The sequence below is a fragment of the Argentina anserina genome, chromosome 3 (genome assembly GCF_933775445.1).
Source record: "Argentina anserina chromosome 3, drPotAnse1.1, whole genome shotgun sequence".
In the NCBI taxonomy this organism is placed as follows: Eukaryota; Viridiplantae; Streptophyta; class Magnoliopsida; order Rosales; family Rosaceae; genus Argentina; species Argentina anserina.
This window is the reverse complement of record NC_065874.1, coordinates 25,671,928-25,744,016: the sequence shown is the minus strand read 5'-3', so window position 1 is coordinate 25,744,016 and position 72,089 is coordinate 25,671,928. Positions and strand designations below refer to the sequence as shown.

Sequence of the window (72,089 nt, the reverse complement as noted above, 5' to 3'; positions counted from 1 at the left end):
AAAATGGCTTACAAATGAGAACTTCAGGTACCAAATTCTCTGTTTTCATACCTCATTTAAATTGTCCAAATAACCATACTTTAAGTACCATAGGAGGAATTAACCTTTTTATAATTTCAATTAAAATGAAATGACATTTTTCTAATAATAAAATAAGTGGTGATATTTTTCTAATTTATTATGTGAAATTGTACTTTTTTCTAATTTACTTTTTTTAATTAATGAATAATGATATTCCATTTAGTGAAAATTCAATACAACCATTGGATCAAGTGGGAGTTAAACTCCAATACAAGTCATACTCAAGATCAAGTAAAAAAGGATCATGTGGTAATATATATCACTATGGAAAATGATTATTGGTCTCAAAATTATTAGCCTCAAAAGTCTCAATTTTAGGTGTCATGATGTGTCACATAGCCACGTTGTGTTTTCAGAAAATAATGTAATATCATTTTGAAATATAATGACCATCATATCCTTCATGAATCTAATAATTTCATATTATTTTGACTTTATTCTATAAATAATTTATTTTGGTTTTTTTATCAATACTTTTTTAATTCACTCATGCTTGGATTAAATTAAAAAATATAAAGTGAAATTACATATAGTTTTTCATGTAAATTTATTCAAAATTATATTAATTTTCTATATATATATATTTAAAGCTCTATAAATTAATATTTTTGAGACGGTAAACAATTATTAATCAAGCGAGGAGAAAATAGTAAAAGATATAAAAGAACTTTGATGCAGAAAAATAGTAGTACAATATGTATACATCAATTTTGCAGTTTGTGGGTTGGAATAAAAAATCTGAAAAATATATAATCAAAATCTTTATATCAATGAATTCAATACATTTGCAAAAGTTACCTAACATTCGTTACACCAATAAGTTAATTTGAAAAGTCAAAAATTAAATTAGATCTAAAAAAGAAAGAAAATATATTGAAATATTAATCATACCTTATGAAAATTACTTTAGCTATTGATTAAAAAGGTAAGAAATTATGACTAATAAAATTGTGATGGATATGATTGTCATTTTACTTAAGATGTGGCGTAGTTTTATTAAATAAGTGATGTGTCTAAATGACAAGGCTTGACATATAGGACTACGACATTTTCAGGTCTGAATTTTTAAGTCTCTATATCATTCCCCTATCACTATTACCTTACCCGACATGACAAGACCCGTCCTGAAATTCGAAGTAAAATATGCAGGATTCACCTCAAGGAAAATCTACCAAAAATCCGGCATGACCTTCCTTGAAAATGGACAAGTCTGACATGTTCAAAATCGAAATATTTCTAAATTCACAAGCCCAACTTCATCACTTGAAGCCTATGTGCTTACACAATTAACCAAACTCCACAACTAAACTTCAAAGATGTAAATTTAATTTACAACTTGTTTAAATATCCAAGCATTCTAACAGAAAAAATCTTATCTAATAAACAAAGAGCTTAACTATCAACCTAAGACAAACGGTAGCAGTGGAAGGGGTAACTATGTCTCAACTCCTACTAAGCCGAATTGGACGATCTGCAAATTAGGCATTAGAAACCGAAAAGCCCAAGGAAAAGCGTTTGAAAGAAAACTACGTTAGAGTGAGTGGATAAAAATAATATTTTAAACTAACGAGAAAGATAACAATGAATATTTAATACTTTTCCAATTTGAGTTACTAATTAAACAAGCATGTGATTAATAAGTTTCAAATAAACATGATTCTAAATCATAATTGCAAAAATTCATTTTTGGAAAACCAAATTCAAATATGAGAACTTCCAAACAATATCAATCTCCAACTCAGGATTTGAAAAACAGAATGGGTCAAAATAATAATATAAAAAAAAACTAAAACCTCACACACATCCGTTACTCTTACAAGTTACCAGTGCATCCCCTCTCCTGGAATCTACTCTCCAGCTCACTAGTACATCCCATCTCTTCTAGTGAGTTAACAACCACGCTCCTATGACACCAATTACATCCCCTCTCTTCTAGTATCTATATATGAGATTCACTAGTACATCCCCTCTAGATTTCTTCTAGTGAGTCAACAACACCTATAACATTGCCCGTACATCCAATCTCTTCCGCGTTTTTTATAATCTCAAAAGAACACTAGTTCATCCCCTTTCTTCTAGCGTTTCGACAATAACAATTATTTATAACTGCCAGTGCATCCCCTCTCTAACAACTCTATAATCCCAGAACATCACTAATTCATCCCCTCTCTCCTAGTGTTGACACCACATCCAAAATTACCAACACAAATCTCAAAACAAATAACACATTATTCTTCCACAAAAAAGGCCATCAAATAATAATTCAAGAACAAAAAAGACTCGAATCCTTTCCAGAAAAGAATATCACAAAATATCACTAAAACCAACATAAGATGAATAACCGATAATTTTCAAAATAGAATCACATGCAATTCTATGTAAAAATAAAATTCACTCACCTTGAGAATACGAATCGTCACCCATATCGTAAACCAAATCTCTTAAAACGAGCATTCAAGAACCACCGTTGGATCTAGCCCAAACTTCTAGGATATAAAAATGACGCTAAAATGAACCCGTAGCCAATTGAGGATTCGAAAATCAGAATTATGGATAAAAAATTATGATCCATAGAAATTTCATCATATACTAATAAAATAAAATAAAAACTAGAGAGAAACAGTGTTAAAATAAAATAAAAACTAGAGAGAAACAGTGTTTGGAGAGAAAGAAATCACATGGATGAGAGGGCTGTAGCCTATTTATAGCATTAAGAAAGCCACGTGTCACAAAATGATTGGTTCATTTTGACACGTGTCAACCACCAAATGGAAGCCCATCTCTTTGACCCACAAGCCGATACGTGTCCAAATGACACATCAAAAATGACACAGATGAGCGTTGAAATACCTAGCAATTAAGTTAAGTTTTAGACCAATGAGATTGCGTCATGTTGTCATGTAGGAAAAATGTAATCAAAATTTGAAAAATCGTTAAAAATATTTTGAAACTCTAAAAACTTCCTTGAAAAATATGCTGAACTCGTGGAGACTTTAATTTCTATTTCTCAAAGAAAATAGAATTTGACATACTTAAAAAAATCGAAATGTTACACGACATACCTAATCAGTTCATATTCTCATCATATTTATGCATTAGTCTTGTCAGCCTCACATGTAACTATACTTCGGGTCCTTACATATTTGAAATCATCTCCTGATCAAGATCAAGATTAAATTCCAATAATTATTTAAATTTGAGAGCAATCCAAGACTCTAACTAGGCGGGTTGTCTTATTACTCGCTGGTTCGACTGGATATTATGTTTTCTTAGGAGATTCATGATCTCATGGCTGACCAAGAAGCAAAAGGCAATATGGATATCAAGTGCAGAGGTATAATTAAGAGCAATGCCCGGTAGATGTTGCAAACTCACTTGTTTACAATATTTATTTGGTTGCATAGACATATTCCTTAACTAGCTGATTTGCATTGTTATAATCAATTAGCCCTATACATAGCTGCTAATCCAGTTTTTCATGAAAATTCACATTGCATTGAGATGTGTTGTCAATTTATTCGAGACAAGATACTAAATGATTCAGTTAGAACTCGATATATGTTGGCTCTTTGCAACAATTGTTGCAAACATATTCACAAAGGCATCATGGGAAAAGACAAATTCAAATAGTTGTTATATATTCTCCAATTGTCAATATTACTTAAAAGAACCAGTACTGGTTTTTTTCTCTCCAACTTTATGCTCTGCTTGCTCTCTACACAGTTAACCCCCCCCCCCCCCCCCCCCCCCCCCCTTTTCGATCTAGATTTGGCCTGAGAGTTGGGGGAGATTAAAATTCCCCGTCTTTCTTGTACGTATGTACTTCCATGCATTTTAAATTAACTATCGTGCATCAAACTAATAGTATTTGCACATAACTTGTATAAGTAAACCTTAGTGCCTGGAATCCGCTCTATGATTAAGGTCCATGTCAGTACGTATGGATTGATAGGCATGAGTGTCTGACCCATATTGGATGCACCCTCAGCCACTCTACCTCCCTAGACAAAGTTGTTGTATGCATAGGAAACACTTGTATATTACCTGCCAAAAGGAACAAGCTCACATTCTCATTCTCATCCTCATCTTCACCCGTCCCTGCCCTACCAATTGCTTTTGTTGCCTCCTTATTTTTTTTAATAACTCTTTTCATTTCTGCAAGTTAAAGATAAAAATTACAACGCAACTTTTATGGGTACCAGGAAAAAAAAAACAGTACTAGATTAAATATAAATTTCATTTGTTTATCTGCTAAATATAAATCTGTTTTGCTAGCTAATCTTTCTAAATTAAGAGAGATACGTTAACATGAAGAAGTGAGGAACTGAAGTCTGCAACCCCTAAACCTAGGCTATTGGTTTGCCAAAAGGACAAGAAAAAAACCTCAGCCATTAACTTATTGCCTATTGGTCGATCTAGTACGTATTTGACAGTTTTTGCATATAGTGTTCATATATGATTTGTTATAAACTAAGTTCTTTCCTCTGATCACTAAAGAGAAGATAATGCTAGGAGACCAATTGCACGCCAGAACCAAAGAAAAGACTTGCACATTTAGTGGATGTTATAGACTAGGGAAATACATTCCCCAACTATATTTGTTTTATAATAATGAAATCTCATGTATGTGTTGTTACACATGATCATATCTTCATTCTAATCAATTTCATTATCCAACATATGGGGAAAAAAGAAGTCTTGGTTCACCCCTGAATGATGTGTATGTATATATGATGGTATGTTTGCTAGCTATTCAAATGAAAGGGGACATTATATTGTTTGGAGATAAGAATTCTATGTTTTGACACAGTTTTGTCCCTTAAAAGTTGGGATGTAGGGTTAGGAGAGATGGTTCTCGTCTTACCAACACCCGACCATTCCCTTCATTACCATCTTTTCCAGAATGCACCACCGTACCGGAGCTTCTCGTTCTCACTGCACGTACCCTTACGAGATTAACTTCTTGGAATTAGATCAGCTAAAAAGGAAGGGGGAAAAATTGAAGAACTATTCTCGATCAGTTCATTTTGAGCATAAAAAAAATGAAGGATATAATGGAATGGCCCTTGTTTGTTTTACCGATAAACTTTCCCGGACTCCGTCGAACACGAACCAGTAATACTCGAAGAATTAAAATTTAACAGCCATGCATTTTACAGGTTCAGGCATTTTGATTAGGGTACACTACCAACCCTTATATATAGTTATTACCTTATCCATTTCATGATCGACGGGTTGAACAAGATATATATAAACCTGATTAATGCTCTCGTGTATTTCGATTCTCCGATCGACACATATAAGCTTAAAAGTGAGGCCAGTGCGTCTTCCACTGAGGTAAGGCTGCTGCCTGCGATCTAAGTGCGTTTCGTACGTAACCAAATGATGATTCCTTATCTAGAAATATGAAGTTCAATTACGCACTCTTCTTCTCCGCCCAGGAATGGAAAGTACGTCGATCTCCAAATTTTGCTTCCAACAAACTTACTTCTCCTGTTCTCCAGAATTCAGATGATGAAGAGTAAAAAAAATGGCATTGCCTGTTTGATTCTTATCAGTACTACATTTGCTGGGAATCAACTAATTAATTTGTTCAACTTTGTAATTAATTAGCTCATGCATATAGCCATGTACAGTATATGAAGATAGGGTAAGATATTTGACATGTGGAATGTGCTCATTTTCTAAACCAAACTGCCTCCATGTCATATATATATATATACGTACATGTATATATATATATATATATATACGTACATGTATATATATATATATATATAACTCTTCTAATGATGAATTCTTTTTTGGAGTATTTTAAATGGATAACTCATTAACCAACTTTTCGATTATATTTTCATATTTCCACCATTCAATTTTTATGGTTTGATGTGTATATCACTTCTGTAAAAGTTTCAGTCAATGCAAAATGGTGATAGTTAATGTATTAAACTTTGTGACAGTAATGAACGCATCAAAAAAGGGATGTTGAATGTTGAATGATGGAGATGTTGAAATGCAATCGAAAAGTTGGTCAAATGACTTATCTCTATAAAAAACCAAAAAAATGGATCCCTTAGTGTAAGGACCTTGTATATATATATATAGACAATCGAGTGTGGACGTCAGTAATTTTCTAGAAATTTAAGTGTTGTGGAAAAGTTGCAGATTTCGACTGCCGTAGGCCGGTGATGGAACTCCAGTCCTATAGATAGAAGCACCGGGAGAAGACAGTATGACCGGCACCATCCGTGCCGTCGTTACGCGTCACCGGTCACTAGAACGGCCAAATCCGCACCGTGTAGACGTCGGCTCCATAACGGCCTCTATATGTATCTGCTCCATCGATTAGAAAGTCATTAACATTGTCCTCAGCAGAAAATCAAGTACTGGATCGAAAAACAGAACTGAACATATATATCTTCAAGATTCCGCTTTTTGAGATCAGGGTTCGTGGCGGCAATTAGCTTTAAACATAACCTAAATTAACTTTCTACGGGGAGTCAGGGACAAAATATTAAATGGTCAGTCAAATAAGGTTGCTGCATACATATACAGTTTTCAATATGATTCTATGCATCTGTTTGGTAGAAGAAGCTTGATAGAAGATGCAAGGTTTCGATCCACTTTCACTTTAACCCCCGTTGCGCTTTTAGATCGGTCGATCACGGGATATGCCCTTGTTTGTTGGAATTGTTGTTAAATATTGATTTGGTGATCGCTTAATTATTTGAGACTAACAAACTATGATTGACTCCCACTTTGAGATCGATTTGGTGGAATTCCCACTCACAACTCATGCTAGCTATAGCCACCTAATCGTAATGAATTATCATCATGATTATAAAAAGCCTCTAGAAGAGGCATTAGATTATGGCCAATTTTTCATTCCACTTGCAAAACAACAATTAACCCATGATCATGTCATGTCCCTACTGTTAGGAACATACTCGTCAAGTTCATGCTTTTGTCTTTTCCATTTCTGAGTAGTGCTTTCTTCGCAATCGTATATAGAGATATAAATGAGCCATCAGCTAGTATGAAATTTCACTCTACTAAAGGTGTTTAAACACGAGACGAAACTAAGAATATATTTCGTTCATACGGTTTAAAATTAAGCATCATTAATTAATTCGCATATATGCGTATTAATTAATACACGTTGTCAAATATGTAGTTCTCCGCTCGAGAAATTATTATATATATCTGCCGCATATCTCACGTGTCGTATCTCATTAATGTTATTGGTTCATTTTATACTGTGATTGTTTCTGATTGGTTCTTTTATGTAAATAAACTTTTGTCATTTTCACCGCGTACATGTTAATTATACCATGATGTAATATGATTAGCTTGGTACATCATATGACAGTGTCACGTGGTGTGGCGGGTACACAGAATAATTACTCCCCTCCCCTCCTCTCCCCTTAATAGGCTTATGATCTAGCATGCAATTTTACTGTCAATCGTGTTACCTTTTTTTTTTCCTTTCGTGTAAATCACATTACACTTGGCATGAGAAATCTTTACGACCTAGCTTGAGTGCACTTGCAACTATTATTCTTGCAAAGAACAAAATAACAACTGATCGAAACAGAATGTTATTAATTAGATATCCTGTATACAAGTGATCAAGCTCACTTTCAGTGTGTTGCATGGCAATAATGGCATGTTCATTCTATGCATGGTATGACCAACATTGAGGAATGAGAACACCACAGTTTTAATTTAAAATCTAATCACCACATATAATGAACAATGAGATAAGTGAAGCAATTTCTTTGAGTAGTGGTTATCAAATCAAGAAAGTAAAAATGATCAAGTGAGTAATACCGAATGCCTAAATTTCGATAGAAGTTAATTCAAAGAACAAATTGCACCTAGAGGCTAGGTTAATTAAGATATATTAATTTCCTATCATGGATTCGAATATAATAAAACACCGAATGCTCTAGAAACTCCCAGAACGGAAAGAGAGTTCATCTCTTGATATTATATACATCAGCGTAATTGTCAAATGATAACCCCGATTCAATCTCCGGCGCACACATTATACTACCAAGATTATAACCAATCGATTTGTGCTTCACATCGTCAATTGGAACATGGTACAATTAACCATATATGCATGTCTTCGACTGCAGGACCACTTCCTTTAGAAATAAATAGGATCTCTTAACCGAATTCGAACATGTATATATATTGGAACTGCAAACATCAGCCTTCAATTTATTTATTTATTTAATCTGCACCTTTTGGACCAAATTTTAAGTCGCAGACCATCTTTAATTATTCATGTTTGATTATGAACATACATAATCAACAGCATTCCAAAACTAAGTTGAATTGTCTGAAAGGGATATAACATTCGGTGACAAACCGCCTACAATACTTTTCTTCATTGCATGATGGTTATGGATCGAGGACACTCACTAGTTTTTTTAAAATTTTCGCACAAAGCTGGCCAGATAATTAGCTAGTTTCCCTTTTCTTCTTTGCACCGCCATGCATTCAAAAGCGTAGGAATCTCTTGTTGCTTTCTTGACTGTTATGCGTGTTTCACTAGCAAAGACGCCATCATTTTTGTGGGTGCAAATCATGTACTGTTCATCAACAAGTTACTTGTAATACAAGATTACAAACTATCCATATACAGACATGTTTTCTATATGAATGGATTGTAGCTCTCTACGTGGACAAGTTCTTCATCGCTTTACGGTTCTGGGTTGCCATACAAGTTTAAATTTGACGTCGGTGTATGGATAATGTTTTAGATTCTCGCACATATCCATACACCTATCCAAGACAAAATCAAAAGACAATCGATGGGGGAGTAATCTATTTGGAGGGTCATGCAGCGACTCAATCTACCTCTTATTGTTTAGTTCAGAGAGGTCAAGGTTCAATAAAGTTATGTGATAAAAAATCTGTCAACACTTCTGATCTTTACTCGTAGAGTTTGGAGCTAGGGCAATAAGGGTTTAGGACTTTTAGGGTTCAATCGACTAAACGTGAATTAAAGAATTTAAGTGCAGGCTGTGCATATTTACCATGCATGGATCACGGGGACGGAGGTCGGTGTTTGTCAACATATATTAAGGCTCAAGTTACTGAGCCATTGATGGAGGAACTTGCATGTTCCAGTCGGGACCAGAGGTGGTCGATCGGCCACCGACTTTGGCATGACTTGTCCGCAGCATGCAGGACTGAGACTGCCGCAGACTAATTATAATTAGTTTCGCATATGCATGACAATGATGACATGACATGCTTTTCTCGGCTAGCCGCGCGGTCAGCGTCAGAAAGAAAGCTTAATCAGAAGACATGTTCAAAGTATCTTCTGATAATGGAAGTACGAACGAAGCTGGTTAAAAAAGGCCGGAGGAGCAACAGCTATACACGTAACTGAATTCCGGCTACCGGCCATACCGCTGACCGGCGTCCAAAGCAACTACTACGTACAACTAAAACTCGATCGGTACGGTGACGAAAATGAGGTAATTTAAATTGATCCAGCAACAATGCAAGTATTTTATGCAATTTGTCACAAACTCTTAACTCCCTCTTTTGACGTATTGAATTTGGTTGCCTTCTCAAATGGCAGCATGATAAGCAAACTGTCGAGCTAGCTTGACCCACATTTGCCTTTTGAGACTTCTAGATATATATGTCATCTTAACGTACAATGTGTCAATAGTAACCTATAAGTAGTTATCATCTTTTAGTAGTAGATACAGGGTCTAATCACTCTATATATGTCAAAAGAGAGACCACAGCCATCACTAATTATTGATCTCATCCTTCAAAATCGAGTGTAGTATTGACTTGTGAAGAAGTGTTGATATTTGGATGAGCCATGGCACAGCTATCGTATATGCAGTGCAAGTCCTAATGAGCAATATTGCTATCTATGTTGTGGGCTGCAGCCATTTGAGTCAGACTCCCATAAACCAAAACAAAAGCTTTCTTATCGTTGTCATCAAATACAAATTTTGTGATGAGATGAATACAAAATCAGTTGCAAAAACATTCATATTGGTGTGGGATCGATGGTGGATCACTTGCACAGAAGATAGAGGGTGTGCACAACAAGGAAGTAGGGACTGCCATCACCTTGTGCTGGTGAATTGTTTACACCTTGTCATGGTGATATATAGGCTATGTTTGGTAAAGCTTTTTACCTCCGGTGATTATAAGTTAAGTTAAGAGAAGTGTTTGGTAAATCAGCTTCTCACTTGCTGCTTTTAAAAGCCAGAGCTTTTAAGCTCGAAAAGCAGAAGCTACCCTTAACCTCCTTTTAGAAGCAGAAGCCGCGGTGCCTACTGTAGCGGAGGACACTGTAGTTTAATGAAATTTTCGTAATACCAATGGGTGTCCTCATCTCCTTCAACTAATTACGACGAATTGCCACAGAAAACCTTTCAATCCTCTCACCCAAGCCATTATCTCTCTCACTCTCTTCTCTCTCTCATTTCTTCATTCCCAAAACCTGCCATTGATGGCTCTATGAAGCTTCCCCGCCGCCGCTTCACCCTTCCACAGATCTTCCATGGCCACCGTCCCCTACCTCCTCCTCCTTCCCCTCCTCTCAGTCACCTTTAGCGCCACAGACCCGAACGACCTCGCCATTCTGAACGAGTTGAAGAAAAACATGGTCAACTCCGACTTCCTCAACTGGCCCGACGACAACTCTGACCCCTGCGGCCCTCTTAAGTGGGACTACGTCTTTTGCTCTGCCAGTAGAGTCTCCCAGATTCAAGTCCAAGGGCCTCATTGGACCTTTCCCCCATAACCTCAACCAGCTCTCCCAACTCTCCAACATCGGCCTCCATCGCAACCACTTCAGTGGGCCCCTCCCCTCTCTAATGACCTCTTCCAATTGAAGTACCGCGCTTATTGAGTTTCTTGGGGAGTTGGAGTACCCTTCTGAACTGGCTGAAGGTTGGTCTGAAACATTGCTTCTAAAACAGAACTGATGTGTTACGAAAACACAGAAGCCGTTGTTGCAGCATGTGATAGTGCTCAGGGAAGATGGGCAAAGCTACTTGGGGTTCGTGCTCTTCTTCATCCAAAATTGAGATTACAGGAGTTTTTGAGCATATATAATATCACATAAGAGTTTATAACTACTACCGAGAAGGTAAATTATTTTATTTATTTTATTCCATTTGCATTCCTTTTTGCTGCATCTTCCATTTGTTTCTAGTTTTATAATTAGACAATGTGTTATGCATCTCAATTTTACCCATCGTATGCAGATAGGGGGAAGGCCAGGATTTAGCATTAGAGGAACACTACAGTCACAGGCAAAGGCCTTCCTCGATTATCAGCATGAATCACGGGTTAGTTCTAACTGTGCTTACTCGTATGTAATTTCAGTTTCACGTGGTATGGTACTGTAAGGTAACTGCTTTGCGCCTTGATATGTTTAGATGACAAAGATAAAGGCAGTTCTAGACCAAGAAACGTGGGTGGAAGTAGATGTCCCTGATGAATTTCAGGTTATTGTCACTTCATTATTTTGTTCTGAAGCATTGGTAACTGAGAACCTGGATCCATAGTAGTTCGGAAACAAACCACACTGGGGTGGCCAGAAGCAGTAGTAGTTCAGATGCGGTGGATACAGGACCAACAATCACAGAACAGCAAATTAAGCGAACTAGTTCAACTGACTTATCTACGGATATAACTGGATGTCTGTCTACTTTTTTTTTCTTCCAGGTTTTGCATTTTTTCTAAGATGTATAAAGTCCTGTAAGATATCCTTAAATTTGACAAAGAAGGTTGTTGAAACAAGAACTATTTTATACCAGTCACTGACTTGAATTACAAATTGTACTTACTAGGCTCAGTGTTTTGTTCCCCTGATTGTAACGGGGTAGAGATGAACCAATTGAAAGTTTTGATTGAGTGAAAGGACTTCAGGGCTGTAGCTGTATTCGTTGTTGAGGCGCTTGAATCACATCTGATTGTACCAATACCCCTCCATTGCCGAAATTTGTGGACACTGTTAAAGTGGTTGTTTATGGGAATCCTTTGTTTATGGTAATCCATCTGAGCAGGGCCCTGCGCCAGAGAGTAATTCTACATCAACGAGTTTCCCGACATGCACAGGTTCTAATGGAAAATGGGACTTTTGAATCAAAGGCATCAAAATGGCCCAACATAGTTTCGATTGTTGCTCCTGTCACAAGTGTTGTTGTTGTTGTTTTTGCTTTGCTTGTTATTCCTTTGTCCATATACTATTGTAAGAAGAGAAGAACCGACTATCAGGCTCCAAGTTCTCTTGTAATTCACATCTTCATTAAAAAATTTAAATTGACAACAACTTTTAACATCTTCATTGAAGATGTTCTAAGACCTCTAGTAACTTTATGTTGTTTCTGTCAATGTATTGAATAAATGTATTCAATATGTATATATCTTACATTATATAGTGAATACATGTATACATCTATTCATATTCAAATAGATGTTTTGAATCAATATCATAAATTATTCATTGCCTTTTTTTCTTGACTATAAATTGTTAGCAATTACTTGTACTTGTTGGTCTAACATGTATATGTTTATTTTCAAATGTCGCATAATAATCATAATATCTTTAAAAAAAGTTAAAAAAAGTTGTTACGGAAATAATATACTTGAGTACATTATATTACCAAACAATTCATACAAAATTATCTTAAATGTTTAAATTGGTCATTTGATAAATTAAAAACATAAGCCAGTTTGAGTTTACCAAACACATTCTCATAGCTTCTACTACAAACAGCCACTTATAAAAGCCAGTTTACCAAACACTCAATTACTTTACTTATCAGCCACTTATTCTAAAAAATAAGTATAAGCCAGTTTTTTTAATAAGCTCAACTGTACCAAACACAGCCATAGTTGTTGATGTACGTCTTTCAGTCACAAAAGAAAAAAAAATCGTCGAATGTGATTCTTATCAACGTAATATCTATAGCTTATTGGAGTAAACAATGAACACATGGTGTATCTCAAACAAAAAAAATGAACTATTTACATTTCGGATGTTTACTTTTCTGATATATATATATCAGTACGTAAAATGAATATTTTGGCATTAGAGAATTCGGAGTCCCTAAGGAATGGCGAGTCAAATTTTATGGCTACGTATAGAAGTGTAAAAGATTATTGATCACTTTATTCTGTTTGTTGCAAATCACTTTTACAAGTTCATAGTTCGATTTACGCATTCATATGATTCTGTGCGAATGCCATGTAGAATTCTTAAAAGCGAAACTGTATGCCAATCGATAGCATGAGTTCTTTTTTCCCACTTAACTTTGTTCATGGTTTCAGTATAAATTCTGGTACTGTTCTTCTGCACTTTGATCGTGGATAATTGAAAATCTGAAGTTCAATCAGTCATGTCAACATGCTCATATTACCTTTACATTGAAATTTGGGATCTCATAGTTAATTAGTTTAAAATTCAATGAAACATAAAGAAAAAATAGTGTTACGGTTTTTGGTACAAATACATAAGCTGCAGATTTTTACATATTGAAGATGAACTGTCATTTAGAAAATAGCTTAAATATCACGGGTGTCACTATACTTTCTATACATTCTGAGTAATTATTTTATGTACTCCGCCACACTACGTGACACTGACATGTGGTATACCAAACCAATCATATTACGTTATGATATAATTAACATGCGGGGTGAAAATAATAAAAATTTATTTACATATAAGAACTAATCAGAAATAATCACAGTAAAAAATAAATTAATAACATTAAAGGGTACGCCACGTAAGATATGTGGCGGGTATATATGATAATTTCTCATATACATGTTTAGGAAAACTCTAATACACAACTACAATCACAGTAGTGTCTTTGTTACCCCATTTTCCTATAAATCAACCATATTTGAGTACTCGCTTCTTTCCACCTGGTTTTCTAATGGTGGCCGGGATGGAAGAGCATTTTGAGCATTTTGGGCATTTTGGGCAAAAGATTGTCTTCAAAATTAAATGAAGGCAAGATTAGTTTTGAGTCATCAAAGGAAAACATAAATTGGGTTCAAAGCCATCTTATTAGTGAGCTTACCATATATGGGCTCAAAAGATTGTCGCGCACTGGATATGTCACAACTCAAAAGCAAGATGTACGTTGATCTGGTACTGCATTTTGTACTCCACTCTTTACGTGAAGCAATTTCAATGTCCATGATTTTGAAGAGTAAAACCGAAAAATAAAGAAATTAAATTTCTTCACTCTCCAATTTCGGTTACATATCATATTGATCTACAAACCTTATTCTTAGAAATGAATATTTGAAAATTATTAGTTCACCGAGACTCCGGAATTTAGGTCCAACACCAGTTTATTGTCAAAATATGAGTATTATCAAGTCATTATGTGATGGAAGCCTTGACGGCTACATCTTGCTGATCTTAGCCCTTGTGTATATTTTGGCCCAGATGCTAATAGCTGGCTTCATCTACAGTTCTACAGTGTCCCGCTAAATGGTCCTCAAAGTGTGATGAGCAGTCGCGCATTCCTATCATTCTAGTGTTACCAGCAGAAAATCAAACAACTACATCAAGCCATTCCTGATTGTATCCTAGGAGATGGAAAATAATTTACAACATAAGCTATCAATAATGTCTTGTATATAAGATTGTACTGATTGGTTTTTTGTGCTGATACAATCTTATATACAATACATTATTGATAGCCTCTCATGAATAATATAAGTACAGAAAACATTAGCGCGCAGGGTACTATCCTATATATTTCATCTTGTATTAGTTCTCCAATCATTCCTCAGATACAGAAAAATCAGGCTCTGCTGGCTTCTGTAATGAACTTGCAACCCCAGTATCTGACCCAGGATGCTTCTTGGCACCCCTCCTAGTACTTGCAGCAAGCCTTGCTGCATATGTAGCCAAGGCTGAGATGGGTGGGGGTTGTGCAGGTGCCGAGGCCATGTTGCTTTCTTTAGCCTTGAGCTCTGCTGCTTCCCTGCGCTTCTTACACCGACGCCAAGCAGCCTGTATGAAACATGCAGCCCATAAGCGCCACTGGTGTGAATAGAACCGGAACTTGTGCCTAAGTTGCTTGCTATGTAGTCTTCTAAACTGTGATGCAACAAATTTCAAGTCCTCAGCTACTAGAGCAAATGCTTCTACTTCAGAAATCGCTTTGACTGTGCGCGTTGAAGATGGGAGAATGACACTTGGTCGAGGGTCTAGGGCCCACGTCAGTAGTTCTTCCCCGCAGAAGTCGCCGGGGCCAAGATGGCATGAGTTGAAGAATCCTGTCCGGCCCCCATTAGTGGTGTAAGAATCAAGGTGGCCTCGAACTATGAAGAGCATTTCATTGACAGGATCACCTTCGCGCACTAGAAATGTGCCTTCAGTACCCAAAGCAGGTTTAAGCCTGTCACATATTGCATCTAGCATTCTTTCGTCCATTTGATCAAACATAGGAACCTGCTCATGTAATGAAAATTCAATTTTAATATATCAAGCCACAAGTTGATAGCAGCATAAAGTAGTCAACAGATTACTAAGATACATCTTTTGGAGTGGTTATTGATCAACATAGTGTGTACAACAAAGCTAAAAATAACTTACCCGACGAACAAGGTCAAGGCAAAGGTGGCGTTTGATGTCTCTTCGAAGATCCATAGGAAGTCCTTTAAGAAGACTTTCTTCATCGACTCCTCTAGTGGCCAGCCACTTATACTGATCATACTTCCTTACAGACAGTTTTAATTCTGGAGGCAGCTGCCTGTGACGCATCCATTGCTCTGTATCAGTTCTCTTGATCCTCCACTCTTCTAGCCGGACAGTTGTAGATTGAAGGTAGGTCTGCCATTATAATATTTTTATCAGAATTTCTCTATATATAATGTCAGAGTAATACATTTGCAGGCAAAATTCATATGCTTGGTTATCATGTGAAGCATAAACTAAATGTCTAATTAGGCAATGTACCTAATAGGCTAAAAGCATGAGAATATATTCTGACATTGTCTTCTCTAGGTCGACTATTAGATGCTAATATGTCAGGTGGATGTTTTAGTGTCAAACCAGTTTTATACTCTAAAGTAGTGGGATTACTTGATGACTTACTTGCATATTGCCAATCAGCAAAGCAAAGAGAACTAGTCCGAGAGTTGCAATAATAATGGCAAAGATTATTTCTCCGACATAAGTGCTGGTCGTAAGATTCTGTCCCAAGGAACTGCGCATGTTTATTTAGAAAACATAAGCGATACAGATGATATATACTTCAATGATGGCCATGGAATGAGATAGATTAGAACATTTTCTATTCCTTTTTATAGGAGAAAAGAAAATAAAATCAAACCAGAGTCTTTATGATCATCTGGTTTAAAATTGGGAATGCTATGATTGTCATGTGAAAACAATTTTTTGTAAGGCTAAACCATGAGAACACAAGATTTTAAGAACGTTCTAACCTACATGAACCAGAGGACTACCACCTTAGTTCTAAATCATAATAAGTGGGACAGCAAACCATAAACAGATATTTGTAGAAATTAGTTACCTGAGATTTCTTAGACCCCACCAAAGACAATAAAAGTACTTGTTGAAGAATGATGAGGTTGTAACGCCATATGTTACCGCATCACCGTATATACCAAATTCATAAGACTTTTCCTCTGGATCACATAGGTGAGTGACATTACTGGACTCGAACCAGAAGATCCGTTTGGGGTCATGCTCCATTTTGCAATCTAAATAACCATATTCACAAATTGTATTGTTTTGCTCGCAAACATGTCTCCAGCATGCTTCTTGCCTCTCGACAGAAAGAAGGTACCAACAAGCTCCTAAAACCTTTTGTAATTGAAACATGAAATTCAGCTAGGTGCATGAGTTAACAGTTTGTATGGCATATTGGTTAAGTTGGGTTTACAAAAATTAAAGAAATATAAGTTTTACTTACATGACTTGCCAACATGTATAACATCAGGTTATATGCAGCGCCCGCCCATGCTGTCTCTGTCACAACACCAGTAGTTTTAACAATTTGGGACGATAGCGGAAATATGAGAAAGAGCCTTGGTATGTACTGACAGATTATGATGAACCGAAGAACGTTTTTGGTGTTTGTCATTGTTGAACCATTAAGGTTGGGGATTACAATCCAAATTAGTACCTGAAAAGTAGATGAAATATTAGGACAATTAATTTCACTGCAAACAGCTGTATCTCGATACGCCAAATACTAGAACAAGACTTGAGTTCCGTACCTGAGGAAGGGGAAGTGCAGCAATGAGGTCAATCCAGAAATCAAACCGAAGGTACTTCAATGCGATCTTTGAAGAGTCTATAACAAGCTCTCCTCTACCAAATACTCGAGAGGAAGGTGCAATATAAGCTTTACGAAATCTAATATAAATCTGAATTATGTAAAAAACATCGGCCACTGATCGAAGAATGGTAAGAACAACTTCAAGTGGGATTCCAATATCAATACAGACTTGGTCTCTGACCTCTGGCAAGTAAAAGAATAAAGGGTCTACAAACAAGGAAATCAAACAAGTAACAAGGAAAATCTGGTTCCATATCCGAATTGTTGGTCCTCGAGGGTCTAATATCTTCTTCTCTACTCTTTCATAGTCCTCCGAAAAAACCCTGGACAGTACTTTAGCTTTTATGGATTTCCCAGTCTTTCCAGGCAGCTCCTTATCATTTCTCTTGGTGCTGGTCTTTTGTACTTGTGTCCCATCAATCTTGTACTTAAACTTAACACCACCATTTCCATTGACTGAAGGTAGCTTTGCTAATTCAACGTCATCTTCAAATCTAAAATTACATATTTTGAAGACAAAATGACTTTCAGAAGCAGTTATGGTAACATAAACTATGATATCAATCATATCATCGGAAGCAGTTATGGTAACATAAACTATGATATCAATCATATCATCAGAAGGACTGATACTTTGAAATCAAATGAGAACCATAAAAGGGGATTCACCTGACAGATCTTGAGTTATCATAACCCATTGCATGAAACTTCAATCACTTTCTCTTCAACAAACAAAAATGATCCGGAGCTGAATGATACCTATGAATTGGAATCAACATGAGGTTGTGATCAATCTATTTGTAACTTGTAAGGTAAACATGAGGGATCTTTAAAAATATCAAAGTGAGTATGACCTATAATGAGCTAAAAGCCACAAGATCAAAGGAAGATCTCAATAGCATCATTCACCAGGAATCATGTGAACAGATATAATGAAGATGGCTTCAAGTTGGTTTGTTGGGGAAGAAGCTGTAAAGACTAAAGACTAAGAGACTTTACCCCTTGTTAGGTGCCAACATGCAGGTCTAACATGTGACTAATTTCCTTCAATACCTAAATTGAAGATAATAACTAATATATTTGCTCCAAGTTTTCTTATAAAATAAACAATCCAATTGCCATATAAAACTTTCTTTCAATTGAATATGTCAAACTTGAATCAGTCTCTCATAGTTTTGATTATATTATGGCAGAAGTAAAACCGACTGATTACAACATTAAGATATTCTTTGGGCAAGCAGAATTTAAACGACCAACAATATTGAGCACTAAACACAGAGAAGTATTGCAATGGAAATTGAAGAAGTAAAATATAAGAGTTCAGTAATCTGGCTACAGGCTTCTGTTTGAATAAACAAAAATACAAAAACTTGTAGAGTTTTAGACTCATTACTCATGAGAATCTTGAAAAAGTAAACATGATTTTCATAGAATTCAACGATTATTCAAACAAACTCAGATAGAGGAGAGAGATAGAAACTTACAAGCACTTCCCGTTGCTTAAGCGGCTTCACCAAACCATAATATCAATCTCTTTCAGTTTATGTCTCTGTTTTCCGGCTTAAAATTGCCGAAACCCACCACGAATATCTCCCAGAAACAATAAAAAATTATTCCAAATTAGAAAAATAATAAGAATTAAGCTCAAAGTGGAAAATCTATCGTATGAATTGGGGAAGAAGTTTACAGTTAGAGCCAACTCTAGAAGAGCCTCTTCATTGTTATTGTCGTCTGAGAAACAATGGAATTTTCAGAGTGACACAATGATCTATATAAGGAAAAATTATTAATTGTATACTATACAATTTCAAATAAGGTAGTTTTATAATCTTTGGGATGGTCCATTACTCCATTGGAAAATTGAAACACTGTACCAATAGAAGGACCGACAGAGCCAGAGGAGTCTGTCCATAATTGAAAACAAAGGAGAAGGTCAATCAAAGACAAGAAGATGCTTCTGTTGCTTTTTTGTTTATTGAGTTTTGGTTTCATTTCATCGATTTGGAGGGTCAGATGTTATTAACTGCTTGACTATTTTAACTTGTTTTTGTAAAGATCCAAGAAGGGGTTGACTCCCGCTAGATTTTTCAAGCATATGGAATCTTGACACGTGTTTTTCCTTGTCTATATCGTGGTTTTTTTAGAGGGATAGCGTGGTATTTAAGTTATCTCTTGTTTTACAAAAAAGAAGAAGTTATCTACGGTAAATTACTACACCATTTGATGCTGATTTAGTCCACATTTCAAAGGGACGACAGAAGCTTTGAGCCTCCTAGCCGGGCATGACCCCATGTTTTTATTCAAAGAAGGGTTCTATGGTGCATTGATGTATGTTACCTGTATGAGATCGTGTGGCCGACAATGTATATTATTTGTCTGACCCACTTACGATGCAATGACGGTCGCATGATGTCGGAATGCATAACATGCATTGATGTATAATAAAAAATTTCGTCAACATTCAAACGTCTCACCTATCATCCGTATAATAGCAATGTTCCATTGTTTAGAGGTTTATTGGATCATTTATGAAGTTTGTGCAGTTTTCTGTATATAAAGTTTCATGTATAATATACAAAAAACAATAATCGAGCATAAAATAAGAAAAAAAATAAAATTACATATATACTCGACATTTAACATTCTATAAAGACTTAAGAGGGGAAAAAGGCTTCGTGGAAATCAGAGAGCGTAGGGTTTTGAAGAAATTTTTTGGTTCTTGTCCGGCGGCGCGTTGATAGGTCGTTAATTAAAACGTATATAATAAACCATGTAAAACATCATCGTTAGTATAGAATAAGCAGAGATCGTTCAGTCCAGGGGGGCCTCAAAACTTATCATGTTATTGGGGGATTTGAGTTGGATTATAAAACTACTACTGAAAATAAATCTTAAATTACTATTTACATGATCGATTTCTCTTTAATAAACTTAAACCAAATTTACCATTATACCACATAATTACAAGTTTGAACTTATCATGCATTCTAATTCGACCAATTACATACTTTTTAGACACCAATACAATTAGAGTCTTAGAGGATCATCTAATCATGCAAGATTTCAATTAACATTTAGATTGACTTAGGGCCTAATCTAAATTTGCATGCAATCGAATTCAATAATACTTAGAGTAGAAATCAAACAAGATTACATTTAAGCACCAATTTTTTGTTGAGGACATGTTTCATGTATGGCGTTACCCACCATGGTTTCACATGCAAATTTCTAGAATTTTTACCACTTTAATCAACACAAACCGAACCTACTTAGGGCATGATTCGATTTGTGTTAATATGGTTGATGAATCTAGAGACTACATCCAAGCACTAAATTCATATGCACATATCTGAAAATTATCTAAAAGTATGAGAAAGATGATTAGAACACAACAATAGAAAGGCAAACTCAATAATTATAGGAAACCATCAATTCGGCAAAGATCCAAAAATCCAATAAAACAATCTGAAAATTTCGATTCTTAATACAAAACAATAATCCCACACAAACATCATACTACAATCTTCATAGACAAAGTATTGTAGAAAATCAAAAATGAACAAAACCATAAAGATGAGTTGCGAGAATCACACGTTGTAAGAACCTTGGAGGTGTGTCTTCAATGGTGATTTCGGTGGAGATGGAATTGGTATATGGGGGAGAACGGCTTGCTGTTTTGGTGAAGGATGTTTGAGGTAGTATTTTGACAAAGGTTTGGCTTTTTAATGCAAAGGAGAAGTGATCTTATTTGAGAGGTGAAACCGTGTATATATAGAGGAAAGAGGGAGGGTAGGCTTGCACAGTTTGAACTTGCCTATTTCTTCATATAATCAATGTCATGCTTTATTCCCTAAATCATGTCATGTTTTATTCCTTTAATGATCATCTTCTAGCTTTTAGGTTGCATATGCATGGCTCCATCTCTCTTCTTTTCACTTAATTAATCTTCATATTTATTTATTCCTTCTTCTTTTTTTCTTCCCACGGCAAGGACTCAATTTCTTAATTCTCTCCACTTTGGCTGCATGGCACGACACTCTCATCTTCCATGCTTTAATCTCTTAAATCATGTCATGCTTTATTCCCTTAATGATCATCTTCTATTTAATTGTTGCATGACTTGTTGATGATAGGAGTCATGTGCATGGCTTCTCATTGTTCCACTCTATCTCCCAAGCCGTGAGTAACTCTCCATGTAGGCACAGCTTTCCTTTATTTTCTCAATCTGTGCTTTATCCCTTTTAGTCCTTCTTTACACGGCTGAAACTCCTTGTTTTCCTCTAGTATTATCTCTTAAATCCAATATGAAAATAAGAAAATAAAATCATAAGTAAGAGATAATTAGTTTCAAAAATTATGTCCTAATCTAGACAATTGGTGTCTTAAAAAGACACATGTAATATATGAGCTCAGCTAGATTAGGAAAGTTTTGCACAAAGAGTTTCAGTTTAAGTAGAACTCTCCTACATGATACGTTTCATAGTCTAACAAGGATTCCTAGTGCAAGAAGGACTCTCAAAATATCGCCAATGCGACCAAAACGTATAAAGATGAAGACTCCTAACTCAACTAGGTTTCCTAGTCCTACAAGGATTCATACTCAAACTAGGACTCTAGACCAATTCTGCGTTTTTAACTCATGTAAGCACAAAAAATGCATCCAATACCGCCCAAGACTCTTACTACGACTCAATGACTCAATATTACAACAATAAGGGCTAAGAAAAGTACAAATGAAGGTAAAAATATGTTAAGTACGTCGCACAAAGTGTTCATATCACTCGTTCTCCGACACTACCATCGGATGGGAAGTTTGGTGGGTCAATTGGTGATCCAACATGGATGGTTGTGGGCGGGGGATCGATAAAGGGCAGTTGCTCAGAGTTTTGCTGGCGTTTGTTGTTTGGTGTCTAAGTTGCAGAAACCATAGATCGGTGACAATGCTATGGTGCCTCTTCTAATTTGCTGGTCTGGGTCTTGTCTGCGGATGGAGCTAGTGGCGGAGCGGTGGACAAAGGTGGGGAGCGGAGGCTTTGGTGGTATCTATGGGTTGTCCTCATTTCAGGGAGATCTTTTGATGCTTTTGCTGGGTTAAACGTGGATGATGGTAAGCTACATCTAAGTAGTAGGTTTGGATGGTTTTTCGGCGGCAGCAAAGTATGTTGACGTCGAGATGGTGTTGTGGTCGATCGATTTTTGGGTTGTTGTTCTTTGGAGATTCATTGCAGGTGGGCATGTGTTCTTTGGGCCTGGGCTTGGGTCATTTAGGTTTATTTTTAGCTGGGTTTGAGTTTGTTGACCCAAGTCTGATTTTTTTTTTGTAGGTTTTGTTGTCCCTCCTCCTTGAGCGAGGGTTTAATTTGTCCGCATGTAGGTTTTGGTCGTATCGTTTGGGGCACATGATTATGGTGCATATTATTTTTCAAGGATTATTTAAAAGTCAGTTCTTTTCTGGGTGTCGATGTAATTGGGAGGTTGTCTTTGCCAATATGTCGGAGGTTTTTATATGTGATGTTATTTAAGCGGTTCTTTTCTTAAGATTGGCGGCGAGTAGGTTATCGACTACTTCTAGAATAAGATTTTATTGGTTTATAATTAGATTTTCTTGGCTCATGTCTATTACATTTTGAGATAGTACTGTGACTAACAATATTGGTTGGACGGAGTATGAGGAATCTTGTTCCACTACTGAGTATTCATTTGTTTTACTCTTTGTTTTGGTGAAATATACATTTCTTTTTTCTAAAAAAAAAAATCTATAAAGAAAGCTTCACTTATCCTTTAAATTTGATTTGAGACTAAACCTCAATTAGATTAACGGAAACCATTGCACTTTCTACATTCGAAGTTTTATCAGACAACAATTTTCGTAGTTATTGGGCTGAAAAGTGTACATAACACATGATGTCACAACTTATTTACTTTGAAAGACAAAATCTCTTTTAATTTATTTATGAGTGATTCTAGTTACACCTCCATAATTACTATCTAAATCTTTATCATCATTTTTTTAAAAATTTTTCTAATTTACCCCTTTAAATTCTGTATACACCTCTTTTTTTTTCATTCTCATCTTCTTATGTTTCAATCTTAAAAGACAGTGATTCAATTTTTATTCTCATCTTATTCTGTTCAAACTTGAGATTTAATTACTTCAAATAAAAAAAACAATCTCATATAGGTCAATTAATACATATTACTTGGTTTCATAAAATTGATTAACAATAAGATTTTTAACACAATAGAAAAATTAGAAATAAGATTTTCAACCCGACACTCTATAATTCTACTACAACAAAGGTTAAATTGGATTTAATTTAACTTCCATAATATAATATACTTAAATGGAAAATAGAAGTTTGTTGCACATTAAATAGACGAAGCCGTAAATGTGAGTGTTTTTAAAAAAAATAAGGTGAGAATTTATAAAAAGAAAATAAAAAAATAGGATTTAAATAATTAGTAAGGTGTAGATATTTATTTTATTTTTGAAAAGGATAACATCTCTTGAAAATAAAAATATTACAATATATCATTGTTTTCCCTAAGTACTGTACCATATATGACATCACTGGTTTTGGCTTTCATAAACACTTTGAGACTTTGAGAAAATCGTAATGACATCCAAGTTCATGATTCCCATGAGCATTACAGTATATATTAATGCCAGGTTGTTTAACATAAAAAGAAGGGAGACCTATTAAAAGCGTATCTTAGTTATTAGTCGTCTCACTCAGTCCCACGAAGGGGATAGGATTAAGTGCCTTACGTACGGCACCACCCTAAAGTGCGGTGGTTGAACACTTGAATGCACAGCATCTGACGGTGACCTTTTTTTTTGACTTTTGACAAAACTGGAGTAGCGATAGCGATCGACAGCGACCCACCGTCGACGAATCGAAGTCACTGAAATCCGATCTAAGGTTGGACCAGAGACCACAGCAGAACCTGGTGATCGATCGGCGGTATGAACGGCTATCGTCGATCTGTGTTGTATGTATGTTGCCAAGTTACCAACCAAAGTGGACTTTCTGGCATGGAATTATTTGACCCTACTGTGCTTTATAGATTTTCCAGTATCCAAGTAGTATTGAATATTGACTTCGTTGCTCTAGCAGGACGACAGTTTCAGATGATCTGGCTTCTCAATCTCTTTCTTCCTATCAAGTTCATATAATCTAGAAAAAAATTTCACCATCGGATCCAAACTCTTAAGGTAAAGACAATGTACCGTCACGGTTCCGTTTTAGGTCATGTGTTCAACACGTGATTACTAAAAAAAAGGGTAAAATTGATCATTTTTCCTTTAATAGTGTTGTCGTTGTAATAACAACCCAAAAGTTCTCTCTCTCTCTCTCTCTCTCTCTCTCTCTCTCTCTCTTCCGGCCACCACCACTGCCGTCGCCTCCATGCAGCTCAGCTACCCCGACTCACTCGAATCCTCCCCCCGAACCCGCAATGCCGACTCTTCCTGGGACGTCCAGCCTCTCCCTCAGGTCCCTGGAGCCAAGCTCCGCCTCATGTGTAGCTACGACGGCCACATCATCCCTCGGCCGCATGAAAAGTCGCTCTGCTATATCGGTGGCGAGGCTCGCATTGTCATCGCCGACCGCCACTCCTCCCTCTCCGACCTCTGCTTCCGCCTCTCCCAAATGCTCATCAACGACCAACCATTCACGCTCAAGTGCCAACTCCCGACGAAGGACCTCGGCTCATTCATCTCTATCACCACCGACGAGGATCTCGACAACATGGTGGAGGAGTACAACCGCACCACCTCGTCCACGTCGCCGCTAAAGCCGTGGATGTTTTGTGTCCGAACCAGCTCTCCTCATCCTCGCAATGTAGTTAAGCAAGCCAGTAATACCGATGATTGTGGCAAAACCAGTCCAAAAGGCTGAAACATCACACTTGCACAACGCCCACACCAGTACGACGATGACCGCCGTGGTGAGCACTCCAAGGGCATAGACGAACATCATCTCCTAGATCGAGCTCAGACGATCGCCGCGGTGCACCGGAGATGACACAGAGTAAAGAGAGGGCGAGGCGACCTCCTCATAGCTTCGGTCATGACTCTCTAAGGCGGAGACATGAGGAGTGCTGCTGTTCACCGGCGCCGAGGTCCGAGGAGGTCGCGTTACGGTGATCGTCGGAGTGATGATGGTTAAGAGAAGTATGAACATGAGAGTGGAGGATGGAAGAGTAGCCATGAGAGAGAATCAAGTTTTCAAAACCACAGTAACAAAAATTGGAGTGAAAAAAATAGTGGGAAAATTTAATTTGAACGTACATAGGGTTATTTAAGTAAAAATCATTTTTTAGTGGTCACGTGCTGGACATATGATCTAGAAAACGGAGCCGTGACGGAATTTGGCGTTAGACCCCTCATTGATAGTGAATAACGAGTTTGGGTACTACATTAGTACAACTCAAAGTATGAGTACTACATTGACCTTACCATAAGAGTTTGGGTACTGATGGTGAAATTTTTTCTATAATCTAACCTTGAGTTTTCTGAGCTGAGAGCTTTAACTTACTGATAACGGTGTTCTTCTAGCTTAGATGAACTACGTACCACGCTCGCTCTATATGACTATATATGTAAGTAATACGGATACCTGCGTATTAAGGTTTGGCTGCATCTATATAGTGCACGAGAACGTACACCACCGGTTGTTGTACATGTCTCTATCGAGATACGTACAATACGTTCAATCCAAAGTTTGATGCGATACTATATATTCATAGCCACGGTGGTGGTGCGGTGATGTAGCAATTGTAAAAAGTAAACACAAGAAAATCTTGCATCACCCTGTAAATTGTAAACACGATAAAGAATCAGAAGCAAAGATATACAACAACACATTCAATCAAAGACTTACAAAAGCCTCCTAACAGAATCGAACAAAGCAAACTAAAAGCTCTACGATTACTTTCATCACGCGTACGAACTCCACAATCCTATACATCAAATTACCCTCTTTTCCTATGTCTACATATTAAACCAACACATAGGTTCTGGGGTTCATGTGAAAATATATGAATGATGAGAGTTAGTTGTGACCTCAAATAATTAGATATTAGTCCAGAAAGCCAGCGAGATCCGGGTCCGTACCAGCCTGCATGCACACAATTAAGAAATACATCTTATCACTCAACATGTATGAACATTAAACATGGATTTCATATTTAATTATGATTATGTGCTTCTTACTCCAACTAATTCTCGCTGGCCGGCACTGTGTTCTTCAACTAATTAATTAGTATTTGAGTTTATTAATAAATATTTTGAACGATCTATAATTTCTTTATATAGATATGCTAAATTGTACATCAAAGTACAGTGCAAATTACTAAAGGCATAATTGTGATGATCTATGTCTAATGTCTTATCATGATTTAGCTAAGTCATGTACTCATCTTCACTTAATTATAAGAAGATAGTACTCCATCTATCTATTTCTTGTGGATCACGCGTTTTCAGTAATCATCGATTTGTTGGCGCCAGTTCATTTGTACGTGTTACTGAAGAAGTAGAAATCAACTGTCCCCTTCAAATACAAGTTGATCGAGTTTTCCTTTTGGGATCTATACGTACATTGCACAAATGTACCGCAAAATTGGACAAACCTTGTGGGAGCATTAATCACTTGCAATCTAACCATAAACTACTCATTCGGTGTCCTTTTTGTAAACAGCAAGAACAGACTGGAATTTCTCACCAAACAGACAACAGACTAGAACTCCACATATATAAATAGTTCTGGTGACCCCAAGGATGGAGGATCTGAAGCTACACGTGTGTGTGACACTACTCGTAACTACATACCTGGACTCTGAAGCATACAACTATGCAAGCATGAACGGCTGAACACATATATTGACTTGCATGCCATGGCAGAATTTGAGTGCTCTTTGTACAATAAACACAGCTTAATGTATCATAGAGTACAATATCCTTGTCATAATTAAGTTATTGTCCGCAGCTATCTATGATCGACTTCTTCATAAGTCATAACTCGTTGGCTCGACAGGCTTGTACCAATCAAATAATTGAATGGTGAACGATCGGGGTTCGCACTTGATTATAAAGTACTTTTGGTTTCTTAACCAATAAAAATCATCAATAGATGGAGTTGATCAAAATCTTTAATTATTTATAAACGGCACATAGGATGAAACAGGAACCTCCATGAATCTCCTCACCTCACAGTAGAGGTGGCAAACGGGTCAAAACTATGCTCGTGCCGTGCTCGGGCCGGTCCATTTATTTATCGGGCCGGTCTCGGGCCGGGCTATTTGTTTAAATATTAAGTCCGATCCAGGCCCGTGTCGAGCCAAGAAGTGAACCGGGCCGGCCCATTTGTTATGACACAATTAAAATAAAAAATATTATGTACTTTGAATATTTGTTTTATATAACTATTTAGAGTAGTAAAATAAATAAAATACTACAATACATTTCATAATCTTATTTTTTAAATGTTACGTATCTCAAAATAATGACGTTTTATTCAGTATTTTGATAATATTTGTGAAATATTGTAGTTAAAATAATGAAATAATCAATAGATTTTAATTTAAAAAGTATAATATTTAATTTTAATAATTATAATTGTTTAAAATATTGATATAAATAATATAAAATTATGTGTTTAACGGGCCGGCCCATGAATTAATCGTGCTCGGGTTGTGCCGGGCTAAAACGGGCTCGGGCTGGGCCCATGGGCCAAAATATCTCGGCCCGGCCCATTACAATAACGGCTCGGACCGGGCCGGACCGATTTTTAACATACTGGGTCCGGCGAGCTCGGACTTTTGGGCCCATTTGCCACCTCTACCTCACAGGCTTTAGGTCATAAGCGTTGTTAAAGGTGAACAAGAAATTATAAGCCTTGCAGCAAAAGTGCAAAACTAGCTTCTTCTTCTTCTTCTTCTTGTTTTTTTAGACGACGCACAATGCGTTGCAAAATTGGTTATGTACCCCTATGTAGTCGACCTGAGAAGAATGTTTAAGATAACAAATCCAGCTAGCTAGCCTTATGTGTAAGTATTTAGTGGGGCGGGGGGGGGGGGGGGGGGGGGGGGGGGGTCGAAAATTGGTTTGCAGAACCGACATTTCTTTTTATTGCAAGATGGAGATCGAACAAAATAGAATTCTCTCATAGACTCACTCATATCTCAATTGAGTTTTCAGATGAACTGGATCCAGGCTTGTCAGCAGTTGTGGAACTATACACAAACAAATATATGTGGGACTGCATAGGAAAGAAAATTATGCATGATTGTGTCAACAACAAATGAATGTTGCATACACAACCGACACTAGTTCATATTGCCCTGCCCTCTACTAATTATAATTTGGATTAAATACTTGTGACACCCTATATTTTAGGTGTAAAAACAGTTTTATCCTTCTATTTTCAAATTTAATCTGTATATCCTTTAACTCTTATTTTTAACAGTTTTGTCCTTCTTTTTTTAACAGTTTAGTCAATTCCGTTAGTTGACCGTAAAAAAATTCCGTTAAGCCGTTAAAATACCTAGAATACCCCCAATTCAAATAAGATTTGTTTCTTTCTTTTCTCATGCCTTTTTTATTTTCTCTTTTGGTTTTTCTTGGTTTTAAATTTAATTCATCATATGTGCTATCCAATATATATAATTGTAATCAACACAAATTATCAAATTAATTGTAAACAAGAGGAGAATTAATGACAATTGCTTAACATCAAGTTGGAAATAAATAATTTGAAACTATTTTTGCATCAAAGTATGGATATGATAGTAGAAGTCTTTTTTGTCTTAGCATTATAGAAATTAATCAAAATATGTTTGTAGAGCATCATAATATAAAGGAAGTTTATAACTGGATTTGAGTACTGACACTCACATGTCATTTTAGGCATTATCCAATTGATTATAAGATGTTTATAATTAATTTGATAATTTTTGTTGATTACAATTATATACATTTGATAGCACATATGATGAATGAAAATTAAAAACAAGAAAAACAAAAAGGAATACCAAAAGAGAAAATAAAAAAGGCATAAGAAAAAAAGAAAAAAAATATGATTTGAATTTGGGGTATTCTAGATATTTTAACGGTTTAACGGAATTTTTTAACGGTCAACTAACGGAATGGACAAAACTGTTAAAAATTAAAAGTTAAAGGATATACAGATTAAATTTGAAAGTATAAGGACAAAACTGTTTTTACACCTAAAGTATAGAGTGACAAGTATTTAACCCTTATAATTTTATGTAACTATTAAGGCAGCAAGGCCGGGAATCCATATATATTGACATAATGACAATGTACCTAGACACCAACCTTCATGCTAGTCACCCTGACCCCCGTTTTTTGTTTTTTTGTTTTCCTTTGAGAAATCGTCACCCTGACCATCTGGAAAACAGTAGAGCTAGATATACATGTTCCATCTGATACATAACTATCTCAAGTCCACACAGCATATATAGAGACTAGAACCTTCTGAAGTTCAAAAGCAAGGGCTTTTACGAAAGGATTTGATATCGTGACACACTGAAGACTGCAGAGGTACATTTGGAAAGACTTCTGCATACAGACCTTTTCGCCTATCTTCTACTTAGTTATGTCACAAATCGTGTTCATAAGATTTTGAAATCTGACATATGGTTCGCAAAATAGCAAACCACTTGGCATGCGTACAAAGTTTATGCGTTGGATTTAAAGTTCTCTCATCAGTCTCATGTAAAATGAGAATTTGACGATGTTGAGTGTTTCACCCTTCTCATCTTATTTTTTCATCGTCAGACGGTAATTTGGGGGCAGAGAGCTTTTAGAAGGGTAAAGGGTAAAACAACAATGATATAGAACAATTATCACAGAGATATCTCCGGAAGAAAGGTAATCTATGCAAAATTATGAACAATGTAAGTGGATCTCTATGAGAGGTGTCAATGAGGAAACATGTCTCCAAACCTTCCCGTCGGATGTTCAGAAAGACAAGTCAAGCGCCCCCATGTCATGTTACTCTAGTCGAACGAGTCATGACTCATGATCGTCTCCATATGATACAAATTAACAGTTATCACTTACTAGTGCACAGTTTAGCTTTCCATTTATGCAGCTGCTGGTGTTGAACTGCTTACATGGGCACTAGACCCGCATTTCTTCCCTCATCCACACGCACTGTTGATGCCATTTCGTAGTTTAGCTTTCACATTGAGTGCAGAGAACTTAAAGTCTGGTATCTCACAGTTTAGACACATTCAGAGTTTACTTGCAGCAGCGGCAAAAACACGGGCTGCTTGTGTCATAAGGGGATGGAGCAAGCAGCTGAATTTCAGCATGGTCATCAGAGTCTCCGAACACCTGTCTTCCGTAAATGGTATGGATAGAAGTCGGTGATAATACTAGAGATAATAGATTTACAAGCAGTAATGGTTTCAGTGGTTTAGATGCCAGAATATATTCAGCTTTTGATACAAATGCTTGACTGAAGCTGCGTCGTAAATTTAGGAAATATTGCAAATGCCTTCAAATTACCATTGGATTCCCAATTAAACCAGAACTGTATTAAGAACGCGACCAAATATTATACACCCAAAACTTGGCCAAATGTCTAAGACAAAAACAAAAAGAAAATGAAATATCGGAAAAAGTATTGTAATTAGGACCTAACATTCTTCTGTATGATTAGTCTATTCTTCCAAAGCAGAATCAGATCCTTTCAAGCATTCCCTCATGATCGTTGCAAGTTTTGCACATGCATCTAGGCATATTTGCATTCCCTGATTTGTAAAAAGCATATACTATCATAAGCCACATATATCAAACTATGTGAAATAACCTTCACATCAAAGTGATTTATCAACTACAAAGATGATCTCCAAATCTATATCAAAACCACGTAGGTGAGTTGCAAGAAGTAAAAAACACACAAGTCAAAGATGACCTCCATGAGAACACATTTATCCCTTTCTGAATGATGGTAGGAAAGCAGAAAAACTATCTTTAATGAAACCAAATATAGCGGAACAAGAAATAAATCAACTGATGGCATACCTCGTTAACTTTTGGGGTTGACCATTCCCCTGTTATGGTCAACTGAGTAACCTCAAAGCGTGCAGGCATACAAGTAAGCATCAAGCTTCCATCTTGGTAGCTTTCCTCCTCCAGAACAGGATCAATAACAAGGTTCTTTCCGAGACAAGACTAGACACCAGAAACAGAAAAATAACATGTCAGAAAAGACCACAAAAGTATCAAACCCACAAAAAGGCATATGACAGTCTTTTTTAGCACATAATTCATCTCCAGATCTAAAGAACAGAAAACTATTGTACTTCATATGATTAGGCTGTTGACACATTTACAGATGTAGTTAAACAGATTTTAATTAAACATGCTATAATAATTTAAGTAGCATCTAATATGTCCTACTATTACTGAGTATGAAGCAAGTCAAGCATTTTTGACCACGTGGTTCCAGAGAGAAGACAGACATATATTAACGTAACTACTACATAAATGTATAAAAGTTATCCTCAATGTAAGTTTATCACTACTGGGCTGAACGAGGAAACTTAGCAATAAGCTTAACACTCACTTGAAAAGTCTGCAATAAAATGATCATGAACAACATTAAGCATTGTTTCATGTGAAATGGGATCACATCTCAAACTTTTTCTGTGCTTTTTATCAGGTTATGCACAACAAATATCATCAGGAAATATATTTTATCTATACTTGATCAAGAGAAGTTATAAAAGCCTGGGCTAGTTACATACCACAGAGACTGAGGCAACAACGTCATACATCATTATCCCAGCATCTGCTAAAGCAAGGCTAGCACATGATATTACTACAGGAAGATCACCTACAACAAAAAAAAGAAATGGCACGTTAGCATGCCTTGTAAAAGTATTACTGCCCAGCATAGCATATTATGAGTGGTATGACAAAAACGAAGTGGCACAAATGCACCAGTAGTGATACATCTGATTGTAAATATAGCTGGCTTCTATTCTCAAAAGACTTCTGTGTTTAGATAATGCTAAATACTTCTTTTTCTATCTAATTACATCATTATACTCAATTAACCAAAACAAAGCTTTGTAACTCTTGAAATGCCGATCAACGTCAGCATAAAACCCAAGAAGAAATTCTTAGTTTGCCAAACTTGAGTTTAAGGAATGCCCATAGAGTACAATGGCCATTAGGACTTCGGGGAAAATGAACCTTTCTCCGAATAAGCAAAATAAGGTGTAGAAACAGAAATTCTGTTTGGAATTAAAGTGCACCTAAGGTTTCTTGTATATAGGAGAAATCCGCACCTAAGGTTTCACAAAAACATTGAATGGGCTAATTTGGAAGCACCAAGGCAGGAAAATACATGCACATTGACTGAGCAGGAAGATATTCTTAGATGCCCCAATTAAGTGCTTTTCTCTGAACTTAAGAATAATTCACTATTATTTTTCTTGGCAATTAAAGTGAGATAGTTGAAATACCATGTGTTTACGTGTTACAAATGAAATTGAAACTTACTGCCCCCAGATTCCAACACCAATGCAAACACGTCCACAGTAGTCTTGGGGAAAGTTTCCAACATTATTGCACCCTCCAAAGCTTTGTGAAGCATTGAAGAAAACTCTTTGTGATCTGATCCCTGAGAGAAGGCAGTCCTGAATTAGTCACAAGAATGATCTGAGCAGACTAAGGAAAAAAGATGGGAAGAAGCATTCATATACCTGTCCACGAACTGGAGTGGCAACAGTTGTATAGCTAACATTACAATTTAACCGGCCTATATCACTGTACAACATTGCCTTCTTACTCTCTCTCGGCCCAAATCTAGACAAGCCAAATGAAGTAAAATTTAAAACACGCTTATCATTTGCATCATAAATCAAAACTTAACAACAAAATGTAAGAACAGTGGAAAAGAAACTCCACAAATTATCAAATTAATTCACCACTATAGCCGACTGTCATCATTTGGTAAGAGTATGAATTTCTTAAAGATATACTCACACTGAAACAATGACCTTGGTATTTCCAAATTCGGCATATGCAGATCCTACAGCAGCATTTACAGCACCAGTCTTGAAAACTGTATATTGCCAACACGCTTGAGTTTCTTTATGTGCATACTAATGCAAGCACACAGCGACATAGAAGCGGATGTCACGGTCGACCATTTAAGAAAGAAAACAAGAATTTGTACAATTCCATTCAGTTTCGTAAAAGCCTTTGTTTCTAAACATCTACCATCTCACGAGGACAGAATCAAACTCTAGTTAGAAAGGATAAGATAATACGAACAAGGTCCCAGACCAATAGCAAAAATTTCTTTAAGCCAGGAGCTCCCATTTCAACTGTATCCAAGCTTAAAACTATCCCATTCAAGTTTATTAAACAAGGGTTCTCACCATTGTTTCCATTTTTAAAACAACAGCATCTAATCACAAACATCAACAATAAACTAAAGCAGCAAAAAACTTCAAACCCACTAATGTTCAAGGCAAATAGTTGCTCAGTAACTAATGATACCCAGTAATAAGACCCCCACAACATCAAAGCAATATAATCTAACAAATCAAACCAAGTAAAAGCAACCAAACAACATCAAAGAAATATTGTAAGTTTGTAACAAAGCTCAGTTCTTTATATTCAGAGCAACAGCTAAATCAGCTATTTACCCAATACGACCAACTCCATAATCGACAACAGCAAACTTAAAGAGTAGAAACAAAGAATAAAGGAAAGAACTTTGGAGAGAGAGATAGAGAGAGAGGGTTACATGCAGGTCTGCATTGGTGGAAATCACGGCCGTCTGTTCGGACCCAATCGATGTCATCGTTTCGAAAGATGAGTGATTTGTTTTTCCGGGCTGTTGGGGACGGCGAGTAGGTGTTCGGTGTTGCTCCAGCCATTGGATTCGTTAGTTTCAGAGAAGACGAGAGGCAAAAAGAGGCGAGAGAGAGAGTAGAAGTCTACAAGTGTGTCTCTCTAACAGAAACGACAATGTTCTAAGTTCACTTCAAAACTTTTGTTTTTTTTTTATTTCTTTTTTTGGTTCAAGGAAACTTGTAGTATTTTCGGTCTTTAGGGTTTCTCCACTAACAATAGGAAAAAGGATTAATGTCACTTTTTTTTGTTACAAATTAATGTCACTTCTTTCCTTTACACGAATGCAACTATGGAACTCTTCTTGGGTTATTCACGACTAGCCTCGTACGTGTTATTGGTGAAAAGAGAGGCAAGTGTTATCAGTAAATAGAGTAAAAACGTATGATTCTATTTGTCCAACTTTTTCATTTTTTTGTGTTTTCGTATGGAACAATTTCTTTTGAGTAATTTTGTTAAATACGAAAGGTATTATGGGCATAACACATTTTGATGATACTTTTCAGCCTGACTTTAAAATAGGGGTGGACACAAGTCACTATGGTTCGGTTTTAGACAAAATTCATAACCTAACTCAACCCAAATTTTAAATTCAGTTCGGTTTGGTTTTTCTATTTTAGAGACTGTGACCCACAACCCGATCAAACCTGTACGGTTCGGTTTCAGTTAGATTTTTTTCGGTTTTATCCATATGTAAAATACGTAATATTAAACATTAATTTCAAAGCACAAAATTTCACATAAAGATGAAAAACAAAAGGTCTATTTGATTATTCCATATCTAATTGACTCTAACATCTCCACAATCCATATTTAGCTCAATTACAAAAAAATTTACTGCTAAAATCAGAGAGGAACAAAAATGTTCGCACTCTCTGTGAGTTTAGCTAATTGAACCTCGCTAAGTCCGTTGGGTAGATCGCCTGGTCTGTTCAAGTCTTATGTCACGTTTCATATGAGACATGATACTTATTCGCTAAGAATATTGAACATTAGGAGAATTATTGATTAGAGAATTCAATTTTTAGAGTTACAGTACAAAGAAAAGTAATGGGAAATGGAGATCGAGGGAGGAGGGAGGAGAGAAAAGGGAGGAGAGAGGAGCTATGTGGACTAGTATTGCGGAATGAAGTGAACTATTAATATAACGCTAAACTAAGGAATGAAGATTTAAAAAGAGAGAGTGCCGTAATTTTTTTTTATCTGAGAGATGAGAGAAGCCGCAAGTTTGATTAAGTCAATTAAGTTTATGTTGGTTTTAGTTTTACTTTTTTTTAATAATAAAAGTAAAAATATACTAAAACGATAACGTTGACCGTTGATTTCGGGTTATTTGAGTCGGTTCGGTGTATGAGGGTCTGAACCTAAAACTCAACTCAAACATAATCAGTTCGGTTCAATTTTTTATGTTCAGTTCGGTTTTTTTTAATTTTTGATTTTTCGGATTCAAATTGAGTTCAGATATGGGTTTTTTCGGTTTTCAAGTTTGCATGTCCACCCCTACTTTAAAATAGTAGAGATAAAAGTCATCTTTAAACAACAATGATGCTCTGTGACTAAGGATATTGTTACTTGGGTGAGTTATGTCGAGGACTCCAAACAAGCTAACCAAGTATTTACACCAAACAGGGCAATGCTTAATCCAAAATTCCAAATTATTAATATTTTCGCTCAATGATCTTAGACCAAGGATTGTTGTTGGCACGTACCTAAAAAAGTGTTTTACGACCGATACGAAATTTAATACTTCAACTTTGGCTATAGCATCATAATAACGCGTGGAATTTACAGACTTGTATCAAGTTTCATGTAATAAATAAATGAATTTAAAAATAAATTGAATTGGCTAGTATGAATCCACTGTATGATATTCAAAAATATAGATTGATTGTAGAAACAGAAAACGACTGATTAGACATTCTTAATAGAGTTGATATTCAAGATTACTTTCCTAACAAAATTTAAGACAATAATTATTTTGTCAGGTCTAATTTCTTGGTCTTTATTACCATCAATATTTCTGGTCACACCGGATCAATATATAAGGGCAAATTCTAAATCACTTCTTGTCAAACATTGTATAAATCATTGTCTTGTTGGATTAGTAGACAGAGAGAATTATGGCAGTGTCCAAGTTATCTATTCCCATGATCCTTCTGCTTTCCCTTATTCTCTTTGCTCAATGCATTGGTAAATTCTCTTTTCCTTTAGTTGATAACCAGATAAACTTTAACATGCGCCAAGTTTTGAAAGTTTATAAGAGACTTGCCACAGTTTTGAAATGCAAGGATGGATGGTTCGTATACTTTCTTTCATACTTCATAGCATACTATGCTAAAATTTGTTCTTTTTTTATGATCGATATATGCAGAGATGACTGAGACTTCCAGTCCTAATCTAGACGAGTGTCCTCAACCTTGTAAGACAAAGGATGACTGCGATTGTTCGCAATCGTGTCCAATTGGACGCCACGTTCAAAGTGTGGTATGTTTCCTTAATCCGGATCCGTCAAAACCTGATGGCTGTTGTATCTGCGGTTGTCATTGATAGCTAAGAAGGAAGGAGTAATAGTAAGAATAATACTGAACTTATTCAAAGTTTAGAGATTCTTGCTGTTTCCAATTTTCCATAAGTTCTAATTTTCACTGTAATAAGATCCTTGAGTTAGCCATTGAACCATTGTGAAGGACTAAACCAGTAAAGACACGGACAGAAGTCAGAAAAATTGGAAAATATGGTAATTTTGGCATGATTTCCAATTGTTACAGCTTGTACAGATTTACCCAACTGTACACTACATCTCAACATTTCAACTAAATAGTAACCAGTACTTCACTAAAATGGCAACAGAAGTTGGAGTGTAGTATGAATATGTTTGGAATAGTATCTGCCAATTCACCTTGGTTAACTATGAATATGTTTGGATTTACGGAGGAATAACTTCTGATCGAGATGCCTATGATTCTTTCTTTGTCACAAACACTAGGTTTCTGAAAAGTTAGCATTCCATTGTCAGAGAAAATAACATTGACGCACTGGGGACTAGATGCAACCAAACAATGAAAGATCAGTACTAATGATCCATTGCCTTACATGCATCTAACCATTCCCAAATTGTCCAATCCAGACAAAAAGAAAAACAAAATGCTACCAATATCAATTTTCTAAAACAAGAGGACAAGACAATCGATCTTTCGATTTATCCCGAAGTTTACATCAAAAGACTTTATACACGACCTAATTAGCCATCTCTTGAATTGTGCTGGTGCATGCATGTTCCCATTCTACATGTCATTTCTCCAGAAGAACGGAAGTAAAGAACGAAAATCCAAAATACTCTTTGCAGTTTCATTGCGAGAAATATGTCAATAACCATAATGGCAACCGAAATAAATAATACAGTAGTGCAGAAGAACCAACGCCTATATATGAGTTAACATATCGATCAGACCAGTGAGCCAAACTGGAATACTGCGATCAGATAACTAAATTGGATCATTTCTAGTCACCTCTCATCACTCGCACAATGTTTAAACCATATATAGAAAAGTAAGTTAGATTTAAAATGCAGCACCATAATTAGGGTGGGGGAGGCCCGGACTCGAAGAGTGGGGGGCAGCAACATCTAAACATGCCACAGCAACACAGAAGCCACAAGCTGCAGAATTTTAATTTGTGAACAAATCACCCAACTCCGGCCAGTTTTTTCATGGCTTCATGTAAACTTGATAGAAGAATGAATCGTTGAAGAGAAGAAGTCTTACCAGAATTCCAAACATCCTCCTCGATGGTAGGGAGGAGCCGGGGCAAGCAGCGGGGCACCGGCAGGCGGTGGATCCAACTCTGGCATCAGTAATGTGTGTATGGTAATAAGGGGACTGGTGACTAGTTAAGCTTAAGAGATTTTAGAATGGATCATGCCATATATCTTCAATTTTACTTCCTCATCTACCATTCAAACAAAGTACTGCAAAGTCTTCGCATCATGTAGCCTAAGTTCTCAACAAACAAAACACATGCTAAGCTCAAGTGTGGGAATGGATGTGCATGTGGACAACTAAATAATCCTAATCAATTATCAAATTTAAAAGAATGATTAACAACAACGTATCCTCCCAAGAATAAATTACTACAATTTGAAGAAATACACACAAAAAGAAAAACATATCATCGTTAAAGTCTAATCTAAAGCTTAATTATAGACTATATTTTTGGATGGGAAAATATTTTCATATTCATATGAAAGTTGTGACTTTGATTGCGAGTATCAAACAAGATTTCATGATTCAAGGTCACAATTATATTAGAAAAAAACTAATGCGAGGAATGTGATGATTATTGATCAATTCATGCATCTCTAGCGTGTGATAATCGGAGTGAAGTAATTCAGATATGTTAGCTAGTCCAAAACATTTCGAATAAGCAATCATTTTACTAAACTTGAAAGAGCATTCAAATATTGAAATGGAAACTGAAATGGTCATTAGTGTCGGCCACTTTAGAAGTTGAGGATGATCTTTTATTACATTTTATTAGCGAGATCAGCTCCATTTCTTCCTCTCACCTCAAATCATGAGAGTGATTTCCTCTGTCATATCAACACTAATTGTGTGATTGATTGTTATTGATTCTTTGACTTGATTCTATGTAATTACTGTTGTTTATATCTTTCTGTAATAGGTTTCAATCACAGCTATATATAGCTTGTATATTGTAAACAGTTAATAAAAAGGAAATATAATTCTACATGGTATCAGCCTAAAAGTTCCTTACATGTCCTTCTCCTTTGTCCTCATGGCTTCCTCTTCCTCCAATTCCATCGTCCCCAACACCTCCTAATTTCCCAAATTCACAAAAACCAATTATCTCATCTAGCTTCAACCAATTGAATCCTATCTCAATGGCACTGATCTTTGGGGCTATATAGACGGCTCCATTCCCGCTCCTTCTCCCACCATCGATGTCGCTTCCTCAAGTGACACAGCTGCGACCACTGCCCCCAATCCAAAACACAAAGCATGGTTCCTTGTTGATCAGTCCATTAGGAGTCTTCTCACGGCCTCTCTTTCCGAACCTGTCGCTCAACTTGTTGTTGGGATCAAAACTTCCAAAGGCATTTGGAATTGTCTTGCTTGCCATTTTTATCAAGCCTCTCTTGCTAGTGCCAGTAGCCACAAGCTCCAGTTATTTGACCTCCAAAAGGGTACCCAATCCATTGACGATTACCTGCAACATGCCAAATCCATTGCCGATTCCCTTGCTTCCATCAATCAACCAGTCTCCGATAGTGACTTAGTCATTGCTACTCTTCATGGTCTTGGATCTGATTATATGATGCTCAGGACTGCTCTCACCCAACACCCACCCCTTCGGTCTCGAATCTTGGCCTTTGAGGCGCAGAACAATACGTTGTCTTCCACCCCGACAGCCACTGCTCTGTTTCATCATGGAGGCGGCTCTAATTCCGGCCAAATCACCCATGGCAGCGGCTCTAAACCCGGGCAATCTGGCCGTCGTCAAGGTCAAGGAGGGAATGGTCGAACCAATGGCAAAAATCGGAAGAACTCTGGGCACTACAACTCTCGACATAATGGTTTTTCTCAGCAGCCTCAGTCCTTTCAGCCTTATAGGGGCTTGTCTACTCCAGCATGGGCCCAACAACAACACCAATTCCGGCCTATTTATCAACCCGGTATCCTTGGGCCCGCTCCTATTCAACAACAATGGTGTCCTACATGTATGTCCTCCCTTCATGGGCCTACACAATGTCCACATCGTTTTTCTGGTCCCAATACGAACCGTCCATTTGCTGGTGCTCATTTCGCTCAACCTAGCGATCCCTTTTGGTACCCAGACACTGGAACAACTCACCACATGACATCACTACCAGTGAACAATCCACAAGCTTATGGGGACCCACACAAATCATGAGAGTGATTTCCTCTATCATATCAACACTAATTGTGTGATTGATTGTTATTGATTTTTTGACTTGATTCTATGTAATTACTACTGTTTATATCTTTCTATAATAGGTTTCAATCACAGCTATATATAACTTGTATATTGTAAACAGTTAATAAAAAGGAAATATAATTCTACACATTTGTAAACCTTATTGGGGATAAAACTTGAGTTCAGCGTATGAAATATGCTAGACTGCTCATGATGCATTGCAGATTAACGCAAACAGTATATATGGAAACAGTAAGGGCCCTTGCCCACACGGCCACAATGACTTGCTTATTTTCTTCACCTTTGAATCATTTGTGCCCCCATCAGCATAGGTTAATTACCCATATTGTTGTATTATGACTATTACCTATGTGGTTTAACCCATGTGAAAGAAATAAACTGTTCATTTGACCATATTTCTGTTTTTTTTCTTTTCTTAATTACTGCTTTTCTTTGTTGGTGTGATACTTCCCCCAATGTTCTATTTTTGGGGCCTAGGAAGGATAGGATGGTGCATCCGTGCATGTATTCATTTATCAAGGGATTTTGTGTGATTGTTTCAAAAACTTTGCCCCCATTGAATTTTGTTTCTCCGTCCGCCACTGATGCAGGAGACCCTCTAATGTCGTAAGGTTTGATTACAATCACCTTTCGTATCGATGCAATGAATTGTTAGAAAATCAGTGATATATTGCGTATATAATCTAATAACCTGAATTATAAATAATTATAAATCAGAAGTTAAACATGTAACTCTAAAACGAAGAACACGAAAAGAAATTCAACCAAAATACCGAACGATTGGTGATGGAAGAACTAGTCGAGACGTGTGTGATACCACACTGTCCTTAAGACGTTTACGTCTCCTCTACCGGTGCAAGGATGCTTGACGCTTGTCTCCTAGGATACAACGACTAAACAGTTCTAGAAAGTTGCACTACCAACTAGAACGAACTCGAAAAGTACCTCTATCTATCACCAGATAACAGCTAAGAATTTTGAGAGTGGGAGAGCAGATTGTGTTTTGAATGGATGATTTTACAATGAAAGGATGGTGGCTATTTATACAGTGAGGATTTGCAATCAGCAATGAATAAGATGGTTGTTATAGAAATCAAAAGATCATAATATATATAAGTTTCATATGTTACAAGCACTGATTACAATTTTGTTATAATTCTCCATAACACAACAGTTGTTACAAAAGAAGAATTTAAACAGTCAAGAGAATTTGAAATGCAAAAAGAATCTGCGTTCCGACCCTCAATTCGGTGTTGCACGGATTTCCCTTGTGACCTGGGATTTGCACCCCCCTCTGCGCGTGCGCGAGATGGTATAAAATGGCTTACACACTTTACAATCCACATAATGGATTCTATATAAAGTCTTTTCAACACTTCTCTTTTCCAACGTGGGACAAAAACTTTTTCCTCATTCTAAGTAGCCATCTTTGAGTGACAATTTCTTATTCACCCACAAACCAAATTACACAAACAAACATATAATCTTGTAGCCCTCATTATGGAGAACTCAAATCTATGTTCATCTTTGATTAATTATAAATTTAACTTAATTGAATTAATCAATTAAAATTTGGTTTTAAATGGTTTATTAACCATTTTTCCAACATGAATGAAATAATACCCCTTCTTTACAAAAAATGAAGTTTATATTTCATTATGTATCGTAATTCGGGCATATATTTCTTATTGGAATTATATGAAACTGACCTAATTAAGAAGATTGTATATTAACCAATGACGGAAGTCGATCACACAAACTGGGGTTGAGGTCTGTTCAGCGTACTGTCACGGACCTAGCCATTCGGCTGCCACACTTGGTCCATGCGGCGCTTCATCCCCATGGAGCCAGCCGTATCTAACGGGACAATACATTGGTTTCGCCCTACCTTGGGCTCATCAGGGGATCGGCTCCAGACCCGTACCTGTGTGTAGGGCGGCCAACTTGCCTCTTTGACGTTAAGTCCTCGCCTAGCGACAAGCTCTCCGAATTTAACCGGGTCGGCATGCCTGAACCCCTCGGAAGGAGCAGCCATATATCTCCCACACATTGAATCTTGGAGCAAATCCCATATATGCATGATGTTCTTTAACTAGCGACGCCCACGATCGACACTCCCAAAATAGGGACGTGACAGTACGATGTCCTACAGTTCTACAAGTTTACTAAAACCAACTCACCCTTGGATGAGTAATTCTAGATGGTATTTTGAGCTTACATTGTTCTAGAATTTGATAATGTTGCATATGTTCCATTAAGTCATGGGAATGGGAAATGTCATTGCAACCTGGGGAAAGAATAGAGTTGGAAAATCAACACCAAGTATCTTGACCATCATATGTACGCAAGGAGCTGTGCAAAACAGAAGTATAACAATTTCACCAGATTTCATGAGATACATTTGCGACCTCAACTCATATATATGAACAAATTTTTCTGATACCAAGTACCACACAACTCCTTGATTACAAAGAAACACAAAACTCATATCCTTCAATGCTATAATTTCTGTTTTTTTTTTCTTGTCACACAGGACCGAGTTACAACCATTGCTTCTTCATCTCCTAAAGTATAAGAGCTTTTCCATGACTTCTGTACAAGAAAAGTATATGCTCAACTCATCAGCATAATATCTAAAGAATATCAAACACAAGGACTATAATGAAGTGAAAGAAAAGCCTATGATTTGCTTTCCTTTTCTTTTCCAAAGAACCAATGCTACAGTGGAACAAGTCTTTGGAAACATATTTATTTTTCGTGATTTCTTTGACAAGCATCTAGGTCTGTTGCTTCCATTTTTCTTCGTGTCATAAGGGTTTAGCATTTGCTATGGAAAATGACTCAAACCTAGGCTCAGTCAAATCCACTGTTTCATCATCAGATGCACGCCGACTCCTAGCATTTGAGGTCAAGAGGATCAATCTTTCCATAAAGTTGTCTGAAGCAGTATCATCACTTTTTTCGACGCCAAGGTTGCGGTCAATATCGAGTGGCAGTGAACACCGATGCGAACATTTTCCGGATTTGTCTCGCCTTAGGTCCTCAGCTTCTTTAAGACCCATATGCTGCCCAAGAAAGAGTGTTCAGATTAAGAAGACTCTAAGTGCATGTATTGCTCACAATTTTAACTCAAGATGATGACCTCCCCATGACGCATGAGGAATTAAACATTTGCCGCACTTGCATTAATGAATTTAGGTTTAAGTTGATATTTGCAAATAGTTTTTCCATGGTCCTTACAAGACCAAAGCAGAAAAGCAACAATATATCAACCAGGATGTAGAAAAGCGAGCAGCGATATGATCCGTGACTACTAGAAATCAGGACATAGTTGACTTAAAGAAATTACCTGAAACAAATTTAAAGGCATGCCCCTCCTTTTAGATCTCTCTGGTGCAGTAGTCGAAAGGATTTGGACAACCTCACTCATAGTTGGTCTGGAATCTGGGTCCAAGAGTAGGCATTCCTTAGCTAAGTAAGCCATTATGTGCATATCTTCTTCTGGGAAGTTTCCGTTCAAATCAGGATCAGGCAACTCTGCGATTACTCGCTTACTATCCTGTAAACGAGGCGTAGCCTAAAACAAAGACAAAAAAATTTGTAAATGCTACATCAATAATGTTTACAGTAGGAGATCTATGATTCTCAAGGGAAGATACATAATTGAATGACTAGAAACATATATCAGCAATGAAACCGATTTCAAAATCCGCATCTTAACAAATGGTTAAGGAAATTAAATAGATTATAGATTTTGTTGTTAGTGTTGGCATGCCAGTCAAATGTTGGACCGGATGGACTTTAAAGATGTTTTGCTTCACCAAGCAACAACATGCCAACCATGAAAGAGATTGGCCTTCTAAAGTTAAACTTATATCCTAATGTTGCAAGAAAGATTCAATGGATTAGATTAACATTTTTTAATAATGATCTGTTAAAAACAATTGTTAAATTTGTTAAATATAATCTTAAAAAAAACTAATTACCTGAAAAAAAAACATTTGTAGAATTTAGAGAATCACTGCATCTATAGCAGTTATAAAAAGGTACACATTCAAAAAATTTGTTCGCGGCCACGTAGCTAGCTACATAATAATGTCAAACTTCACATAGGGAAGAGGATGTACATGTTACTAGTTAAAGTATATATATCGTAGTAATAATTTATATAATTTCTCACCCATATGACAAGACTTTCTTCTAATTTGTTTGTTGATCTGTGAATAGGCTTCCGGCCAGTGATAAGCTCAAGAAGAACTACCCCAAAACTGAAAACGTCTGACTTGAGAGATGCTCTTCCAACAATTGCATACTCCGGTGCAAAATAACCAAAAGTACCTTGCATTCTTGCTGGAGAACTAGATGCACTTGGGAGACCATCAGCTTTTAAGCGTTTTGCCATACCAAGATCAGTTATCTGCACATGTATATTTTAAGTCTAAGATATATGCATGTAAACACACTAAAACTTCTATTGAAGTCCACTAAAATCTACACATACTGTTCTAACATGATAAACAACAATGTTCTTAGCTATTCATTGTCAAAATAATTTTCCTTTGTAGAATTACTACAATCTGTAATAATCAGATCTTACCTTTGCTTGCCAACTTCCATCCAGAAGAATGTTTGTGGATTTGACATCTCTATGCAGTATTCTTGGGGCAGCTGCATCATGGAGATATTCCAAACCCCTAGCGGCTCCAATGGCAATTGCTACCCGAGTACTCCAATCCATGTTTTTTCCTTCAGACCCATCCAGACAATCTCTCAGATTACCTTTATTCATATACTCAAATACCAAGAGCCTCTCAGTATTTTTGCCATGGGTTTCGAAGCAGTAGCCGAGTAAAGGTACCACATGACAATGATGAAGTCTGGATAACAGTTCAATCTAAGGGAAATAACAGATAGCAATTAATTTTACTTTTCTTATTTTAAATTTAATCAAAGAACTGTGAGATGCTGAGCTGAGTTATTACCTCAGTTAAAAAGAGAGAATCCATATCGGGCCCTTTCTGAGTCTTGAGGCGCTTAACCGCCAGAATACTCCCATCTTTCAGTTGACCACAATAAACATAACTGCTTCCTCCAAGTCCTATTAGATTGGAATCTGAAAACTTATTAGTTGCATTTTCCAGCTCCAAGTATGAAAACTGAATAAGTGCTCCAGGTGAAGGTCCTGTATTGCTTCCAAATAAGCAAGAGGTAAAGCACCCTATGAACAAAACATGATTATAGGTTAGTACAACTTTGTAGGAACTTCAACCTAAAGAAAACAGATGTAAAATAATCAGGCCAACAGGCCAGTGAGGCTACAGGTAAGTACTAAGTCCTGAGCAGGCAATATATGGTTTAGAAAACACACTTTGCTGAACATATATAGATTTACCTATCCCTTGATTGATGGGGGAGTTTATATAAAGTTTGGTCTCAAGCATTGAGGAACTCCTATGGCTTATTAGGTCAGTACCACTGTTGCAACTCATTTCCTTATCTGATGAAAATATTGGTGGGTGAACACTGCACTTGTCCCTTCGATAGAAGTAGCATGCCATCGAAGCAAGAAAAGCGAACGTTGTAAGTACAACACATAGTAAAAGAACAAATACAACAACTTTGCTTGAAGACTGCTTTTTCGAAGATTGAGCCGCATCAAGAGATCCTGTCACAAAACAGAACAAGTCATAATCAAAGGGACTTTGCATATAAACATAATTTCAATGTGGAACAATGGATAGCGATACTTCTAACAAGGAACACTTAAACAAATTTGTCATGGTGAAACAGAATCAAATCACAACTCACAAAAATCAATCCATTATTCAATGTATATATAATTGATTTTATAATTATTCTAAAAAGAAGTTGGTTGCTTTGGCGTTTGGCCAGTTGCACATTAAGTCTGTCCACCACAAATTTCAAATCAAACTTTGTACCACAGAAATAGCTCGAAACACTATTAAAAAAGACATGTGTACCCGATTGTGAGAAACAAAGAGACAGTACCAGAAGTGCAGTTGCAGGCTGTAAAGCAATTAGTATCGTGACCATCAGCAGCCACTTTAGGAAGGCCATTGGCATCACATACACATGTCCATTTGCTATCACTTCCATAATCTATATAATAGAAACAAAGGAAATTTAGCATTTAGTGTCCGAGAGAATTTATCACAGTGGAAATGTAGTCGTATATAACAAATAAGATACAAAAGAATGGTCACTACCAAAAGGGAGGATATCTTAATTAGCACAATGAACTTGTGGCATGCAAAGATAAAAGTCATAAAACTAAAGATTCTCTGAAGATGTCCTTTATCTTTCAATGTAATTCTACTTAAAAGTTTCTGGTAACCGATACCTTTCAATTGAACAACAAATGAAGAATGTCTTATAGGCCACTACAACTTGAAAGTGCATTCATTTAATAAGAAACTTCAACTGATATAGAATTAAAATGAGAAAACTCTGCATAATATATTCACGATTTATGAGTTTATAACCAGTAATATTCTTATCTTGCCCCCTGTTTATAGGCTTAGAGATAGTTATACATATTTTCACAGGCATGTAAAGACCAAAAGAGGAAAAGTATGTTAAACTTATATTAGCAAAAAACTTATAACAAAAGCAATATGAAGCTTTTGGGTAATACACCATAAAGATCAGCAGCATACCCTGACTGCAATTACAGGACGCTGAACAGTATTCTAGAGTGTAGCTCTGGTTTCCTTGAAATAAAACAGAACATCGACATGTCCAATCTGTTACACCAGATATACTGGGAACCTCATCTGCACAATACATTATGAAAATAAGATAAAGCTATTCTTTAAGCCGTGAGTATAAATTTGCTTAATTTACACTCATTTCCGATGTTACAGATAACAAATAAAGTTGCTTAGTTAATATTCAACATTTTAAGCAAGGAGTTATTAATAATCACAGCTAACTGATCATTAAATAAGAATATCAGTACTAACCGCAGAGACCATGCTGAATCAAAATCAAACTTATGAAATAAGCAAGGCCAACTCCCACTTGGTTTTTCATTTACTGTAACCTGTATGGCAAACAATGCGAAAAGAATATGGAATCAATTCACCTGAGTATTCTTGTACGGAGTAGTAAAATTTGGACTCATTTTAAATTCTTGATGTCAAACTTTAAAACACCATAGAACACAGGGGGTTATTAAGGAAAATGAGCAGGATGAGTTTTATTAATAGAAATTCAGGCATATGCAAAGCTAGAGACATTCCAATAAATAATAAGCACATGCTAAAAAGTAAAACTGAAGATGATACCATCCAAACCTTGAAGTTGAGCTCATCAAGCTCAAAGCTTTGAACCATTAATCAACTTCAAGCAATGTGATTCAAATAATATAAATTTTTTAAGATCCAAGGTGACAAAAGTAAACTAAGCTCAGGCCAGCCAGTATCTGAAGAAACACTTTGCTACGAAAAAGAAATGACAGAAACTCAGGCACATGAGCAATATGATAAGTTGGATTGACTAATTTATGATTGGCCAACAACTTAACCACGAAAGAGAACTAACTCGGGTACACGATAAGTAGGAGCAACTAACCAAGGAGTTGGCCAACAAATTTGAATCTATCAATTAAGTGCAAGCGACAAAACCATGTACTGAAGCAAGATAGAGAGTACAACATTAACTTTGACTACACTAGCTTATGGCAATGTCACACAAAACTTTGCTGTAATAATCCCATAAGATTGTTGATAGCTGCTGATAATAACGCACAGTTATACCATTGAATTCAGAACTAACTATTACAACAACCAAATTGCATTAGTCATTAAAAGCTGTAACTACTATATGATCATTTCAGAATGAATACAAATGAAAAATGCAGGCATTGGGTTTGGTGTAAGAGCACATGACTGCCCTCAACTATGATTAATGCATCACTTATTCTACCTGTCATAGACGTCCCATCTTAAGTTTTAAGAGCTCTACAAGATGTAAAACTATAAAAAAGCGACCTCACTACAAACAAATCTACACTTTCTGCACGGTAATTCCATAAGAGTGACAAGACTATAGAACTGACATTGTATTCGAACAGAAAGAAACTCCAATTTACTGAACGTCAGGATGATCATATTACCTGAGATAGAACAGTACAGGATCACAGCCAAAACAGCAAAACACAAACTCGTGCTGGACGGCCTGGACCTTACTGACAATCAAAAAATTTCAAAAGCCTAAACCAACCCAGCTCCAGGTGATCGAAACGATCAAAACCCACACTCACCACTCTCTTCTTTAAGAGTTTAAACACAGACTATGAAAAATAGATGTTGCAACCCATCAGACATAATGCAGTGAATCATAAAGAATAGACTGCAGAAAGGACACATATGACAGCAAATACAAAATTGCCAAATCCATCTACCACCTCTCTGAAAGCTACCCTTTTGCAAATCCGAAAGAGACCCCTCAGCTGTAACAACATCTGATCCACATTATCACAATTAAAAAACTGTGTCCTTTAGCCCAGCAATTCCCATAGAATATAGAAAACTGAGTCAATACCCAATAATTCAATTTTCTAAAACTTCCCAACACTAAGACACTCCAACGGTTGAAAATTAAAACTTCAGTATATCTCTTCTTCAAAGGGAAATAACGGTTATATATGACTTTCCTTCAAAGACAGACAATCAGACCTACTTGTACATACCCTGCTGTACAACTCGACCTAAACTGGACGAAGCTCCAAACTGGGCAGGCCCCACCTATCTGTCGGCTGGGTGGAACGGCCCCACTGTTACATCAAACTTGGGTCCCAGTCAATTAGCTACGTGATTGCCTCAGACAATGAAAGGCTTTCTTAACGTACTCTAAATACAGATTGAACCACCCAATTCATAATAGTTGCACATACACGATGAAACTTGGTCAAATAGTCAACAACACTTTTGTGTGAAATTATTAAAGTTGGATTAAGAAATTGTTTAACATAAAGTGTGGTGAATTCTTTATATAAAGATCAAGGCTTTTAGTCATTGGAAACAAGGAAAGAAACAAAAGATTACAACTTTGGATTCTGGTGCATCAAAAAAAATTAAACTTTACAAATGATAATCAAGTAGCTTAATCATTCTATTTATTGCTAAACCACCCGTTAAAACCCCATTAAAGACAATGGTGTCCAGATCCGTTTTCAAATTTAGAAACATGAAAAAAAAAATAGGAAAAGAAATCAATAACATGCAGGAGCTGGAATTTCGGAGCTCACCTTGATCAAAATGACCGACCACTTAAGCTTCTGCGATATGCCTACAGTGGCAATTGATCGACAAATCAGTTTCTGAGAGAAAGTTGGAAACAGGATTAGGATTTGATATGTATAGAACAGCTTCACAATCGAGTAGCAGAAAGAAGCTGAGGCATTTTTCACATAGACCAGAAGAATGGGGCGAGAGAACAAGTGTGGCTTAACTTCTCTCCAATGTGAGTGGAAGAGGATATGGAGGCTTTGGTGTGAGGTGGGGAGAGTGAAAGGGAGGGAGTGGAGGACCAGAGAGGGTCTTGTTTGAGAGAGAGAGAGAGAGAGAGAGAGAGAGAGAATGTGATGAGATTTTGATAGCTCTCTCATGCAGCAAAGCCGAGGTGGCAAACTCCCGCTTCCCAAGGTGTGCGCTGAGAACTGAGAAGGGAGCCTCAGTTTCTTTATATTTCGTTGTCATAATTAAAATTTAAAATACTTTCAATATATTTGCCTATTTTTAAAATGATATATCTTAGGAGATGAGTAATTATACTGTGTACCCGTCACACTATGTAATACTGATATATGGCGTACTCAGTTAATCATATAACGTCATGATATAATTAACATGCACGCGGTGAAAATGATAAAAAATTATTTACATATAATAACTAATCAGAAACAATCACATTAAAAATAGACTAATAACATTAAAGTAATATGTCACGTGAGATATGTGGCGAATATAGATAATAATTTCTCCTTAGGGGAGTTATATTTGTACCTCTAAAAAACTATGTATACCTCAATTATTATTACCTCTATTTGACTTTCCAACTATTATAAAACCTAAGTATACGGTATACCTTATCTTGTTTACCATAATACCATCCAATCATATATTCAATTTATTTTTTGTAGTTGTCAATTCTCTTCATACGATTGAATTTTGATGGAAGCCTACATGTATATTTGATTACGAAATACACGATTTCAATTGAATTTTTTTTCATAACCACTCCCTTGTTCTCATAAATAATCGTTTTCTTTCGACTTTCATTATATATGTCCAACATGTAGTTTTATTCATTCTCAAATATGTTACATATAAATTCGGTTCTTATTTACACACATCAAAAATCATCTAATATATTGATCAACATCTTTTAGATGACTTGTGGAGAACAATAAGACTTATTGGCATATGACCTTAATTGTAACCACTCTATTTTTCGATGCTATTGTAGTGTTCACATGCAAAAAATAAAAAGAGATTGTTAGATTCTTATGATTATATGTGTACATATAATAACTTTGAACAAAATCCGGTTATTGATTAAGAAAGCGAAAAGAAAAGGAAAGACAATTATATAAATTGAAATATATAGTACATAAAAACATTATTTTTATATTTATTACTAACTTGTCCTTATATGTTTTTAATATAAGTTGATAAAGTCAAATACAAATAGAAAAATGTTAGAAGTTGTAAGAGGGTGTTTTGTACATAGGTTTTTAGAATTGCTTGATTGCCTCTTGTACCTCCTTTTGAATTCAAGAACTGGGTCTAAAGCTTCAACAAAGCTTTGTAGTATATTCCCCAAATTTCCCCGCAATGATGTTGCCCTGCTGCTGTGACAAGATATGTATTGGCATGAGGTTTTGATGATGAACATAATTCATAAAAGGGGTTGTAAGAAGGCATGTGGTGTGGGAGCTATAAGTACAAGAATTGCAAGATGAGATGCTTGTTGTGAATAATCTGGTGCAGGGAAGATAGACGGAATTTGAGGCCGAGGGTTATGCTTAAGGTTGTTTTAGAGCTTGGTTCATTGAAGTTTGCTTGTTGGATCTAGATGTATTACTTGGTGTTATTGCTTAGGGAGTTCCATGTTTTTGCTGCTGGGAAGTTGTGTTCCATTGCTTGGAAGGTTTGTTTTGTTGCTGGGAAGAAGCCTAAATTTATAGGCTATTAGAGGTGAGGCCAAGACACAAGTTATGGGATAAATCTACTAGACAATAAAGAGGATTATTATGATAAAGCTAATTATATGGAAAAAGATAATAACCACAAGTAATAGATGTGGTGTCTAATGTTACTCGTGTTGTATGAAATATGAGATTGTGTGGGAGATTCGGTAAGAGCTACTGTGTAGCTAAAGTAGTGGTGTTGGAATTGATAAACATATCTAATTGGATTTGAAATAGCTTGTAGCTAGCTAGGTATAAGAATAAAAAAGGAGTTGGCTGAGATTTGTATTAAGTATAAAGGGAGAGAACTGCTGCTACGGGGTAAAAAAAGCATGTATTGTGTTTAAGTTTGGCCGGAAAGACTAGGGTTAATATCTATTTAAATGGTTTTATGGGCTTGGGTTCTCATCTTTGCATGCCCATGTCAAGATTTAGATTATTGAGCTCCGATTTCGGTCCCAAATCCAAAACCGTCAATAATCGAGAATCTAGACTAGGCATCATGTACTTTTGTTACATTCTACATCACACCACACCCAATCTTGCAAGCCCTAAGAGCGTGAGTGTGACTTGGGTCCACGTGCATAACATAAATGTACAAATAAATATATAAAACTTGTATTTTTGAATATATTTTGCATGTGTATTTTCCTGTTGTGCTTGGAGTATGCATAAGGCAGGTTTGTGCTCTTTTTGAGTATTAACATTAGCCCCTTGATTACGGAGGTTATGCAATGACTATGAAATAGGCTACATAATGAATAAAGTAGTTCGATGTAAGCACGAAGTCTTTACGTACAGTGTGAAAGAGGCTTTTGCATGAGAGTTCGATGTCTTTGCATGATCATCTCCTAAGGATAGTTGGAAATCGTGAGAAATTGTGTTTAGCTTAAATGATCAAATTAGTGGGCATGACGTACCAAAATCAGCCCAGTGAAGTACAATGGAAAAAGACAAAACGACTAAATGCATTGCGTTTTGGTGTTTTGCAAGGAATGAGGCTTGACTTAATGATTTGGAAATTTGCGAATAAGTAAATGCATTTTTAATGACATGGATTGAAATGCAAAATGAGTGTGTCTACAGAGTGTTTCATAAAAGTAAGGCACGTATATATAAGAATAAAATTTGAAAAATATTTTGGAGAAGAGAGTAATCGTTTGACGACTAGAAACCATAAGCGAGACGAAAATTATAACGAAATTGATGGCTGATGAATGATATAAAACTTGATTAGAGTAAAATGGGGTATGCAAGGTGAAAAAGAGAGCACAGAAAGAATCTAATAGACAGATCGAATACGCATTGCATTTGGCTTGTAGAGATGCTTGACAATTTGCTTTACAATATTTTCTTTGCTTGGCTTGTAGATGCTTGGGTATGCGTTCGGTATGTGTAGAACGAGTCTGCATATGCCTGAGCTTATAGCAACCATGCTTTAGGCAAGTATTAGGCGTGTGTATTGTCAGTTGGTTTGGTTACCGTAATCATCTGAAAATCCAAAAGGGAGCGCATGGAATTTATGCGCATTAGGGAATAGGCTTGGCACGACCTTGACAAAGAGAAGCTTGGCATTGTTGGTTAGTAAGTGCTTGGCATGAGCATGTATAGGGCTTGGCGTGCCCCTTCCAGTCTTTTGGTCGTAATTCCGATTACCATTGTGTTTAGCTTGGTGTAGGCTTGGAGTATGCATTGGCTTGTCGCAATTATAACTTAGCATTTGAATCAAGTTAGATTACACGCATGATGAATTCATGACAAGAGTTCTCTCAAGTACGACCGGATTGAACAAGTAAAATAGAGTGGTGTATGCACGGGCTTGTGTGAGATTGCTGCTTTTTAATTCGGTGAAACTGTGAAAGTACTTTGACCGAGTTTTTCAATAAGAATTTGGCTCTCTCTTCATGTCGTTTGGTCTGATAAAAGAGGAGGCAAGGCTAAATTCCATCTTTCCTCACCAAATCGGAGACCAAGAGCTGCTTAGAGGAACGCAAGCTTTGCAATACAGCACCATAGTTGATCAATTGGGGAAAATTCGTCTTCATGGCTAACGTTCCATGGGAGGTAAGATGATCTTCGTATGAGTTGCAATGGTGAATTTTCTTTTGGCTTTTTCAATGGGTAGGCTTTATTGAATAGAGAATGGGTAAGTTTCAAATGTTTGGGGAAAATGGTGAAAAGAGTTTGATATCTAGGATGCTTAGGTTTGATTTGGGGACTCAGGGCAAGTGAGGGCTTGAATTTCGAATGAGGAAGTTGCTTGGAGCATTGTGGAATCTAAAGCAAATTGCTCTTTGTGACTTACAATTGGATTTCTTGTAGGATTGCATATTCAGTTATGAGCATGATTTAGGCATGAACATTTCAATCGATCAATGAGCAGGCATCTTCATTCACCGCGGTGATCACCGCAGCCTATAGCCATGAGCTTGACTGTAATTGCAGAGACCTCAAACCTCAAAGCCCTGCAGCAATTGGCGATGAGTTGGCCTTATGCGCGAAACCTCCATGTCTATTGACGAGATTGAGGTGGAATTATGATTAGAGCCATCAGACTATGCTTGGACACTTCAATGCTTGACACCCTCTGTAAGTACTCGTGCTTGTCTCTATTGATCGTATTCAGTAGGCACATAGATTCCTTTACTGCATATGGCATGGTTTATGAAATGGTCTCAATATCTCTAAATGAGTTGAAGTGTGATACTTTCTTGTCTTCATTTTACTCATGACTTCGTTGCAAGAAGCATGTTTTCCTGCAATATGTAACTCGAATAGTGGCTTGTGAGGAATGCAATTTCCAAGAGTGCATAAATGAATGCCCTGAGCTTGATATAAAGACTGTATGGATATATCTTTGTTGGAGTAACTTACAGGCTCTAAAATTAAGCATGAGAGTCAATGTAATTGTGCTGCAGGAGTTACAACTTTTGGAATTGCAACAATTATTTCGGTTTGAGAAAGACTTGTGATAATGACCTTGGTTTGGCATCAGGCTTGTTTTGCGTATAAAATTGGATATTATGTATGGAGCTGAGCATTGTGGGCAATGTGAATGAGATTTGTACAGTAGAATAGTCACTGCAGTGGAAAGTTTTGGCTACAATATGGAGTTTACTATAATATAGAAAGTGTGAGATAAATTTGGGAGCTGCGGGGTGAAATAAACTACAGATCAGACCATAATGTGTCAACCTATACAGTTGTACATAGGCTAGCATTGGTTCTCTGTATCCGGGACATGCTCTTGTATAAAATCTTTGAAGTGTTGCTTGAAGGGTATATGCTTGAACAACAATATGGGATGACCATGGACTAAATTTCCACAGTAATCTTGAACATGATCATAACCAATTAGCCCCCAAGTGTAATAACATACGATTTGAGAGAAAAATGAAGTTTCTTGTTGCTTGGAATTGGCTTGGATAGTATTTATATGCTTGCACTAATGTTTTTTGCTTGAGTGAGTATTGCTTGCCTCTTGCTTGGAATTAGCTTGAATGAGTATTTATTTGTTTGGACTAATGTTTTTGGCTTGAGTGAGTATTGCTTGCTGCTTGATTGAGTTTTTTGCATGTACAAAAGTTTTGGCTCGAGTGAATAATAATGCTTGTAGCTTAATTGAATGTTGCTTGTTTATTTGAGCATGATTGCTTGCTTTAATGATTTTGGCCTGCTCGAGTATGCTTGTTGCTTGGATGAGTATAGATCTTGGAACTGTGTGTTGTGGCCAATGTTGATGAGGTTAAGATTCTGCAACTGAACAGTTATTGCAGTGGGTGGCTATGACAAGAAATGTTTTGGATGTGGTTCTGAAAATGTGAGGAATGACAAGCTACGGGGAGAAATAAATTATCAGAATGGAAATATACTAAGATTAGTAGGGTTCTTTGGCTTGACAGGATTTTGTAACACAAATGCCATATTAACATTAGGAATATTTGGAGATGGCACAGAACAAGTGTGTGATTTTGACTAACACATAAGCCTGAGAAAGATATTGGCTCTCATATATAAGCTTGAACTACAGTACAAGATTATCTCATGAATAAGTTAGCGACCACAACTTCACAATGACTTACTACTCAGCCCCCATGTATCATATAATAAGATATGAAATGCTGTGTGCTTTTAAAAGTACGATGGAAATTGGCTCTTGCTTGAAATTAACTTGATTGAGTAGTTATTTGCTCAAATAGTTTTAGCTTGTTTGAGTACAGGTTGCTTGCTCCACTGATTTAGGCTTGATTCAGTGTTGCTTGGTGCTTGATTGAATTTTCACGTGGCTTAGTGTTTGACTGAATATTGCTTGTTGCTTGGTTGAGCATGTTTGCTTGAGTATTGCTTGCTGCTTGATTGAGTTATTTTTGCATGTTCCAATAGTTTTGACTTGATTAACAGTATGATGCTAACAACTGGATTGAGTAAAAACGCTTGCTCTAATGGTTTCCTCTGGAATGTAATTAGTATTTGGAATCAACTTGGTTAAGGAAGTGAGCTTTGGGAAAGAGCATGAATGGTTTGACTGAATTTTTATGTATCTTAAGTTTGCTTGAAGAGATTGGTTACAGTAACTAAAAAAAGTCTACTGCACCTCACAATGTAACCGAAAGCAACTAGCTTGAATTGGTAGATAAGGATATGGCTCATCAACTAGCTGGGCCAGACCGGATCTTAGTACATTTAAATAAGTGATGAGCCAGGTCGGGCTGGGTATTTTAAAAAATATAAAGATTCAAGTCCACCCACTTAAAGCGGGTCTTGCGGGTTTTTGCGGGCCGGTCCTTACGAGTTTGTATTAGAAAAAAAAACATAATACTTTTATTTAAGGGTTTGGAACAATAAAAGAATTATTAGAAAACATTCAAGTAACAAATAAATTATAGTTTCGAACGAGATCCGGATATAAATAGATAGTCAAACGAGGTCCAAATTAGATGAAATTTTAAAATGGTCAGTAAATATATATATCGATCACATCAGATAGTGTCGATCGATTCCAAAAAGTTTTCTTCATATAGTCGCTTTATAATGCGATGATTTTATTATAAACCTAATATAAAAGTTATGATACATTAGTGGACACTTCGGCGATCGACAACTCCAGTTTGAAATATGGTCGATCGACACCAGAAAATGTGATCGGTATATATATTTAGGGAACCCGTAAAAATTTCATCCGTTTTGGACATGGTTTGACCGTCTGTACCTACGGTCAACCAAAAAATAGGTGTTTTGACATATTAAAACACATTGATCGGGACTTTGCCGAATGGGTTTCCTCGGTGCAACCGCGCACGATCGGTGACAAATATTAGGTGATTTCAGATATGCAAACAACTTTCGGTGTAGGCATCTCGGTAATAGGTCTTCCCTTATGGCATATTAGTGGTGTTTTTAGTTTACCAAAAATTCTGACGGTCAAACGAGGTTCGAATTGGATGAAATTTTTACAGGGTCACTAAATATATATACCGATCACATCGGCTGGTGTCGATTGATGTCGAGAAGTTTCCTTCATATAGTCGCTTCATAATGCGATAGTTTTATTCTAAACCTAATATAAATGTTATGGTACATTAGTGGACACTTTGGCGATCAACAACTCCAGTTCGAAATATGGTCGATCGACACCAGCAGATGTAATTGGTATATATATTTAGGGATCCCGTAAAAATTTCGTTCGTTTTGTACATGTATAATATTTTATTTTTTCGCGGGTTTTTATGGGCCGGACCGGGTTTCACACCTCTAAACTAAGCCATGGCCCTCTACCCACGGAAGCGGGCTTTCTCGTGGGTCGGGCCAGGTAAAAGCCCATCGGGCTTGCGGATCTCCGCGGGCTAAATGATGAGGTCTAAATAAGGATATACAAGTGAAAAGTTGGGTTATAAACTTATAATACTGTGGTGTTGAAATTTGTGGTTTTGGCTATAATTTTGGTTTTGCTTCCAGACAGGTAATATAGCTTGGTGATAGGATACATTAGGTTAGCTGACAATTGCTCTTTTACTGCTGCAATGTTGACTTTTTGGAATCACACCAATAACTACAGTGTAGAAGAGTTTTACATGTTGTGTAAAACTGTGCTTGACCTTCATCTAGCAATGCTTTTTAAAAAAAAAAAAAAAATTGAACTGTGCATGTCAGTAGCTAGCAAAATGAAAGTCTGAAATGCTTGATTGCTTGCTTTGAGCAAGGCTAAAGGTGTATCATGCTTAAACTTCTTGTATTGAGCTGGCTTTTTGCTGTAGCAAGAATAATCATATTCTCCTTCTTATGTATCATGGATCTAGGGAGTTGATATTTCTAAGATTAGTATGCTATTCACTACAGTACATATTTGATGGTCTAGTAGCATGAAAAATTAGTTGCTCGCAAAAGTATCAAGCAGATTTGTGAAGCTTCTAAGAGAAGAATAGTCATGTTGCATGGGGATGAAGTTATTGAAGGGAAAGGACAGAGGTGTGCTACCTTTTTTTTTTGTGGATTTAGTTTATGTCAAAGTGGCGCTTCTTTTACCTCAGATCTGGTAGAGTAACACAGTAATGATAGCTAGATTAATTTTGATTGATCTAAGGATAAATAATTGGCAACTAAATGTGGATGGCTTGGATCTACAATATCCATCTGTTTGGGTATTGAAAGTTGAAGATAAAGAGAGGATTGTTGTCATTTTGGTAGAGTGCTATTGGAATTGAATGTATGGTTTGAAATGACTTGTGTTGTAGAGTAAGTAGAGAAAATCGAAGGTATATATGTACAGTAGTAGGGATCGGATTGTAAGATAAATTGAAGCATGGATTTATCTTGACATAAAATGATTTGGCTTTGGCAGTTGAGACTATGGCATAGTCAAAGATTTTGTTTTTGCAGAAAAAATATGGATCCAACATGAAGTAAATGGTTTGGCTAGCAGGTCAGATTATGGCATGTTCAAGGCTTTGGTTGGCAAATAAAGCATGAGTTTCAGCATGGTGAAATTATACTAGACATTTTCAAGATTGGAAGCAATATGGTAGTGATGGAGGGAGCAGAATTTGGGGATTTAAACCCAGTCCTCGGCAGAGTCGCCAAATGTACAAATAAATATGTAAAGCTTGTATTTTTGAATATAATTTGCATGTGTATTTTCTTGTTGTGCTTGGAGTATGCATAAGGCAAGTTTGTGCTCTTTTTGGGTATCAACAGAGGTATACATAGCATTTTTAGAGCTGCAAATAGAATCCCCATATATCTTAGGGGGAAATATCTTATTTTGTTCCGTATCTGCGATATTTCTCTGATAACATAAAATATTTCTGATATTTACGATATTTTTCGATATATTTTCCAAATTTTAGAAAAATTTGAAAATTTTAATTTAAAAAAAAATAGAATTAATTTCATTTTACCCTTCTAAACTTTAGACGTAAAATTAATTCACTCTTAAACTTTTATTTTAATCAGTTTTCCTTTTATACTTTTAAATATATATCAGATTATGACAAAATTCATTTTTTGCTCTGATTGTGATTATAATCAGTTATAATTCGGTCAAAAAACTATGAAAACAAGACTTCAAATCATATATGCACAACCAAAACATAATTCCCAACAGTTTTACAACAAAACTAAAGCTTTGAAATTAGATTTTGTAACATCATTATCCATAAAGCCCATATAAGAATCTAAATTTTGTCCTAATCTGATGTACATATAAAGTATAAGGGGGAAACTGATTAAATTAAAGATTAAGGGGTGGACTGATTTTACGTTTAAGTTTAGAGGTAGACTGAAATTAATTCAAAAATTTATCTGATAAAGTTGGAAACCTGTGAGATGATTCTGATAATGATGGTGTGTGTGTGTGTGAGGGGGGGGGGGGGGGTTATAGCAACTCTATATAGTTCCAATGACGATAAAGGTGGTGGTGGTGGTGGTGGTGATGGTAGAGAATCTTACTGGTGGAGGATTAGACCAGTTTACTTGTGAAAGTAATTTTGATCATGCTAGCTAAGATGATGATTATGGATCTAGAGCAAGTGGTCATGATGAGCAACAAAAGAACATGTACGGGAGGAGGACAAAAAGAGTCATTGATGATCAAAGTATTTCATTTGATGTTGCTTTAGTTGCCTCAAGTTTTGATTATATTAATTTAGACATAGAGTGCAATGAGTCGTTTAACGAATCACATAAAGACAACTATTAATCTAGTTATCTTGTTTACGATTATGGTTAGTTTGGAAAAGTATATGATCAATCATCGAGTTTGATTTATCCTTTTATCTATTTCTTGGAGAAACTGTCGATAGTTTGAAAAATATATATAACCATCATGTTAATCACTACAATTCGTATTATATGGCTCGTATGTCTTGGGTAGAGTAATATACTTTTGTTGACCAATATGCGTCTTTTCAAGCATCTAAAACCTCTTTTTAGTACTAGATTAAATTAATAATTGTAACTGTTTGTATGTTATTTGATAATAAATAAATAAAAATTTCGGATCAGAAACGATATTTTTTTTCTAATATTTCTGATATATTCGATATCTCCTTGAAAAAAAAACGATATATTTATTGATACCGATATTTTGAGGACTGTCTCTGTGTGTTTGATGTTGCGAGTGTTGGTACTGCTGGGCTCATACCAAAGAGCAGCTTGAATCGGTTGTGTTAAGAGAGAATGCAGAGTTCATTCACATTAATGAATATGAAGAGACTCTACTTTGGCTTGGTTAGTTTCTCCTCGTTATCAAACTGTATCCCCTCTTTCTTTTCTTCATTCACTTGGAACTATTTTAGTTCACATTTTTGTAATTAATTGAATCTGAGTGACGATTATATCATACCATTTGCGTTTGTTAGTTTTAGGTTGTGACTGAGTGGCTATGTACACTTAGATATGTTCATGCTTAAGTCTGTCTTTGTGCTTGCTATAAACTGCACAATGGAGCAAAGACTTTTTTTGGGGGAATGAATCGAATTCATTGGTCAAGGATCATTACACTAAGGTTATGTTATCCTCCACATGCGGAGGAATTACATTGGTAAAAGTAGAAGACACCCTACTCTGAATGGCTAACTGAGCTAAACTATGTGCAACGGTATTTGACCCTAAACGGAGCAAAGGTTATTGATTGGTTGGAAACCAGGGAAATGCTCATTATAGAACCACCGGCTTATGAATGTGATACTGGCCTTCCTTATCAGGTTACCACAATTGATTTCCATGGTGCAATATACTGCAGGTTGCATAATGTGTCTTTTCACATATTTGCATTTATTGTCCAGCTTTGTATTGAGCAGTTGGTGTGTGCTATATGTCGAACAGTAACTGTTTGTGAATTGGAGTATTTAGTAAATAAAATCTCTCAATGTTTAGCAGTGAAATGAAATCATTCTTTTGTATTTTATTTCTCCTCAGCTGCTTTATTTCTCCTCAGCTGCCCCTTGAATGGAAGGAAGGCAAAGGGTAAATGCGGACGAGATGAAGGACTGCATACAGGTTGTTTTTATATTTCCATGTTCGTGAATTTTGGACCTGTGAAGTAATGAGACTTTCGAGGTTGCTGATCAAATGCAATGGCAAGGTTTGCAGCCTAATACGGTCACCCTGGTAAGCTTACCTCATAGTATCTAAAGGTGTGTGTTCCATGGCTAAGGGACTAGAAAGGGGAACTTGTGGTTCTGATTTAGTATTTGAGACGGGTTTCAATGGACAGTTCACAGTTGTATCTTGGAAGACAGGTGTTTAACACCATCACAGAACACAAAGTAGTTTCAGGGATTTCTATGATCAGCGTGATGCAATTTGGTTTCGGATGAATTGATATTTGCAAGAAACAGAATGATGTTAGCATAGGTTTCTAAATATTTGAATCCATTGTATTTCAATTTTTCTCTAATGTTTCAATGGAAGTTCTGATCTTTCAAGAACACAAGATCCTATCAAAGGAAAGAGAAAAAAAAAAGATCAAATTTAGTGAGAAATATGAATTTAGAGAAGAATTTAAATGGGAAGCAAGGACCAAATGAGATTGAAAATACCGGAGTAGGGTACTAGACATGGTTTATTTGAGTTGATCGGAGTCCGACCTGATGCAAAACATCAAACAAGTTGCCTTCAAAATCAAGAATCTTTATGATGTAACAAATGTTAAGGTCAAGGTCGGAATTGTATTAAACAATGGTCTATTGTAAAATGAAGAGCATTGTGAGAAGGACCAAAAGGCCAAATTTCATTACATCAAGTTTCATCTAATGCAACTGGCACAAAAGTTGATACATAATAAGTCACAAGTAGTCATAGTACAAGTGCGATGTTGAATAGAAAATCCAAAGAGTTGGGAAGTAAATCTATTCATTGATGAGACTCGCTAATATGTAGCTTCTCTAATAAACTGATCAGATCCTTCATTAAGGTTGTACTTGTCCCTCTAGAAATCTTCAGTATATCAACTGCCTTGGTCAGAGATTTCACAGCATTCTCAGCCCCTCCAAGTATCCTGTGACATGTAATCAGCTGTTTAAAAAATTGAATATAAGAGTCTGCGAACCTCAAGCAACAATAAACTGACATTTCAAGCTGCCCACAGATATAGTATTGACAATCCAAGTACAGGATGATAGCCTGGATATACTTTTACAATCAAATACAAAAGTTCCACAAGTTAGCAATTTCCCATCAGAAGTCAGAGATGCATAAATTCAACTAATTAAACTATGGAGGGTAAATGAATACTTGTAAACAGGTACGCATGTCTCATGATTAAGTTTTAATAAGCTTTTACGCTAATAAGTAATAATACTGTAATAAGTCAAAACGAGTGTTCTAGACCAAAAATTAAATTTACTTTAACATCTCTGTTCCTGCCAATTTAACATTCAAACATAGGAAGCACACAGTCAGAAATTTAAACTTCTGATCATTTTAAAATCCTAATACCTTCCATTATGTACCTGCCAGAAAAACTAATTTAGTTCTGTTCAGATTCTACAGATGCCAATTGAACGAACAACAAGAACCATCAACGCTAATTTTACCTTAAACTATTACATGTCCTGTTTCACTGTAAAAATGTAACTCTATTTTGAATAGAAAGTTAAAAAAAGAAAGAAACATATTTTGATACAGTGCAATGGACAATTTGCAATATGCTAAAGCTTCACTCCAGTCTTCCAGCTTAAAGGAATTCTGAAGACAAGGAATAATAAATCATCTCAATTACATGTAGATGGGTTTAAAATCCACAGGCCAGAACACTGTTCTCCAAAACAATTTGATGATTGATACATACTTTTTTCCATTACAGAATATTATGGTAACTACTATTATACTTTTTTCCAAAACAATTTCTCGATTGCCTTATACATAGCTATTAGTTCCTGCCGAGCTAAAGTTGGTCAAAGATCAAACTGTTGTCAAAATGATGAACTTATAGTACAAAATCTAATATATCAAGCAACTACTGTCAATCCTAGTATTGAAAATCATGAAAGATTATTGTCAATGGTCCAAAAATCCAATCAGTATTAATGGCAAACAAAAAAGGATTCTGATACGAGAGCCTGCAGGCTGTTCAGCCTTAAAAGCCTTTTCCTGCAACAATTTAATTTCACTTTCCATCTCTCTTATCTCTTCTTTACTCAAAGATGTCCGCATTGTTGGCATTTGAATACATTATCATCTGCTCATCCAAATTGCAGGATATTAGATCGACTTGTCTAAACTACCTAGCTACCAGTATTCGTTATCCAATTTGTTCATCACACTGACTAGTCTGCAAGTAATTCCATACCAGAGTCGCAGAGCATAAGACCAGCGCACTCATTATCGGTACATTGGCAGCCTTCTAGAATTCCAGTTTCGTGGATATCATCATACTGACCCTTCAATATAACCAACACACTTCATTTATCATTAGAAGGCAAAAAATGATTTAGGTGCAGAAGTAAAAGATAAAGTAACATATGTTGCAAATGTGCTTCAATACATTAAAAACGTTTCCCAGAACAGTCATGGGCGAGTACCACTTTGATGCAGCGGGGACATGTGCAGGTAAAAAAGTAATTTTCCCTCAGCTCCTTTTGTTGAGTCGCAGTGCGTGCAGCAAAGTCAATGTAACTTATCAACACCTTCAAGAGAACCCTTGAAGTTAAAAGTTGACTTGCTGATAAGAATAGTGCAATGACATGATGAAAAATTACAAGTTTACAACTGTTTACAAGAGAATCGGACTCTGGTTACAAAACATATTCTAAATCTGTATAACCTCTGCAGGGATAAACCCCTCAGAAATGAGTTTTATGAGAGCATTGAAGAAAATTATTAATAATTAGCATTCTTGAAGAGTACGGCTTGTCATTCTTTCTGTTGAGGGAACACTTTTTCTGTTAAGGGAACGTATGGGAAGATGTCTAGACTCTGTTTTTTTTTTTTTGGTTAAAAAGATGTCTGGACTCTATTTGGTAAAACTGGAGGATTAATAGCATTTTTTTCAGCATTCTTTTTCCCTGTAGTGTTTATATGTAAAGCAGTTAGAGTATAACATGATTAAGCTGAGCTTAGAAATTCTAATGATTCCTATTCTCAGAAATCATGGACATAATCTCTCAATTTTTTTAAAATAACATATCCAATTACCAACAATATAGACGACCTCTGCTCCTTTCGGTATATGTTGAACAGCACGAACAACAGCTGTTCTTCCCTCGAATACTGTAATCAATTGGGCATGCAGCTACATGACCAGAAAGATTTAGCAAACCAACAACAAGAGGATAAAATTAAGAACTGGGCCATAGTTTGACAGACTGAACTGTGGTTGATGAATGAAATGGCAGGATACAGTCCTCTACCCAAGTGTTCAAATCCCGTGCCATAAATTGTGTGACCGTTCAATGCCATCCGCATGAATTGAAAGATCTTCTTTGTTAGAATGATTGCAATCCAATTTTGTCTTCTGATAGAGATGAATCATAGTATCCCTTGTAAAATGAATAATTTAAGATTGTAATAAGAATTTGAGGGATATGATGAATGAAAATAGCAGCGTTGTAATACAACTTGCACATCTCGATTCCTTTTGCTTAAATACCTCAACAACTTCAAACATTAGAGTTTTGCTCCCTACGATCCTAGCCCGTCCACTAGTCACCAATGCAAATGCAGTTGAATTATATTGCTTGTATTGCTTGCTATATTCATACACAGATTATATGCAAAACTTCGCCTGCATTTTCAGAATGCACCGTTTTACTGTTCATGAATCATGAACATAAAAACGAGAACTGGAAAACAATAGACATAGAAGAAGACCTGGAGAGATGTCTTTGGTGGCGAGGAGGCCGCGGCCTTTGTCTGGAAGTTCCAAAATGGTGAGGCAGTGATTTTCGAGGGCGTTCTTGAATTCCTCCATGACTTCGTTGTTGAAGTTGATGCCAGTAAACTCCCGAGAGAGTTCATTTTAGAGTTTTTTTCACCAACAGTCCCTCAATTCTGGTGTACCTACCAATATGATACCTCAACTCTTAATCGTACCAATGTGATACCCAGACTCTAGTATTGCTATCATTGAAGTACTTCCGTCAGTTTTTTTCAACTTCTCCGTCATCTTGGTGACGTGGCAAGTACGTGAAGCCCACAAAGAGGGTTAAAAGACAAAATTAACTCCATCTGAGAGGAGCAATGTTTTTCCCGCCCTTTACCTTGAGAAAGACACCCAACAATTTCAATTTTGGCGCCAATTTTCCCTCCATACTCCTTAATTTATGTCTCTTATCTAAACTAAAGAACTACCGCCAACCAGTCGACCACAATCTGATAAAACCTAGATCAATCTCATTTTCTATTTTTACCCTAGCACTTGTTAAACTAACATAATAAATATAGAAATTTATATGGAATATCTCATTTCCACAATCTCATAAGAATATAGAAACACATAACTTAACGAAATTCAAATACATGTTTAAGTACCATTAGTTCTTACATGTAGTTGAATTTCGTTAAGTTATGTGTTTCTATATTCTTATGAGATTGTGGAAATGAGATGTTCCATATAAATTCCTATATTTATTCTGTTAGTTTAACAAGTGTTAGGGTAAAAATAGAAAATGAGATTGATCTAGGTTTTATCAGATTGTGGTCGACTGGTTGGCGGTAGTTCTTTAGTTTAGATAAGAGACACAAATTAAGGAGTAGGGAGGGAAAATTGGCGCCAAAATTGGAATTGTTGGGTGTCTTTCTCAAGGTAAAGGGCGGGAAAAACATTGCTCCTCTCAGATGGGGTTAATTTTGTCTTTTAACCCTCTTTGTGGGCCTCACGTACTTGCCACGTCACCAAGATGACGGAGAAGTTGAAAAAAACTGACGGAAGTACTTCAATGATAGCAATACTAGAGTCTGGGTATCACATTGGTACGATTAAGAGTTGAGGTATCACATTGGTAGGTACACTAGAATTGAGGGACTGTTGGTGAAAAAACTCTTCATTTTATATTAGGGCTCCAAGTCCTTGGCGGGTCCTCCAGAACTTTTCAACCGTTAGGCCGGTTTGGGTTGACGTGTCATCTGTCAAATTCGACACGTATCAGTTTCCTGATCAAGATTTCTAGTCTTCTCCTATTACTCATTCTTCACTAGCTCGCCCGGCGAATTTTTTTTTTGTGAAAAATGAATAAATTCATTAATCAAATATAAGACCCGCAAATAAGATAGGCGAAAATGAAATAAAATAAAAAGTAAAGCTCGCAAACTCGATCAAATTAGAAAGAGTGAAAGAAAATCAATAACTCGCTAATCTATCAGTCAAAAACTCTACAATAGAAAACATAAAAGCAACTATGCTAACAATTCTACCACTCCCACCACAAAAGCTAGCTAGCATTAATGTCACCATCAACATTAGCAGCAATAAGGTACTAGGGTGTACTAAATCAGAGTGCAAAAGCCCGAATATCTGATGTCATTTTAATTTCAAGACAAATCATATGGAAACCCACAAATAAAACAACATCATACAAACCACCATCGAAACTCAATGCATGAAGGAGTTAAGCGTGACGAAGGAGAATCAAGAACCGTAACCGTAAACATAACAAATAACCAGTATTGAAGAAAATGAGGGGGAGGGGGGGGTGATGAACTCACGCGCAAGCACCTATAATCCAATTTGTAAGTGCCCAAATGCACTATGAGCACATACACAAAAGTTTTTCATAAGAGTATGTAATAGTAGTTGTCTTATCTCTTCTTTACTTCAAAGACGGAAGCATTGTTGGCATTTGAATACATTATCATCTGCTCATCCAAATTGCAGGATATTAGATCGACTTGTCTAAACTACCTAGCTACCAGTATTCGTTATCCAATTTGTTCATCACACTGACCAGTAATTCCATACCAGAGTCGCAGAGCATAAGACCAGCGCATTCATTATCGGTACATCGGTAGCCTTCCAGAATTCCACTTTCGTGGATATCATCAGACTGACCCTTCAATATAAACCAACCCACTTCATTTATCATCATAAGGCAGAAAATAATTTCAGTGCAGTACTAAAAGACAATGTGTAACATATGTTGCAAATGTGCTTCAATACATTAAAAACGTTTCCCAAAACAGTCATGGGCGAGTACCACTTTGATGCAGCGGGGACATGTGCAGGTAAAAAAGTAATCTTCCCTTAGCTCCTTTTGTCGAGTCGCAGTGCGTGCAGCAAAATCAATGTAACTTCTCAACACCTTCAAGAGAACCCTTAAGTTAAAAGTTGACTATCTGGTAAGAATAATGCAATGGCATGATGCAAAGTGACATAGGACACACACACAAACGTATTTAAATTATTTACAGCATATGAGACATTACAAGTTTACAACTATTCACAAAAGACCAACTCTGGTTACAGAACATATTTTAAATCTGCATAACCTCTGTAAGGATGAATCCCTCAGAAGTAATGAGGGCATTGAAGAAATTATTAATTATTTGCATTCTTGAAGAGTAAGGCTTCTCATTCTTTCTGTTAAGGGAACACTTTTCTGTTAAGAGAATATTTGGGAATATATATGGACTGAATTTGGTAAACTGGAGAATTAATAACATTTTTACGGCATTCCTTTGTGTCTCTATGTGAAGCAGTTGAAGTATAACATGAATAAGTTGAGCTCACAAAGTGTACTAATTTCTTCTCAAAGATCATGAACATAATCTCTCAATTTTAGAAAACATTTCAGAAGATTGCTTTGATGATAGTAAATGCATATAATTTTCAGTATCCTCTTTCCATCATCTCTAAACAAGATATCGTCATTTACCAACACAAATATAAAGATGACTCCACGTGACAACTACAAAATTGTTTAAAACTAATTCATATGGAGAAAAGCTAGTGTTATCGAAATGATCACTTCAAATAAGCTTCTAATAGATAGATCAACCCACACAAGATCTAGCTATTGATTTCTTGTGGAATTCAATTAATATATATTTATTGGCAATCATCAATAAATATATATGTATTGATATTTATCCACCTATAAGTAAAAAAAAAATTACAATTGTCACCAATTCTTTGAGCCTTTCTAGGGCATTGAAAGAATGTGACTCACCAAACCACACCCTCCTCAAAACTATAATGCTTTGGTTTCTTGTTAATTCATCAGATCTCCGTTAAATCACTCTCACTCTCAGCTCCTAAGTTTGTACCTTGCTTAAAAGAAGATGGAAACTACAACACATAAAAAAATTGGGGAAGACATGTCAATGTCACCTACAAAGGCTGCAATCAGCTCTAAGCTTCACGTTCCGTATGCTTGTTTACACTTTTTTTTTTCTTAGAGAATTTCTATTATTTTGAATTCGATTAATAGAAGTTGATATATACATATATATATATATATATATATATATATATATATATATCGTGTCAAACCAAAAGTACGGGCATGTGGAGCATGCAAGATTCGCAGGACGAAGTGCAGTAATGGTTGCCTTTTGGCACCATATTTTTCAGCGTGGAGGAGTCGAGAGTACCAAGCAGTTCATGAAATTTTTGGCCACGACAATTTATCCAAGATAATGATGAAGGCCAATGAAGCAAATCGGAGAAATGTTGTCAATTCACTGGTGTGGGAAGCTCTTTGCAGGCAAAAAGACCCAATACTTAGTCCTTATGGAGAATACAGGATGTTTGAGCTCAAGATGTATAAAATTCATGAAAACGAAGCAATTCCTTGGACTAGCGAAGATGAAATTGCATGTGCTGCTACATTGATTGAAATGACCAACATCGGTCTCTGAAGTTATAACCTTATCATGATATTCACTTTACATAATTGATTAATAATGAAGATGCTAGTGGATAAATAGTGGAGTTGCATTTGATTTCTACTTTGGGGTCCACTCCATATATAAGAGCAAGTTCACTCGTTGGTTCAACAAAACTAAAAATTGGGCCATAGGGTTTGAGTTGTCTCACTGTCACTGCACAGTAGTTTCACCCGTAAAATTCAACATAACTCTTTATTATATATGTTTTCTCCTTTATAAATTTGATAAATGAAATTTTTTATAAAACGTTAAAATCCCAATTAATTTTATTAATTTCTTCCTAACTTAAATTATTTACCTACAATTTAGTTTTTAACTATTCTTTTAAATTAAAACACTAAATATAATTCAATTTAGAGCTCAATAACTATAACATGTTGGGGCTCTTCTTCTTTGAAGAGTATTGACCGTGTTGGTAATTGGGCGGTGGCGAAGAGATCACTTTACGTGGTTCGTGCAAGGACGTCGTTGGACGGTAATTTGCAATCCAGTTTGGCAAAACTACTGTGGATGACATGTGCAGGTCTTGGCCTTCACATCCGGCAACGGGAATAGACTCGATGATGGTGCGTCTTGCTGTGGTGGCGTCGGCTTTGAGGCTCTAGCTGGTGGTATGTCAGTGGAGGCTATGGATTGAAACCATTATGGCAAATATACACAGAAATTTAAGAAATCTCTTCATAATGAGATAGATTGAGTGTGTATTAGAGCAAGTCTACCCTTTCAAATAAACCCCCATGTGCAAGCACTTGCTGTGGTAGCGCACATCATGGCTAAACAAACTCTTATCTTTTTGTCATCCCAAATCAACCTATGTTTACATTTTTTTTTCAGATAATCTTAGGCAACTTTGCTCCTTGAACCATCGACTTATATCTTGCGATACTTTTTTGCACCCTTAACTCTCTCCTTTATAGGTTTCTTGCCATCTCTAAATAATATTTGTAAACTTTCTGAAGTTCCATCATCGAATATGTCTGCTACACAAAAATCACACTTCTTCTTGTTCGTTAGAGCACAATCACGAACATGAGCAGCTATCTCCTCAATCGTCAAACCATTATCCGGAATTTCTTTTCTCAAATACTTTAATGCTTCATGTCCAAGAGGAATAAAATCCAAATATCCCACAACAATTATATTCCAAAACACCCTATACTTTTTCACATCATCAGTCTCGACTAACAAAGACCATTAGTTCTTGTATATGATTCCCTTGAAGCACTAGGCATAATATTATGTTCATTTCCCAGTAAATAATGATGGTTATTCCTTTTTCTGAACACACAAAAATAGAGTTTAAGGTCCAAACCAAAAGAAGGTCGCACAAAAAATGGCGTAGAAGAATTTTTTAAAAGGAGTTGATTGTGGACATATAAGCATATTAAGTTAAATTTGTAACACATAAAGTTGACCAACAACATAAGTAACAAACATATGAATTGTGCACCAATCAGAACCCCAATATTGTACCAAATTCATGAGAATATCACATAACTCAAAATTAACCGTAAGCATAGTGCAATCTATATATCACCAATTTTTTTAGAAAGGTATAAACTTAGTGGAGCAAACAAAGTACCTAAAATTGATGAAACATGAGGTGAAGGACTGTAAGCAATCAGTGTCATGTCCATCTCTAATTAGATGTTACCCCAATTTTGGTTCCCGTTTGAGAGAAACAAAATATATAGAATAACATAAATACATCTACAATCCCTTCAATGTTAGTTAGCCATTTAGTTCAGTACTTCTTTTGGTCCTTGATGAATAATAACTTAAGCACATAACAATTTCTAGTGTGATGGAAGCAAGTGGTTGACAAATATATCTGTATTAATCAATTTATACTATTATCTAAATGTCTTCCCTTTATTCCAAAGTTGCAGACAATCTTTTTTTTCACAGTTAATATGTTCCAAACCAATTTCTAAGCGCTAGAAGACTAACAGTTAATAGAAAAAGGGTTCTACTCTTCTTTATGAATGATCACTTGAGAATATAACAATTTTTAGTTGGTGGAAGCAAGTGATAGAAAATCTTTCTTTGAAATTCATTTGTAGTGCTATGTAAAAGCCTTCTCTTTGTTCTAAGACAGTGGGCATCCTTTTTTATCCTCTGTGGTTAAAAAAATGGAGATAGAACAACCTTTGAGATTTTCAGTACCCTCTCTTCATAAAATTTAGACCCCTGAACAAAGTTCTCATCTATTTGTAAATGAAACAAAAAAGGAGGAAAAAGTTTCCGAGCAAATGCAAAGAGAAACAAGGAAATAAAACAAAGAGAGAGACACAAATGCCTTACATATTTGAGCTTGGAGAGGTAAAAATAGCTCAAAGAATAAGCTATGAAACACCGGTGGTTTATAATGCAAAGACAAACCTCATCATATTTCTTCTTCCTTTGGGTGAAGCTTACTAAGAAGACAACACAAAAGAGATGAATCCCTAGATAGGAGGAGCAAGAAATAATGTGAGATATTTTTTTTTTGTTTCTTAGAAATAATGTGAGATAGTTTGCTTAAAGTTCTGCAACAAGTAATGCCATATTTGAAAACTTGGTGTAGGTTCTTCCCAGTTTCAGTTAAGGCAATTTCATCCATTTAACTTAGGGGGGTGTATTGTATATAAAATTAGTGGGAGTTTTAAAGAAATTCATGTAATTCAAAAGTCTAGGTGTATTCAATACAAACTTATAATTATTCAGACAAATCTAGGTGTATTCAATTAGGATTTTAAAAAGCCATTATGAAATCAATGACAATCTGGAGGTATTCAATCATGACTTTTTAAAATGAATAGAAGTCTTTAGGTATTCAAATTATCATTTACTTATGGAATTATAAACTCATGAAATTTCATGGACTTTCTAGTGTTAATTATACATACCACAATCCAAAAATTATCTAGCCTCTAATTAAACATTGTCATGGACTTTTTTTTTATAGATAATCACATTGTATTTAAATATGTTCATTCTCCATGATTTTTCTTTTATTTACCGATTCTTTTTCCTACAATCCAACGTGGTTATTCAACATTAGAATGTTTTCATCTTCTTTATGTTATGTTCTTACCTTAAATCCATATACTTACTAAAACCTCATTCTCATTTGTGGATACATGTCAAACGCTACCAATAAAAATCAATGACAATGAAAGAAGTACGTAAGATTGATGAAGGATTCCTGAAAAAGTTAAGGATTAGTAATACTTTTTAGAAATCGAAAAAAATTATTTTGGAAGGGTTTCTCTTACTTTCTTAT

At 36.2% G+C, this 72,089-nt stretch overlaps 3 protein-coding genes, 3 long non-coding RNA genes and 1 pseudogene across 9 annotated transcripts; 2 read left to right on the top strand and 5 right to left on the bottom strand.

Moving 5' to 3' along the window:
• The first annotated feature begins 10,581 nt into the window (after positions 1-10,581).
• On the top strand, positions 10,582-11,794 carry LOC126786776 (uncharacterized). Its single transcript, XR_007671217.1, has 3 exons — positions 10,582-11,218; positions 11,337-11,420; positions 11,511-11,794. It is a non-coding gene; the product is annotated as an uncharacterized LOC126786776 (long non-coding RNA).
• Positions 11,795-14,428: 2,634 nt separating this feature from the next.
• LOC126786764 (protein CNGC15b) lies at positions 14,429-19,280 on the bottom strand. Of its 2 annotated transcripts, XM_050512687.1 has the most exons (9): positions 19,096-19,280; positions 18,893-18,998; positions 18,078-18,167; positions 17,347-17,902; positions 17,040-17,252; positions 16,638-16,930; positions 16,199-16,310; positions 15,698-15,934; positions 14,429-15,553 (listed from the first exon to the last, which is right to left on the bottom strand). In XM_050512687.1, exons 3-9 carry the CDS (start codon positions 18,104-18,106, stop codon positions 14,879-14,881), a joined length of 2,115 nt encoding a protein of 704 aa, XP_050368644.1. In that variant the 5' UTR covers positions 18,107-18,167; positions 18,893-18,998; positions 19,096-19,280; the 3' UTR covers positions 14,429-14,878. The 2 variants fall into 2 exon arrangements, with proteins under 2 accessions (XP_050368644.1, XP_050368645.1); XM_050512688.1 differs by lacking the exons at positions 18,893-18,998; positions 19,096-19,280 and adding an exon at positions 18,263-18,411.
• Positions 19,281-30,874: 11,594 nt separating this feature from the next.
• Positions 30,875-34,384, bottom strand: LOC126786770 (exosome complex component RRP41-like). The gene is made up of 7 exons (XM_050512696.1): positions 34,205-34,384; positions 33,436-33,514; positions 33,153-33,255; positions 32,950-33,070; positions 32,190-32,278; positions 31,465-31,614; positions 30,875-31,190 (listed from the first exon to the last, which is right to left on the bottom strand). Exons 1-7 carry the CDS (start codon positions 34,335-34,337, stop codon positions 31,101-31,103), a joined length of 765 nt encoding a protein of 254 aa, XP_050368653.1. The 5' UTR covers positions 34,338-34,384; the 3' UTR covers positions 30,875-31,100.
• Positions 34,385-37,869: 3,485 nt separating this feature from the next.
• Positions 37,870-38,445, bottom strand: LOC126786774 (uncharacterized). The gene is made up of 2 exons (XR_007671215.1): positions 38,076-38,445; positions 37,870-37,969 (listed from the first exon to the last, which is right to left on the bottom strand). It is a non-coding gene; the product is annotated as an uncharacterized LOC126786774 (long non-coding RNA).
• A 4,228-nt stretch (positions 38,446-42,673) lies between these two features.
• On the bottom strand, positions 42,674-49,931 carry LOC126786766 (receptor-like serine/threonine-protein kinase NCRK). 3 transcript variants are annotated; one of them, XM_050512691.1, is made up of 10 exons: positions 49,559-49,931; positions 47,271-47,350; positions 46,965-47,081; positions 46,297-46,407; positions 45,680-45,952; positions 45,270-45,505; positions 44,885-45,181; positions 44,468-44,704; positions 43,637-43,864; positions 42,674-43,352 (listed from the first exon to the last, which is right to left on the bottom strand). In XM_050512691.1, the coding sequence occupies exons 2-10, from the start codon at positions 47,338-47,340 to the stop codon at positions 43,095-43,097; spliced, it is 1,827 nt and encodes a 608-aa protein (XP_050368648.1). In that variant the 5' UTR covers positions 47,341-47,350; positions 49,559-49,931; the 3' UTR covers positions 42,674-43,094. The 3 variants fall into 3 exon arrangements, with proteins under 3 accessions (XP_050368648.1, XP_050368649.1, XP_050368647.1); XM_050512692.1 differs by lacking the exon at positions 49,559-49,931 and adding an exon at positions 48,425-48,958; XM_050512690.1 differs by lacking the exon at positions 49,559-49,931 and having other exon boundaries at positions 47,271-47,434.
• A 3,102-nt stretch (positions 49,932-53,033) lies between these two features.
• Positions 53,034-54,918, top strand: LOC126786773 (uncharacterized). The gene is made up of 3 exons (XR_007671214.1): positions 53,034-53,566; positions 53,825-54,091; positions 54,421-54,918. It is a non-coding gene; the product is annotated as an uncharacterized LOC126786773 (long non-coding RNA).
• Positions 54,919-61,852: 6,934 nt separating this feature from the next.
• Positions 61,853-64,910, bottom strand: LOC126787324 (histone-lysine N-methyltransferase ASHR1-like; annotated as a pseudogene).
• Positions 64,911-72,089: the final 7,179 nt, after the last annotated feature.

What these genes read in the sequence shown, in the direction of transcription:
- LOC126786764 (XM_050512687.1), bottom strand. Translation starts at nt 18,106, where the DNA reads ATGGGTTATGATAACTCAAGATCTGTCAG. An exon ending in GATAACTCAAGATCTGTCAG is followed by an intron (nt 17,903 to 18,077) that starts GTGAATCCCCTT and finishes ATGTAATTTTAG; the next exon opens with ATTTGAAGATGACGTTGAAT. An exon ending in CTGCACTTCCCCTTCCTCAG is followed by an intron (nt 17,253 to 17,346) that starts GTACGGAACTCA and finishes TCTACTTTTCAG; the next exon opens with GTACTAATTTGGATTGTAAT.
- LOC126786770 (XM_050512696.1), bottom strand. Translation starts at nt 34,337, where the DNA reads ATGGCTGGAGCAACACCGAACACCTACTCGCCGTCCCCAACAGCCCGG. An exon ending in CCACTCCAGTTCGTGGACAG is followed by an intron (nt 33,071 to 33,152) that starts GTATATGAATGC and finishes GCCTTCTCTCAG; the next exon opens with GGATCAGATCACAAAGAGTT. An exon ending in CAACCCCAAAAGTTAACGAG is followed by an intron (nt 31,191 to 31,464) that starts GTATGCCATCAG and finishes TTTACAAATCAG; the next exon opens with GGAATGCAAATATGCCTAGA.
- LOC126786766 (XM_050512691.1), bottom strand. Translation starts at nt 47,340, where the DNA reads ATGAAAAACCAAGTGGGAGTTGGCCTTGCTTATTTCATAAGTTTGATT. An exon ending in GATTCAGCATGGTCTCTGCG is followed by an intron (nt 47,082 to 47,270) that starts GTTAGTACTGAT and finishes TGTATTGTGCAG; the next exon opens with ATGAGGTTCCCAGTATATCT. An exon ending in AAGAAAGTCTTGTCATATGG is followed by an intron (nt 43,865 to 44,467) that starts GTGAGAAATTAT and finishes TCTTTGTTTTAG; the next exon opens with GCTACGCCTCGTTTACAGGA.